Source organism: Bidens hawaiensis, unplaced genomic scaffold (genome assembly GCF_021521415.1).
Source record: "Bidens hawaiensis isolate Kalapana, Puna unplaced genomic scaffold, B.hawaiensis_p1.1 tig00007858_1, whole genome shotgun sequence".
In the NCBI taxonomy this organism is placed as follows: domain Eukaryota; kingdom Viridiplantae; phylum Streptophyta; class Magnoliopsida; order Asterales; family Asteraceae; genus Bidens; species Bidens hawaiensis.
In genome coordinates, this window is record NW_027491545.1 from 844,928 (window position 1) to 917,016 (window position 72,089).

The following is a 72,089-nucleotide window of genomic DNA, read 5'->3' on the forward strand; positions in this document are numbered from 1 at the left end:
CCTTCACACAATTCCGACCAAGCGTCCGATGAGTCTGGATTATCTGAGATGCGACAACAAAACCTAATAGCAAACCCTTCTATTGAAATCTGCAAGCTAACAGACCCCGAGATAGACGAACTCCGAACATTGTTTCCGTTGGGAACGGAGTTCCGTCCATACGATGCCGGAATCAGATGCGACTTTACTCTCAGACCTGGGTTTGTATGCCGGCTTGTCCTTTCTTGATCGGTTATCGCTATCCATTCTGTGCCTTTACCCAAAGCTTTTTCGATTCCATGGCATATCCTATTTTCAGGCTAAGCCTATGGTGTGGCGAGTTCTCAGCACTATAGAAAGAATCATCGAGGAACAAAAGATCGACTTCGGTTTTCGAGAGCTTTCACATCTATACACCCTTACTACCCACGGTCCTGCCCACTTCATCTTGAAATCAAAGCCTCGACAACCCCACCCGTTCTTGAAAGTGACTTTAAACGACCTCTTGTGGAGGAACCAGTTGTTCTTTGTAAAACGTGACTCCGTAACTAGGGGATTGACCTTCCTTCAAAGTGGGTTAGAAAGGGTAGGATCCTGGATCCTTAGAAAATAGTTGGATCCTTGATGCTTTAATTTTAACTCTAAATCTTCTTTTTGTATGCAGTGGACAACTTTGCTTCTTTGGGTAAGTTACCTGGTACAGAAGAGAAAACAAAACGGTTCCTTGCACTGGATACCGAGGTTAGAACCTTTAAAGACCGCTTTGTTGAAGCTTTCTGTGATATCTCCTCGGGTTCCAGTATGTCAAGTAAGTTTATTACAATAATTTTAAGGTAAATAAAATTAGTTAGAATACTTATCGGTTAACTTATCATTTGTAGGCGCCAAGAAATCACAGAAATCAGCTAGCAAGTTTGCCTTTGAAGACATTGATTGTATGGTCACCTCCCTGGACATCAAGAAAGAAGCTCTGAAGGCAGCAACCAGTTCCGAGCCTAAGACTGCAACGACCAGAGCTAAGTCTGAGATTTAAGGTGGACCAAGTCACATAGCTGTTACTTCTGTTGAACATTAACCTACACACATGAAACAATTGTTAATAATATTAACCTCTGAGGATCCTTGATCTTCGACATGGTTCTAGAGCTCTTCGGGAGGATAACTGATCCAGACATATCTTCAAGGATAATATATCCTCAGCAGAGAAAATATTAGTCCTAACAATTGCCCCAAAAATGGCGGGTGATAGTGGAACACATCTGTCATTTTGAATTTCAAACTTCTGCAAAATATGGATAATGGGACGGTTTTCCAGACATATTTACCATTTGGACCCTGATATAATCATAACCGCCTATATATGCCGCCCTATATCTCTCTTATAATCATATATCCAAGCGACGCATCAGGTATCCATCTCTTCCTTCTCTTATTTTCTTTGTCTTTGGAATAATGTCTACTGTTTCGTCTTCTTCTTCCCCTTCACACTATTCCGACCAAGCGTCCGATGAGTCTGGATTATCTGAGATGCGACAAAAAAACCTAATAGCAAACCCTTCTATTGAAATCTGCAAGCTAACAGACCCCGAGATAGACGAACTAAGAACATTGTTTCCGTTGGGAACGGAGTTCCGTCCATACGATGCCAGAATCCGATGCGACATTTACTCTCAGACCTGGGTTTGTATGCCGGCTTGTCCTTTCTTGTTCGGTTATCGCTATCCATTCCGTGCCTTTACCCAAAGCTTTTCCGATTCCACGGGCATATCCTATATTCAGGCTATGCCTATGGTGTGGCGAGGTCTCAGCACTATATAAAGAATCACCGAGGAACAAAAGATCGACTTTGGTTTCCGAGAGCTTTCAAATCTATACACCCTTACTACCCACGGTCCTGCCCGCTTCATCTTGAAATCAAAGCCTCGACAACCCCACCCGATCTTGAAAGTGACTTTAAACGACCTCTTGTGGAGGAACCAGTTGTTATTCGTAAAACATGACTCCGTACCTGGGGGATTGACCTTCCTTCAAATTGGGTTAGAAAGGGTAGGATCCTAGATCCTTTGAAAATAGTAGGATCCTTGAGGCTTTAATTTTAACTCTGAATCTTCTTTTTGTATGCAGTGGACAACTTTGCTTCTTAGGGTAAGTTACCTGGTACAGAAGAGAAAACAAAACGGTTCCTTGCACTGGATACCAAGGTTAGAACCTTTCAAGACCGCTTTGTTGAAGCTTTCTGTGATATCTCGGGTTCCAGAATGTCAAGTAAGTTTATTACAATAATTTTAAGGTAAATAAAATTAGTTAGAATACTTATCTGTTAACTTATCATTTGTAGGCGCCAAGAAATCCCATAAATCAGCTAGCAAGTTTTTCTTTGAAGACATTGAATGTATGGTCACCTCCCTGGACATCAAGAAAGAAGCTCTGAAGGCAGCAACCAGTTCCAAGCCTAAGACTGCAACGACCAGAGCTAAGTCTGAGATTTAAGGTGGACCAAGTCACATTGCCGTTACTTCTGTTGAACATTAACCTACACATATGAAACAATTGTTAATAATATTAACCTCTGAGGATCCTTGATCTTCGACATGGTTCTAGAGCTCTTCGGGAGGATAACTGATCCAGACATATCTACAAGGATAATATATCCTCAACAGAGAAAATTGTAGTCCTAACAATTGCCCAAAAATGGCGGGTGATAGTGGAACACATCTGTCAGTTTGAATTTCAAACTTCTGCGAAAACTGGATGATGGGACGGTTTGCCAGACATATTTACCATTTGGCCCCTGAGATAATCATAACCGCCTATATATGCCGCCCAATATCTCTATTATAATTATGTATCCAAACGACGCATCAGGTATCCATCTCTTCCTTCTCTTATTTTCTTTGTCTTTGGAATAATGTCTGCTGTTTCGTCTTCTTCTTCCCCTTCACACTATTCCGACCAAGCGTCCGATGAGTCTGGATTATCTGAGATGCGACTACAAAACCTAATAGCAAACCCTTCTATTGAAATCTGCAAGCTAACAGACCCCGAGATAGACGAACTCCGAACATTGTTTCCGTTGGGAACGGAGTTCCGTCCATACGATGCCGGAATCCGATGCGACATTTACTCTCAGACCTGGGTTTGTATGCCGGCTTGTCCTTTCTTGAACGGTTATCGCTATCCATTCCGTGCCTTTACCCAAAGCTTTTCCGATTCCACGGGCATATCCTATATTCAGGTTAAGCCTATGGTGTGGCGAGTTCTCAGCACTATAGAAGAATCATCGAGGAACAAAAGATCGACTTCGGTTTTCGAGAGCTTTCGCAACTATACACCCTTACTACCCACGGTCCTGCCCGCTTCATCTTGAAATCAAAGCCTCGACAACCCCACCCGATCTTGAAAGTGACTTTAAACGACCTCTTGTGGAGGAACCAGTTGTTCTTTGTAAAACGTGACTCCGTACCTGGGGGATTGACCTTCCTTCAAAGTGGGTTAGAAAGGGTAGGATCCTGGTTCCTTAGAAAATAGTAGGATCCTTGATGCTTTAATTTTAACTCTGAATCTTCTTTTTGTATGCAGCGGACAACTTTGCTTCTTTGGGTAAGTTACGTGGTACAGAAGAGAAAACAAAACGGTTCCTTGCACTGGATACCGAGGTTAGAACCTTTCAAGACCGCTTTGTTGAAGCTTTCTGTGATATCTCGGGTTCCAGTATGTCAAGTAAGTTTATTACAATAATTTTAAGGTAAATAAAATTAGTTAGAATACTTATCTGTTAACTTATCATTTGTAGGCGCCAAGAAATCCCATAAATCAGCTAGCAAGTTTTCCTTTGAAGACATTGAATGTATGGTCTCCTCCCTGGACATCAAGAAAGAAGCTCTGAAGGCAGCAACCAGTTCCGAGCCTAAGACTGCAACGACCAGAGCTAAGTCTGAGATTTAAGGTGGACCAAGTCACATAGCTGTTACTTCTGTTGAACATTAACCTACACACATGAAACAACTGTTAATAATATTAACCTCTGAGGATCCTTGATCTTCGACATGGTTCTAGTGCTCTTCGGGAGGATAACTGATCCAGACATATCTTCAAGGATAATATATCCTCAACAGAGAAAATACTAGTCCTAACAATTGCCCCAAAAATGGCGGGTGATAGTGGAACACATCTGTCATTTTGAATTTCAAACTTCTGCGAAAACTGGATGATGGGACGGTTTGCCAGACATATTTACCATTTGGCCCCTGAGATAATCATAACCGCCTATATATGCCGCCCTATATCTCTCTTATAATCATGTATCCAAGCGACGCATCAGGTATCCATCTCTTCCTTCTCTTATTTTCTTTGTCTTTGGAATAATGCCTACTGTTTCGTCTTCTTCTTCCCCTTCACACTATTCCGACCAAGCGTCCGATGAGTCTGGATTATCTGAGATGCGATAACAAAACCTAATAGCAAACCCTTCTATTGAAATCTGCAAGCTAACAGACCCCGAGATAGACGAACTACGAACATTGTTTCCGTTGGGAACGGAGTTCCGTCCATACGATGCTGGAATCCGATGCGACATTTACTCTCAGACCTGGGTTTGTATGCCGGCTTGCCCTTTCTTGAATGGTTATCGCTATCCATTCTGTGCCTTTACCCAAAGCTTTTTCGATTCCACGGGCAAATCCTATATTCAGGTTAAGCCTATGGTGTGGCGAGTTCTCAGCACTATAGAAAGAATCATCGAGGAACAAAAGATCGACTTCGGTTTTCGAGAGCTTTCACATCTATACACCCTTACTACCCACGGTCCTGCCCGCTTCATCTTGAAATCAAAGCCTCGACAACCCCACCCGATCTTGAAAGTGACTTTAAAAGACCTCTTGTGGAGGAACCAGTTGTTCTTTGTAAAACGTGACTCCGTACCTGGGGGATTGACCTTCCTTCAAAGTGGGTTAGAAAGGGTAGGATCCTGGTTCCTTAGAAAATAGTAGGATCCTTGATGCTTTAATTTTAACTCTGAATCTTCTTTTTGTATGCAGGGGACAACTTTGCTTCTTTGGGTAAGTTACCTGGTACAGAAGAGAAAACAAAACGGTTCCTTGCACTGGATACCGAGGTTAGAACCGTTCAAGACCGCTTTGTTGAAGCTTTCTGTGATATCTCCTTGGGTTCCAGTATGTCAAGTAAGTTTATTACAATAATTTTAAGGTAAATAAAATTAGTTAGAATACTTATCTGTTAACTTATCATTTATAGGCGCCAAGAAATCCCATAAATCAGCTAGCAAGTTTTCCTTTGAAGACATTGATTGTATGGTCACCTCCCTGGACATCAAGAAAGAATCTCTGAAGGCAGCAACCAGTTCCGAGCCTAAGACTGCAACGACCAGAGCTAAGTCTGAGATTTAAGGTGGACCAAGTCACATAGCCGTTACTTCTATTGAACATTAACCTACACACATGAAACAATTGTTAATAATATTAACCTCTGAGGATCCTTGATCTTCGACATGGTTCTGGAGTTCTTCGGGAAGACAACTCATCCAGACATATCTTCAAGGATAATATATCCTCAGCAGAGAAAATATTAGTCCTAACAATTGCCCCAAAAATGGCGGGTGATAGTGGAACACATATTTCATTTTGAATTTCAAACTTCTGCGAAAACTGGATGATGGGACGGTTTGCCAGACATATTTACCATTTGGCCCCTGAGATAATCATAACCGCCTATATATGCCGCCCTATATCTCCCTTATAATCATGTTGTAGGTTCCCTGGACGGATCACACGAGATATCCCGATATACACAGGTGCGGAATCGCTGTGTAGATCGTTACGGACGTAGAATATAAGCTCACGAACACACGAACACGATACGAACAACCACACGTTATATTAATAACTCGAACCGTGATACTTACAGACTCTCGACCTCACGTCACTTGACTCACTGAATTACACGTAAATAGAACTACTCGATCAACTAAAACTCTAACTCGTAAACAGTAAGCCGTACACTATATAAATACACGACAACTTCGCCTCAGGCGAAGTTGTCTATAACTTCGCTCGTTCAACAAGTTCACCTAGGCGAACTTGTCAACAACTTCGCTTGGTTAACAAGTTCGCCTAAGCGAACTTGTCAACAACTTCGCTTTTACAAACAAATACACAAACAATATTACAGACTCGATTACAGACATTAGACATATGAACTACTGACATCTATGCACCAACAGACTCCCCCTTGGCAGTAGCTTCATATCTTGATCTTTCAGCTCTTGTCTCGTAATCCTGTATCTTCAAGCGTGCACTCCTTCTCTAACACATACCGTGACTACTCGCTGATATTTCCTTGCTTCATCCTTCCAAGCAGGAATATAGAATATCTTCTTTTCATTCAACACTTGCAAATCAGCTTTCGATAAGTTAACAAGATGCATCGGGTCATACACCCTCAGCACTTCTTGTTCATCTTCGTCTTCCATCACGGCTTCAGCAGTCTGGCAATCAACGTACCACCATTTTAGATTCTTCAACACATCTTGAGGCATATTCTTCATTGGAACCTCCTTGATGCATCGGATCGGTTTGTACTTCATCACCATCCATGGCTTGCCATCTGCTCTCAATCCCCTTTCTGTATCCTCCACGAGCTTTCCCTTCTGTGGCTTTAATAGTTCAAACTTCTTTTCTTTTATGCTTTCTTTCCACACAATCTTCTCAATCACTCTTGCCATGTTGTTGTCACTTCTATTTATCAGGCCCAACCTGGCCAAATCCTTCACCTCACATTCCGGCAACGTATTGAGTGATCTCAACATTCTTTTGAAGTATTGAATACCATCATAACGCTTCACCACAAACAACTTCATCTGTTCATCATATATCCAACAGATAATTCCCTTCTTCGACTCAGCATAGCCTTTGATGTTATAACTCTTCTTGAACATGGCTGGAACAGCAGGCTTCTTGGTCTTAATAAACCAATGAGCACAGCCTTCCTTCCACCTAGGCTGCTCCTCCCACTCAGTCTCATCCATCTCAGCACCCATGTCGGCTTTCTCAACATCAGGGATCTCGTGTTCAACGTCTTCTTCTACTATCTCCCCCTCTTCTATCCCATCTTCAATCACAATCTGCTCACCGATCTTCTCAATCATATCACTCGGCAGCACATCTTCATCAAACAGCACATCGTCGCTGAACATATCATCGTCAAGCTCCTTCAGCGCATCAATCACGTCATCCTCAACTAACACCACATCATCACCACCAGCCGCGTCGGTAGACTCCCCCTCAGCTGTGGAAGTACCAAGAGCTTGAGAAGTTCTTGGCAGCTCACCACCTGCATCTTTCAATGCATTGGGATCATCGTCTCGGTCATTTCTTTTCTTCGTCCTGAGCTCGTCGCCCTTACAGCTCATTTCCCCCTGAGATGCCAAGAACACCTTCAAGGCATCTATAACTTTCCCATGCTCAACCAGGAGGGATGCCTGTAGTTGATTTGCTTCCACTAGGCTTTGAATAGTCTTCGATTGCTCTGCCACGATCCGCTCTAGTGAAGCTATTCTCTCTGAGTCTAACATAGGCGAAGGCGAGACACCAGAAGCAGGCGTAACCGCAGGTGGTACCATACCTGATAACCCTGCAGTAGTGACGACCGTTGACTCTACAAATCGTGCAGCTACCACCGACTGAGTAAGCGTTGGAGGCGGTAGAGACACGATCTCCGGAGTCGACGTCTGGATGGTAGTGGTGGATGGAATGCCAGCCGTTGATGTAGCTACCACGGGAACATCCGCAGCGCTTGTACTTGTCACCTGTACGGAGGAAGGAACAATAGACATACCAGACAGTGCGGCCGGAGCAAAACGTACAGTCCTTGAAGTCTCTCCAGCTCCCATGCCAGCACCTGTCCTTTCCCGTCTTGATCTTCTTATCAGCTTATGTATGTCTTCTTCCTCTTCCGACTCATCATCATCCTCCGTTCTCTTTCTCTTCCCTATCGTTCTCTCTCGAGACACCATCAACCGTATCCCCTCATTCATAATCTCATCCAAATCGGAGTCAGCCATCGACGTAGCTGCTCTAGTTATACTTACACCCGAACCCTGTGCAGCCGAGACCTGCACCTCTTCAACGTGATCCATATCAAAATAACCTTGACCTCCAAAAACAGCGTCAAGATCAATATCCTCTGCAGCAGACACAACAGGCACAGCAGGAGCAGGAACAGCTTGAGTTGCTCTTGCCTGTCGCGGTTGAGGATCTCTGAACTCGTCCCCACCAGCAGGAACATACTCTGGGTTGATTAAAAACCCAAACAGTGGAGTATGCCTGGGACGACGTTCAGGGTTGCTCCTTGCACTCGACGTGCGGCATTGAGCAAAGATACGTTTGCTCACAGATTCCACGTATCTTATCGGGCGTCTCTGAGGTAGAGTCGGAGCGACATGGTTCAATATCATCTGGATGAACCGTGGGTACATAATGAACCGCTCCCGAGACATCGCCCTCCTCTGCCTATCAATCTCGTAGAAGACCATTTGACTGAAGCTATAACGTTTGTTATAGGTCAGTGCAGTCATTGCAGACTGCATGGTCGCACCCATACCGTCAGTGCCCGCCTTCCTCCCAGACATGCAAACTATCATAACGTGCATGAGGGAGCGCCACTGATCTAGAAGGAAACCCTTCCTCCTCTAGGTATCTCTTAATGGACCAGAGTAGCCCATTCGGAGAAACGCTCCATCACGGAACGGAGCTACGAACTCTGTAGGGTCATCCCTAGTCTCTTCACCGAATCGTAAGGCCACCCGTATCTGTTCAGAATTGAACTGAACTTGTTGATTGTTCACCGCCGCTCGCATGACCGGGGGCTCAACACGACAGTCGTATTCGACCGTCTGCCAGAAGTCTTCGATATTCGGTAGAGATATCGGCAGAGTGTTTGTGATCGCATGAAAAATCCTCGAGCGCAGGAGGAAAGTTATGATCTCGCGGTAATCGTCCACACCGCTCGCCTCCGGGTCTAAAGTGATGTACATATTGTGACCCGGGAAAAATTGTCTCTGATTGTCACCATCATCTCCTCCTGCACCTCCAGCACCAGCTACCGCAGCCATATCTGCAACAAACTAACCAAGTTAGAACGACATAAAGACATAGCACAAGTTCGCTTTGTTACCATGAGTGAAGTTGTGATAAACTCTGTATAGGCGAAGTTAAAGTTGAGGCGAAGTTGGGAACAACTTCGCTTCAGCTTTAAGTTCGTCTAATTAATATTAAGTAAAAATGATCTAGGCGAAGTTAATGTTAACTTCGCCTCATCACAACATCGCCTCTGGCGAATTTAAGTTTCAGGCGAAGTTACGGATAACTTCGCCTCAGGCGAACTTAAGCTTCGGGCGAATTTACGGATAACTTCGCCTCAGGCGAACTTAAGCTCCAGGCGAAGTTACGGATAACTTCGCCTAAACCCTAACTTCGCCTGAATCTGAATCGGCGACAGTTAGGAATTATGGAACAACGTGCAGTTGATGATTCGGCTAGTTTAGACGATTAAGAACTCTTAAACACAAGTTTTAAGGACATGTTGACGAACAGTATGTTTATCAACACGTTAAAACACAAGTTATGAAACTCGGTTTCAAAACCGATGGTCTGAGGGTTAATAACCCGGTTGTCGAAACAACCTTAGATTAATCAAAGAACATATAACATGTGATAAACGAACCCTAACAACCTTTAGATCGGTTGAAATCGAAGAACAAGATAACACAAAGGATTAGTATAAGTTCGCTGTGAATAAGATAAGTTCGCTGAGATTGAGATAAATGAACAGGAATGACTGTTGATAATCCTTATATATGGGCGGAGTTATTCAGGCGAAGTTACGGATAACTTCGCCTAGGCGAAGTTAACCACAACTTCGCCTATTCAACAACATCGCCTATATATTTACAAAATCAAACCTTATAATTTGAACATTTTTCAATTAACTCTTTAAAACTTCCCATTAAGAAATAAATGACATGATCAAGTCTAAGTAACCAGTTAAAAAATCATAAAACTATCTAAGTACAAAAACTTAAAAAAAAATTTAAAGTATAAGGGATCAAATTTCAGTCTCGATAGGGACTGCCACGTTTTAGAAAAGATCCGAACAGGAATCATACTAATTACGTGACTGTCACATAGATCCGTGTTTAGCTGTATTATGACATGTAGAGACAGGTTGTAAGCAGGTAATATACTTAAGATGGTTTTCATCGTTTCTGTGATATGAGTTAGGTTCAATTATGCCTCAAAATTTAAGTGGGCAACAACTCAGAAATATTGATGTCTCCTATCTATCCTCAAAGCGTATTTGGCTTTCCCCAAGTCACCCCGAATTGACTTCGACCCATAGTGTCTGATTAAGTTGTAAATATTCTTGATCTGCTTCCCGTTCTTCTCTCTTACTCAATGATTGTGAAGTCTTGATATTGTCATCTCTAATATATTTCAATAAATCCAAATATATATATATATATATATATATATATATATATATATTTGAATAAAAATAGACTTCAAAGTAGAAATTAACTGCAAGTCCCGTATCTGGATCACTGCAGTATCTTGAGACGCTATCTTCACGGGAATCAGAACACACATGGGCTCGTGTATGACTGGGTAATCACTTTTCTGCCTATCATTCGGAAAGATATATCTGAAGACATGCAAAACTCTTAAGGAGTTTCCACGTAAAATCAAGTAAATTTAGTTTGTATCACGTCTACTTTTACGCACCATAAAAAGTTACCATGACATACAATGACTGTCCTAAAGCCTTTTAAGCCTAATAACTTCACTAGTTAAGCACACAGAATTAGTATCTCTATCATTTTCCAAGGTTGGATCAATTTTCCGTTTAAACATAGCTAACGAACTTCTTACGAAGTAACAGACTTGAAAAATAATTTCATTTCCCTTTTTCTTTCAAAATTTTAACATTAATCGCCCTGACCAAAACAAAGTCTTCAGGTAAACGGCTATCCTGAAGATCCAATGGATCAGCTGGACCGACCACATACTAGTATGTGTCCTTCTAACTAAGTATGATCGACTAATTTTAAGCTAAAGAAAGAAAAACTCATCATAAACCGCCCCGGTCACTATCAGTAATCTGGTTAATGGCTATCCTCAAAATCTACAAGTAGAAAATAAGGACCAAGACATATCCGAAGACAAGTCCTTCAAACTAATGTAACCGACATATTTTTAAGCGATTAGTGACGTTTTTTTTTTTTTTTTTTTTTTTTTAAATTAACATAAGAAAAGCATGGTTACTCGGGATTGATCATCCCATTCAGTTCAATAAGGTTTTGAAATCTGGATTTGTCAAACGCTTTAGTGTATAAATCAGCGAAATTATCAAGCGTATCCACCTTTTCAAGAATTATCAGTTTCTTCTCAGCACAATCCCGTATGAAATGATGACGTATGTCAATGTGTTTAGTTTTACTATGTTTCACGGGATTGTTAGTTACTGAGATAGCAGCTGTGTTATCAATGCAAATAGGAGTAAGTAAGAAATTCAGACCATAGTCGCGCAATTGTTATTGTATCCAAAGAACCTGAGAGCAGCAGTTGGATGCTGCCATGTATTCTGCCTCACAGGTTGAAATTGCGACTGAAGTCTGCTTCTTGCATTGCCACGACACCAATCTGCCACCAAGAAACTGACATCCTCCAGTTGTTGACTTCCGACTCTGATTGCACCCTCCATAATCAGAGTCTGTGTATGCGACCAGCTCCAAGTCTCCTCCTCTTGGGTACCACAACCCCAGCTTCGGCTTGCCCTTGAGATACCGCAGTATCCTCTTTGCACCTTTCAAATGAGATTCTTTTGGATTTGCCTGAAAACGTGCACAAAGACAAACAGCAAACATTATATCAGGTCTAGATGCAGTTAAGTACATTAAAGAACCTATTATTGCCCGATATTGAGTTGGGTCCACATCTGCATCACCGTCTACTTCAGCACCCAATTTGTGATTGACGCAGATTGGAGTATCATATGGAGAACTGTCCTCCATCTTGAAGCGCTTGAGCACATCATGAACATACTTCGTCTGATGAATGAACATCCCGTCCTTCTTCTGATCAACCTGCAATCCTAGAAAGAAAGTTAGTTCACCCATAGCACTCATTTCAAACCTTTTCTTCATGACGGCTTCAAACTCCTGACACATGGAGACTTTTGATGCAGCAAATATAATGTCATCCACGTAGACTTGTACCAGCAGGAAGTCGCTTCCATCTCTTTTGAAGAACAACGTGCTATCAATTTTCCCTCTTTCAAAACCATTCTCGAGCAAGTAATCCGACAAAGTTGCATACCAGGCACGAGGTGCCTGATGTAATCCATACAAGGCCTTGCTCAACCTGTACACGTGATCTGGATAGTCTGGGTCAGGAAAACCCGGAGGTTGCTCAACATACACAACCTCATCAACTTTCCCATTCAAAAACGCACTCTTCACATCTAGCTGAAACACCTTCATCTTTTCATAAGCAGCAAACGCTAAAAACAATCTTATGGCTTCCAACCTAGCGACAGGAGCAAACACTTCGTTATAATCAATCCCCTCTTGTTGATTAAAACCTTTAACGACCAGCCTCGCCTTGTTTCTGATAATAATCCCCTTATCATCTCTCTTGCACTTAAACACCCATTTTGTGCCTATCGCATGCACATTCTTTGGTTTTTCAACCAAAGTCCAAACTTCCATCTTCTCGAATTAAGCCAACTCTTCTTGCATGGCTTCGACCCACGAGCTGTCCTTTAAAGCCATTTGATAATTTTTCGGTTCAATCTGGCTTATAAAGCAGGTATACAGGCATTCATTGATTATTCCTGTCTCCTTAATGCTTGTATAAACACAGGTATGTTCATTCAAGCTACTTCTCGTTTGTACACCTGAGGACACATCACCAATCACATTATCCAAAGGGTGATCTTTATGAATTCTCGTGGTCGGAACAGAACCGACATGCAAATTATCTTCCAAATTAGAAGAGATCTCATCAATGGTTGTTTCTGGCTGAGAGTGAAAAGGATTGATAAATTCTTCTTCAGTTGAGGCAGCAGGGGTACCGATAGTGTTTGATGAGGAAGGTTGACATTTATCAATCAGCTGTCTTTGCAATAGATTTTCTTCCTCATCGAGTATCATCTTCGTCGCAGCTCTTTCTTTTTCTTCAGAAATTTCCAAATCCGGTACGTTAAACGACTTAAAAAGCTTAACATAGTCGAAAAGCTCAGCAGGTCCATTGCTTGGTTTTAGCGATTGGTAACTTGTAATGTCAGTGTTACATACCACCTCCACCTTGCAGGTCGAAGTATTGAAGACACGTCTGTTGGGTGTACCAACAACATAACCGACTAAGATTCCTTCATCGGCTACTTCGCCAAATTTAGAGTTTGTCTTCAAGATCGAACAGGGGGACCCGAATGGTTCAAGACCACTCAAGTTGGGCTTCCTTCCATGCATAAGCTCGTAACATGTTTTACCAAGTCTCTTAACGGTTAACACTCTATTCAGAACATAGCAGGCTGTAGCAACTGCTTCAGCCCAGAACATCACAGGAAGCTTCGAATCTGCCAGCATAGTTCTGGCTCCTTCAATTAAAGTTCGGTTCTTCCTTTCAGCCACTCCATTCTGTTGCGGAGTATACGGAGCACTGTATTGATGTTCAATTTCTTTCTGAAGACAGAAGATCTCCATTTCAAAATTCTTGAACTCCGTCCCATTGTCACTTCTGATGAACTTAACTGTTTTACTCATGACGTTCTCAACTTTGGTAATCAAATTCTTCACCATTTGAGCCGTCTCATCTTTCGATTTCAGAAAATATACCCACGAATATCGCGAGTAGTCATCAGTGATCACCAAGCAGTAAGAAGTACCTCCTAGACTTTTTACATTCACTGGACCGAAGAGATCCATGTGAAGCAGTTCTAGAGTACTGGCAATAGAGTTGACCTTCTTGGTGAGATGGGAATTCTTGTGTTGCTTTCCCTTCTTGCATGCAATACATTTGTCTTCAAAGTTAAAACTTTTCAAGGGAACGCCCATCACAAGCCCATTCCTGACAATGTGGTTCATCTTCCGAAGATGAATGTGCCCCATCCTCCTGTGCCATAGTTCGGATTCCGATTCGCTTGCTTTCGTCATTAAACATGATTCTCCCGTGGCCATTTCAGTAGACCTCATATCCATCACATAAGTATTTGTATCACGTGGAGCTGTCATCACTATCCACTCGTCTGGTATCTGAAAACCAGGCTTCAACACGATCGCCTCATTCTTCGTGAAATGAACAGTATACTCCTTATCACAAATCTGCGACACACTCAGCAGATTGTGCTTCAGCTCTTCTACAAAATTCACATTCTCAAGTGTCATTTTCCCATTGGACACCGTTCCTTTTCCCGTAATTCTTCCTCCACTTTCACCAGCAAAACTAACTCTCGCTCCTTGAACAGGTTTTAAGTCGTGTAACAAATATTTGTTACCCGTCATGTGCCGGGAACAGCCGCTATCTACAATCCAAAGACTGTGGGCAGCCCTGTTCAACTGTTCCTGCACAATAAAGCAAAGGATTAGAATCTCGGGACCCAAGACCAATTGGTCTTGGATCTATACATCCCGTACTTCTGCTTTCCAAAGTTAGCATTTGGATAATTCCTGTCAGTCCTATTAGGAAATCTCCTTGGAAATTGAGTGTGAGGCCTTCCAAACCTATGTGTATTGAAAGTATTATATCTAGCAGTTTGGTTATTAGCATTGTTAAACTGAGGTTTGTTTCTGTGAAAACCTGAATTAGTTACATTTCGAAACTTTGAAGGGTTTTCATTTTTAGCAGTATTAAAATTACCATTAGACTTATGCTCAGTTTTAATAGGCCTCACGCCTCTGAATTTAGGCGTCAGAGGACAATCTGCAACAAGATGTCCTAACTTATTACACCTAAAACAACACCTATACTCCATTTTCTTTTCAAATGTTGTTTTGGATGTAGAGGCTGTGTTACCGGCCGTTCGTCTCACATAAGGTGGGACGTACGGGTTGAGTGGAGTATTCTTTTTAGAAGTTTTATCTTTTTCTCCACCAGTGGGTAACACTACCTTCTCTTTTGTCTTACTTGAATCGGACAACTTATCCGAATCCGATGAGACTGGACTCGTAACAGAAATTTTCACACTTGAAACAGGCGAACTCGTTTCGCCACTACTAACACTTGGTTCTGAACTCGTAACCTTGATTGGAACTGTCTGAGGAACTTCAAAATCAACAGATTTCTGAACACTAGGGTTAAAAGTGTAACTGTGGTTATAAGGTGGTGGAACCTCGTGATAACCAATTCCTCCTCTCTTTGTAGAGGTACCTTGATCACTAACAAGGTGATCAAGAATAGCTGAGGAATTTCTGAACTGTTCAAGTTTTCGGTTCAGTTCCACCACTTTCACCTGGTGGTCAGCAATCTGCTTTTCTCGTTCAGCAATCAGTTTAGTCTTTTCTTCTAAAACCTCATAACTTAGATCAATTACTTCAATTTTTTCAGCAAGTTTTGTTTTTAAGCTCTTAACATCTTTTTCACACGCTTTTATTTTAACTTTGTAACTGTTTTCTCTTGCTTTCATAAAGTGATGATCTTCTTTAAGAGTTTTAAATTCAGCATCTGAACGAACATATTGATCAGTTATGGTAGCAAGTTGCTCAGACAAATTCTCACATTTAGTACAAAAAGATTTAGAACTTACCTCGGAGATTTGATCATTGTTATCTGCCATGAAAGCTTTTTCCTTACCAGTAGCTTTCTCTTCTCCGGTAGTCTTCTCACGTTCTTCATTCTCAACCTTAGCCATATTTGCCTGCTCACTAGTTTCATTTGAATGCAGGTTCCAGTTGTATTCACCTGCTTCTCTGGACAGCATGGCATTGACTTCTTTAGTACTCCCAGTGTGCTGTGCAGACCGGCCCTGACCACGTTCAACTCGCTCGTTTCTGCAATCTTTGGCAAAGTGCCCGTTTTGTTGACAGTTATAGCACCTCACCTTAGACTTGTCGAACCCTGGCCTGCCACCAACGAACTTTCTCCCCGTCTTTCTCATAAACTTCTTCACTCTCCTCACTATCATGGCCATCTGCTATTGTAAATCCATTTCCTCCAGATCATCAGCATCGATCTGGTCATGGTCTTCATCCAGCATCGCTGGATCAACAACCTTTCCTTGAATATAGTTTTCGTATGAAGCAATAAACGAAGCATAGAGGCCAAACTGCTCTTCAGCAGATTTGACACTCGTTGGCATCTTAGAGTAATTATTGCTTGAGGAACTTGAAGATCCACTACTCTTGCTTGCTGTCTGTTGAGTACCACTTGATCCACCCGCAACAAAGCAAACATCCCCATTTGAGTTTACTGACACATGCCCCTCCTGTGAAGAATTGGCACCCGACTCACCCTTCGAGTAGTAGGCGGCAGAATCAGTCTTAGAACTTGTATTGGAGTTTACTTTAGCACCGTACATGCCTGGATCTTGAACCTGATCCATAGATGTTTCTTTTCTTATCATATTAAGCTCAAAAGTTCTGAGCTTGTTGACAGCGGTTTCAAGATCATAAGTAGGGAAGTCCTTGTCTTCCCTCATTAGTACAGTATACATCTCCCATTTTGGTGGGAGAGCATCGAGAAGTTTTTCCACAATCTCTTCTTCTCGGTAGGAAATGGAGTAGTTACTCAATTCAGTCATTAGATGATAATATCGAGTGATAATATCATCAAGAGATTCGTTCTTTAAGTACTTAAAGACTGAAAATTGAGTCTTGAGCAACTTTATCTTTGAAGCCCGAATACCTACATTTCCTTCAAATCTGCTCTCAAGAGCTTCCCGAAGCTCTCTAGCTGATGTATACTTTCTGAACGTATGGAGGATCTCCTGTGGAAGAGCCATTGTGATTGCAGCATGAGCCTTGCTCTCGGCTTCATACATCTTTTTCTCCTCCTCTTCCATTTTACTGTATTTCTTGATTTGGTCTCGACCCTCATACTCCATGATTGGTGGAATATATCCATCTTGGATGCATACCCACATTTTCGCATCCTGGTACTTAACGTATTGTATGAACCGATCCTTCCACGCGACAAAATCGGTTCCCTTCAGCAACCTTGGTGCCTTTGTAGCTGACCCCGCTTCAACTTCCATCTTTACAAGCTCCGAAATGTTGATCGACGACATCCTTCTTGAAGACTAAGAAACCCGAAAAATTCTGAAACAGTACTGTAGGCGAAGTTAAGGATAACTTCGCTTAAGTAATAACTTCGCTGGTTTCTTCTTAAATTCGCGTGACTGGGCGAAGTTGAGAATAACTTCGCTTAGGGTAAGCGAACTTAGAAAGTAAGCGAACTTGATTAGAACTTCGCTGAACTAGGCGAACTTGATGAGAACTTCGCTGAGTTAGGCGAAGTTGAGGAGGTAGGCGAAGTTGTGAATAACTTCGCTTCTCCTTATATCTTCGCTGAAACCCTACGTATCCTGACGACAACTTCGCTTGATGAACAGCAACTTCGCCTGACGAACTTAAACTTTCTGCAGATCTGAAAAACGGATTTTAACGACGTTTCTGACGGTTTAAAGGCTTGAACACACTGGTAGGAGGCTAGAATGAGCAAAAACACCAAAAACTCGTCCCGTGAATACCCGAAATGGAACGAATTCTACACCCGCGTGAATATCCCGAACCACACAATCGAGCAAATGCTCTGATACCAATTGTAGGTTCCCTGGACGGATTACACGAGATATCCCGATATACACAGGTGCGGAATCCCTGTGTAGATCGTTACGGACGTAGAATATAAGCTCACGAACACGATACGAACAACCACACGTTATATTAATAACTCGAACCGTGATACTTACAGACTCTCGACCTCACGTCACTTGACTCACTGAATTACACGTAAATAGAACTACTCGATCAACTAAAACTCTAACTCGTAAACAGTAAGCCGTACACTATATAAATACACGACAACTTCGCCTCAGGCGAAGTTGTCTATAACTTCGCTCGTTCAACAAGTTCACCTAGGCGAACTTGTCAACAACTTCGCTTGGTTAACAAGTTCGCCTAAGCGAACTTGTCAACAACTTCGCTTTTACAAACAAATACACAAACAATATTACAGACTCGATTACAGACATTAGACATATGAACTACTGACATCTATGCACCAACAGACTCCCCCTTGGCAGTAGCTTCATATCTTGATCTTTCAGCTCTTGTCTCGTAATCCTGTATCTTCAAGCGTGCACTCCTTCTCTAACACATACCGTGACTACTCGCTGATATTTCCTTGCTTCATCCTTCCAAGCAGGAATATAGAATATCTTCTTTTCATTCAACACTTGCAAATCAGCTTTCGATAAGTTAACAAGATGCATCGGGTCATACACCCTCAGCACTTCTTGTTCATCTTCGTCTTCCATCACGGCTTCAGCAGTCTGGCAATCAACGTACCACCATTTTAGATTCTTCAACACATCTTGAGGCATATTCTTCATTGGAACCTCCTTGATGCATCGGATCGGTTTGTACTTCATCACCATCCATGGCTTGCCATCTGCTCTCAATCCCCTTTCTGTATCCTCCACGAGCTTTCCCTTCTGTAGCTTTAATAGTTCAAACTTCTTTTCTTTTATGCTTTCTTTCCACACAATCTTCTCAATCACTCTTGCCATGTTGTTGTCACTTCTATTTATCAGGCCCAACCTGGCCAAATCCTTCACCTCACATTCCGGCAACGTATTGAGTGATCTCAACATTCTTTTGAAGTATTGAATACCATCATAACGCTTCACCACAAACAACTTCATCTGTTCATCATATATCCAACAGATAATTCCCTTCTTCGACTCAGCATAGCCTTTGATGTTATAACTCTTCTTGAACATGGCTGGAACAGCAGGCTTCTTGGTCTTAATAAACCAATGAGCACAGCCTTCCTTCCACCTAGGCTGCTCCTCCCACTCAGTCTCATCCATCTCAGCACCCATGTCGGCTTTCTCAACATCAGGGATCTCGTGTTCAACGTCTTCTTCTACTATCTCCCCCTCTTCTATCCCATCTTCAATCACAATCTGCTCACCGATCTTCTCAATCATATCACTCGGCAGCACATCTTCATCAAACAACACATCATCGCTGAACATGTCATCGTCCAGCTCCTTCAGCGCATCAATCACGTCATCCTCAACTAACACCACATCATCACCAACAGCCGCGTCGGTAGACTCCCCCTCAGCTGTGGAAGTACCAAGAGCTTGAGAAGTTCTTGGCAGCTCACCACCTGCATCTTTCGATGCATTGGGATCATCGTCTCGGTCGTTTCTTTTCTTCGTTCTGAGCTCGTCGCCTAAGCGAACTTGTCAACAACTTCGCTTTTACAAACAAATACACAAACAATATTACAGACTCGATTACAGACATTAGACATATGAACTACTGACATCTATGCACCAACACATGTATCCAAGCGACGCATCAGGTATCCATCTCTTCCTTCTCTTATTTTCTTTGTCTTTGGAATAATGTCTACTGTTTCGTCTTCTTCTTCCCCTTCACACTATTCCGACCAAGCGTCCGATGAGTCTGGATTATCTGAGATGCGACAACAAAACCTAATAGCAAACCCTTCTATTGAAATCTGCAAGCTAACAGACCCTGAGATAGACGAACTCTGAACATTGTTTCCGTTGGGAACGAAGTTCCGTCCATACGATGCTGGAATCCGATGCCACATTTACTCTCAGACCTGGGTTTGTATGTAGGCTTGTCCTTTCTTGATCGGTTATCGCTATCCATTACATGCCTTTACCCAAAGCTTTTTCGATTCCACGGGCATATCCTATTTTCAGGCTATGCCTATGGTGTGGCGAGTTCTCAGCTCTACAGAAAGAATCATCGAGGAACAAAAGATCGACTTTGGTCTCCTAGAGCTTTCACATCTATACACCCTTAATACCCACGGTCCTGCCCGCTTCATCTTGAAATCGAAGCCTCGACAACCCCACCCGATCTTGAAAGTGACTTTAAACGACCTCTTGTGGAGGAACCAGTTTTTCTTCTTAAAACATGACTCCATACCTGGGGGATTGACCTTCCTTCAAAGTGGGTTAAAAAGGGTAGGATCAAGGATCCTTATAAAATAGTAGGATCCTTGATGCTTTAATTTTAACTCTGAATCTTCTTTTTGTATGCAGTGGACAACTTTGCTTCTTTGGGTAAGTTACCTGGTACAGAAGAGAAAACAAAACGGTTCCTTGCACTGGATACCGAGGTTAGAACCTTTCAAGACCGCTTTGTTGAAGCTTTCTGTGATATCTCCTCGGGTTCCAGTATGTCAAGTAAGTTTATTACAATAATTTTAAGGTAAATAAAATTAGTTAGAATACTTATCTGTTAACTTATCATTTGTAGGCGCCAAGAAATCCCAGAAATCAGCTAGCAAGTTTTCCTTTGAAGACATTGATTGTATGGTCACCTCCCTGGACATCAAGAAAAAAGCTCTGAAGGCAGCAACCAGTTTCGAGCCTAAGACTGCAACGACCAGAGCTAAGTCTGCGGCTTCTAAAAGAAAGAGGTCCTCTGATCCCGAAACCCATTATGACATAGTCCTCTCTGTAAGTATCTTGTATCCTGTTATATCAATTTTAAGGATCCAATATCCTTTTAATTTTTTTCTTCTCGTTGGTTGAAGGCAATGAATGCTTTCAAAGAGCATTATGAAAAGGTCATCAGGCAATTGAGTGAGAAGCTGTCAGGGCTAGGGAAAGACGTGGTTTCCATGGACAAAGCCATGATCCAACTTTCCAAGGACAAAAAACAGTTGGAGGATCATTTATCATTAGCGTAAACCCAGCACCAAGAGGCAGTGAAGCAAGCTACAGACGAGGCTAAGAAGTGGGCCGCTAGGTCGGTGTTCCAAGCACGGATTAAGATGGCGAAGGAGGCCGGTGACCCTGCTTTCGATAAGACGACCTGGGACGTTAAAAAGTGGAAGACTTCCCTGGAGGCTCTTGGTGGCGAAGATGATGAGGAGATGGCTGAGGAAAACGAGGCTGGGACTATTGGTGTCAAGGAGGTTGCTGAAGCCGGTGAAGGAGAAGGTGCTGCAGAGGGTGAAGACGCGGCATAAGTGGGTGATGAAGGATATAAAAGACAAGGTGAGAGCCCACTTTTTTGTTTGTGTTGATGTTTTTTATGGATAATTTGGCTTGTAATAAACAATAGTAAGTAGGGTTTAAGGATCACAAATCCTCAAGACAATTCTCAGGGGTACTGAAGGTGGATGGATCCTCTGTTTGTGGGGATGAAGCCTTTAGTGCCTCTGACTTTTATTTTCTCGCACTTAAAAACAATTAGTAACACCTGTTTAACCCGGGTGGATGGTCCATCTTTTATATGGTGAAATCCGGGTTAAAGATTTTGGTAAGTCCAGGTGACTTATGCTTAATAATATTAAACTTTTAACTATCTGCTTGTTATATGTTATTTCAAAAGTTTGTTTGATATCTCTTTAGCTTTATTGAATGTTTTAAATAATAATCTTGAATGAAAGATTTTAGGATAAACTATCCTTACAAAAAATATTTAGGATATGATATTTTTAAAGAATAAATTGTAGGATAAATATCCTTAAAAAGATATCCCTTAAAACGTTTAAAGATTATTGCAACTAAAACAATGTAAATTTGTTAACAAAAATCATACCAGAAGGTCTAGGTAGACCTAAGTTACCATAAGTATTGAATTTTCGATGATCCTTAAAGAAATAACCTCAGGATACTGAATCCATAGATCTTTATCTTCGTGATGAACTAAGAAAATCTGTTGCAAACAACTTATAACGTTAACTGGGGTCAAACCTATTAAGCTGGCGACAAGCCCAAATAAAATACTAGGGACAAGCCCGTGCAACTGGGGACAAGCCCGTGTATTGGGGACAAGCCCGTGAAACTGGGGACAAGCCCAAAACTGGGGACATGCCCAAATACGGATGTTAACTAGGGACTCGCCCAAACCGGGATTTAGCCCAAACGTAAGATAACGTGAAAACGTAATAAACTGGTGGTATGGCACGTCTACCATAAATCGTAGGATCCTCCATATAGCCGAAAGCAACAAAATTGTCAGCCACTAAGCGTGTACTGGTCCTTCTGCCCTGGATTATGCGTTGGATAGCGTGCGCTCCAGGCGAGAGTGTAGAAACTCTAATTTATAAGAAAGGTGAAAACCTTTAAACCTTAGGGGATATGACCATCGGGGGTCATACCCAATCGTGGGCTAGGACAAGGGAAATAGCTTAGTACCTTAAATGTAAAGAAGAGGTGGCCAACCTCTTGACTATTACACATCTTATTAATATCCTGCATTGATACTTAAAACTTGGAAGAAACAAAAATGTTAAGAATACGTTATCCTTAAATAAGTAATAAGAAATTTAAAAGGATAAATGATCAGATAGATATTACCAATTCTGTGGATCCTTGATCCTTTAAGGATACTCAATCCTCAGAGGCTACTTGATCCTGATCAGAAAAAGTATTTTTTAAGGTGGATAACATTCCATGCTGTTGGTAACCTGTTGCCTTCGATAGTGAGCAAATGATATGCCCCATTTCCTACCTCCGACTTGATCAGATAAGGAGCTTCCCATTTGGGTGCTAACTTCCCACCAACCGGATTGGTTGTGTTTTGAAAGGCTTTCCTCAAAACTAAATCTCCCTCTTGAAATCTTCTAATCCTGATGTTCTTGTTGTATGCCCCAGCTATCCTTTGTTGATAAGCTGCCATTCTGATCTTTGCCAGGTCTCTGATTTCTTCAACAGTATCCAAGTCTTCAAGCAGGATTTCTACATTGGCCTCAGGATCACGGATTGTTGTTCTAGCTGTGGGAACCACCATTTCTGCAGGAATAACTGCTTCTGATCCAAACACCAGTGAGAAGGGTGTCTGGCCCGTTGCATTCTTGGGTGTTGTCCTGTCAGCCCAAAGAACATATGGCAGTTCTTCAGCCCATTTACCCTTTTTGGTTCCTAACTTCTTCTTTAAATTGTTGATGATGATTTTGTTGCTAGACTCCGCTTGACCGATATCTTGAGGATGCACTGGAGTTGAGATAATCATCTTTATGCCCCAGCTATCACAAAAGTTAGTTGTTCTTTTCCCAATAAATTGGGAACCATTATCACATATAATTTCAGAAGGAATACCAAATCTAGTTATAATATTCCTTTTAATAAAAGATATAACTTCCCTTTCTCGGACTTGTACGAATGCTTCTGCCTCAATCCATTTAGAGAAGTAGTCCGTCATGGAAAGCATAAAGACCTTTCCACCTGGTGCCTTTGGTAGCTTACCAACAATATCCATTCCCCACTTCATGAAAGGCCATGAAGAGGATATAGGATACACTGGTTCTGCTGGTTGGTGAAGGATATTTGCATGCCTTTGGCAAGCATCACAATTTTTCGAATATTCCATTGCATCCTTCTTCATCGTCGGCCAGAAGTACCCAGTCCTAAGTATCCTGGAGAATAATTCTCTTCCCCCTGTGTGGTTTCCAAAATCTCCTTCGTGAAAGTCTTTAAGTACTACTTGGATTTCAGGATCCTCTATGCACCTTAAGTATGGACCTGCAAGAGATTTTATGTATAACATATCATCTAATAAAATATATTGTGATACCTTATGTTTGAAGGATTTCGGATTCTCCGTAGCTGGGATCTCTCCAATTTGAATGTACTTCTTGATTGGGAGGATCCAGGATCCTTGGCTATCTGAGGATAATGGATCCCAAAGTACAATTTGTTTGTCACTTGTTATCTCCCCAACTTCTTGCTCTCCTATTGCTGGCGAGAGTATGTGGACAATTGGGATCTTCGTATCTTCTGGAATTTTCAATGATGAGGCTAAATTCGCTAAGGCGTCTTCCCCAGCATTTTCCTCTCTTGGTACCTGTACTATACTAAACATTTCGAAGGATTTTGCCAATTCCTTCACAATTTCTAAATACTTGATCATATTCTCACCTTTTACGGTATAAGAGCCGTTAAAGTGGTTAGTTATAAGTAAAGAATCCACATAAACTTGAAGATACCTGATCCTCATGCTTTTGGCTAAAAGTAAACCTGCGATGAGTGCTTCGTACTCTGCCTCGTTGTTGGTAGCTTGAAACGCACATGTAATGGAAAGGGGTATTATGTCCCCCTGTGGCGATTTCAGTAGTATGCCCAATCCCGTTCCTCTTACGTTGGATGCTCCATCTGTGAAGAGGATCCAAGGATCCTTGGTTGCATCTAGCTGCTAAACCTCCAAGTCGGCTTCTTTCTGCATGTCACTGCTGAAATCAGCCACAAAGTCTGCGACTGCCTGCGATTTGATAGTTGTTCTATGCTCATACTGAATGTCGTATGCACTCAGCTTTACAGCCCACTTAGCCATCCTACCTGACAATTCTGGCTTTCTAAGAACATTCTTAACAGGGTAGTTAGTTCTCAAAATAATAATATGAGTCTTTAAATAATGTCTAAATTTAGTAGAAGCCATAATTAAAGCAAGGATTAACTTTTCTAAATGAGAATACCTGGCTTCTACATCTAAAAAACTCTTACTTACATAATACACGGGGTGCTGTTCACCTTCATGATCCTTGACGAGGACGGCACTTACTGCATTACCTGAAACTGCTAGATATAGATATAAGGATTCTCCATCCACAGGCTTCATCAGAGCTGGAGCTGAGGATAAGTAATCCTTCAAGGCTTTTAGCGCAGCCTCATGCTTTTCCGTCCACTCAAACTTCTTATGTTTTCTAAGAATTTCGTAGAATTCCTTGCATTTCTCGGAGGATCTTGAGATGAATCTGTTGAGAGCGGCTATTCTTCCCGTGAGTCTTTGGACATCCTTGGAATTTTCAGGCGACTTTAGGTTGATGATGGCTTCAATCTATTCTGGGCTTGCTTCAATTTCTCTTTTAGTCACCATATATCCCAGAAACTTTCCAGCCTTAACACCAAAGTGGCATTTTGACGGATTCAGTTTCATGTTATACTGATCAAGGATATTGAAAGCTTCTTTAAGATCCCTGAAGTGATCCTCAGCCTTCTTTGACTTCACCACCATGTCGTCTATGTAGACTTCCATGGTTTTGCCTAACTGATCCTTAAACATCATGTTGACCAGTCTTTGATATGTTGCCCATGCATTTCTTAGTCCAAATGGCATATCAATATAACAATATATGCCGGTAGGGGTCATGAATGCGGTATCCTCTTGATCAGATGGTTCCATCTGAATTTGTTAAAATCCAGAGGAAGCATCCATGAAGGTAAGCATCTCATGTCCCGCCGTTGCATCCACCATGGAGTCTATATGTGGTAACGGGAAAGGATCCTTGGGACATGCCTTGTTTAAATCTGTAAAATAAACGCATACCCTCCACTTTCCATTCTTTTTTGAAACTACAACCACATTAGCCAACCATCGAGGATATTGAACCTCTCTGATCATACCGGCCTTAAGAAGTTTTTCAACTTCTTCATGTATGATCTTGTTCCTCTCAGGAGCAAATTTTCTTTGCTTCTGATGGACGGGTTTAATAGATAAATCGAGGCCTAATTTATGAGAGATTACCTCCTTAGAAATACCTGTCATGTCTGAATGTTTGAAGGCAAACATAGACTTTCTTCGTTTTAGGAAGGATATCATATCCTCCTCAATCTCACTGGGGATACTAGATCCTAGGAACACTATCCCATCTGGATCCTCAGGATCCAAGGATACTTCCTTCAAATCCTTTTCCCGAGCTTCCAGCACGTCCCAAGGATGTTGCTGTGGTTGCTATGCTATAGTTTGTTTGGTTGTCATCTTCATTGATGAAGAGTAATAATTCTTGGCCTCCACCTGGTCATTGTCTATCCCCACAACTCCCCATGGAGTAGGTAGTTTGATGCATTGGTGATAAGTTGATTCCACCGCCTTCATTCCATGCAGCCAGGGCCTGCCTAGAATAACATTGCAACAAGAAAGGTTATCAATAACACAAAATTCTTTATATGACTTTAACCCTTCAATATAAATTGAAAGGTTGATGTCCCCAGTGTCTTCTTGGTTTCTCCACTGAAACCAACTAGCACTGATGTTCTAGGGACGATCTTGAAATCTGGAATGTTCATCTTCTTAAGGACATCATGCTGGATGATGTTGACCGAGCTCCCACCGTCAACTAGGATCCTACGTATATAATGGTTAGCGATAAATAAACTAATAATCAAACCGTCATGGTGAGGATCCTGGATGTTTAGCTAGTCTTCCTCATCGAATAAGATCCTTTTGTCTGTCGTCAAAGTGGTAGATACTATTGGTCGGTCTCCTTTATCCAACTTGGTCTCTTTGGCGAGCCTTTTTGCTGTAGAGAAGGAAGTTCCACATATTTCTGGTCCTCCAGAGATGAAAGTGACCATTCGCACACCCAGTTCATCCTGGTGAGGATCCTGGATACTCGAATCGAAGAAGATTCTTTTATCAGTTATTCGAGTAGTAGGGATGATTGGTCTTCTTTCATCGTCCAACTTGAATTCTTATGTGGGCTCTACTTCTGCAGGGCAAGAAGTTTGAAATACGTCGCAGTCTCTGGAAACGAAGTTGATCATGTGAGAATCTGGTGGTGGTGGTGTTGCTTTTTGTGGAAGATCTTCAGGATCCTGGATCTTGGATTTCTTCCTTCCCAAGAGCTCTTTGAAGTGACCCTTGCTCAGGAGCTATCCAATTTCCCTCCTTAAGCTAATACATTCATCTGTCATGTGGCCAAAATCTTCGCGGAAAGCACACCACTTAGATTTGTCTTTTAAGGTGGTTATCTTCTCGTTCTTTCGAAGCCACCTTGCTTTCTCACCTAGATCCTTCATGGAACAAATTAAGCCATGGGTATCTACGGAGAAACAATATTCTGAAATGCTGGGGTAATCCTCATCATCATCCTCTTCTTCAACAGCTCGAACGTTTTGATTGTTGAATTTGGAGCAGGGCTTTGAGTTGTTGTTCTTGAACGAGAATCCTTGCTTCTTGTCAGAGGATTCTTGCTTTGTTTGATTCCCCATACGATCTTGGATCCTCTTGTCATCTTCTAGTCGTATGAACCTGAGTGCCCTGTTTCTGACTTCATCTAAGGACCTGCAAGGAGTCATCACAAGATCATCATTAAAAAGGGAGCCCCTCTGAAGTCCCTATTTGAATGCTTCAACAGCAGTAGCCATGTCAAGATTAGGGATTTCCAGAGCTTCCCTGCCGAACCTTGTAACAAAATCCCTAAGGGATTCGTCACTAGGTTGGATAACTCAGTATAAATCACTAGTTAACTTCTCAAATTTCCTGCTACAGGAAAATTGACTGTTGAACAAGTTAACTAAATGTAAAAAAGAAGTAACTGAAAAGGGAGGAAGACTTAGCAGCCATTTTAATGTTGATCCTGTTAGTGTAGATCCGAAGCCTTTGCACAAGCAAGCTTCCTTGAGTCTCTCAGGGATAGGATTGATCTTCGTCCTTTCTCTATATTGTGCCACATGTTCTTCAGGATCAGTGGTCCCATCGTAAGTCTTCATATTGGGGGTTTGGAATCTCTTCGGGATTTCAGCATCACAGATAGGTGGAGCAAATCTGGATAACTTGTGGCTTCCCTCCCGTATCTCAGGAATTGGACGTATCACCCCGGGAACACTGGATATCATATCCTTGAGCTTCTATAGCTCATTGACCATAGCCTGGTTGATACCTGTATCCTGCATAGAACCACGGTTAGTATCTAAGGATATAGGATCATACAAGTTACCTCTTTGCTGAATGAAGGTTGGCATCCTGGATGAGTTGTTGGGATAAGAGGAATCTGCGGTAGGAGTTGGTCCTCCAGAAGCTATGGTCTGCATGGGGATTATATCTCCTTCATGGACTTCGGAGGATCATTGATGTTGGATTCCTAAGGATCCTTGATTCGGAAAGAAGGATCCTTGAGGTTGGGAATTGTAGGATCCTTGGTGATATAACCCATAGGATCCTGGTTGAAGGATGGATGATCCTTGTTGAACTAACGAGAATCCTTGAGTTTGTTGACCCACGGACCCCTGTTGAAGGATAGATGATCCTGGCTGAAACAACGAGGATCCTTGAGCCTGTTGACCCATGGACCCCTGTTGAAGGATAGATGATCCTGGCTGAAACAACGAGGATCCTTGAGCCTGTTGACCCGTGGACCCCTGTTGAAGGATAGATGATCTTGGCCGAAACAACGAGGGTCCTTGAGCTTGTTGAGCCATGGACCCCTGTTTAAGGATAGATGATCCTTGTGTGAACTGAGCCATGGATCCTGGACTGGTGAAATCCAGCATTCTGGGCATCAGTGGAGTATGATCCTCCGCTGGCCTCTTAGTCTTCTTGAGATCTTCTATCTCACGAAGGATCCTCTTGTTGGTCTTGTTTTGCTGCTCCATGAATGCTTTAACTTGCGAAAACATAGATGAAACATCACTGTTAGTATTAACCACCGGCGCAGCAGCAGCGGTTTTTGAGCTCTGGAAAACTAGTAGTTGCTCTTGCTTCCATTAGCAGCAGGCCGTTGTGCTCCCGTGATTGGCGGAGGCATCGGTGGCAGAGTCCTTGATGAGAGAGGAACCGATGACGGCATGGTTGATGAAACAGAGGTTGATTGAGAGGCCATTGATAATGATATAGGTATGAAAAAATCAAAAATTGAGTAATATGAATTATAGCACCAATTGCCCCATAGTGGGCGCCAAATTGTTTTGGATAAAAATCAGTTAAGGATAATGTATCCAAATCTGTTAATATGGGGTCTAGTTTTACGATAACAATGACAATTATATGAACGAAAATGGAGTGAACACAATAATTTGTTGCGAGGAAAAACCTTTTGACCTTGTTCAGATCAAAAGAAAAAAAACCCCGGGTGATGACAACTCTTCGATCACCGGTTTATTAATATCAAAAAAGGGTTACAAAGGTTGTGGAGGTTAGATCGATGTTACAGTAGTAGCTAACGTGTATAGAGAGAATAGTGAGTTCTGCTCTGAGTGTGTGTGAATACCAGTGTCATATCTAATCGATCTTATCTCAATATATAGAAAATAAATACAACAATAAGTCCTATCTATTTGCGACTATCCCACTAGTCTTCCAACGTCCATTGACCATGTGCTGGTAGCTTCCAAGTTGCGAGATTTTAGGTGGACCAAGTCACATAGCCGTTACTTCTGTTGAACATTAACCTACACACATGAAACAATTGTTTATAATATTAACCTCTGAGGATCCTTGATCTTCGACATGGTTCGGGAGCTCTTCGGGAGGATAACTGATCCAGACATATCTTCAAGGATAATATATCCTCAGCAGAGAAAATATCAGTCCTAACACGAACCAGACCATGTTGAGATAATGAACCAGAATAACGAATCAGCTAACGAACTAGATCATGAAAGATAACGAATTAGTTAACGAATCAAGTGAGTTAGTGAATTAGAAAATAATTTAAAATTCTAATGGAAAATGTGTTAAGACAATTAATGGAAATAAAATTTTACCAAGTTAACCTGGCAGCTCGACCCCAGCCAGGTGCTCTACCCCTTGGACCCTGCTAGAGGTTGCCGCCCCTAGACCCCGCTGCTAGGGGCGCTGCCCTCGGACCCCCATTCGTTGAGGGTAATAATTAAAGATGATATGTGTAGTGATAGTTTATTGATACGTATAATTGTTATACAGTTAGTCGTGCACAGCTCAAGAAGGGAATAACGATTAACGGTGAACGTAACCGAGTTCAGGTGAGTTTCTAGCCCCATTCCTTGTTAAGTTTTCGGGGTTGTGTGCATACTCGATGTGATTAGTTAATACACTTATCCTAAGTGATAAGTGTATACCATATATATTTTATATGAAAGGTATGATTGACCGCTTGTCGGTACATGAACGATCTTCAGATATTGCATGTACTGTCAGGTAAAGGTTTGATGACAAAATTGTATATGAAGAATGAATTATGTATGTATGTATGTATAAAACTTACCATTATATATATTTAAAGGTATGGTAGGAAGGAATGGAGGAAAAGGGTGACCGGACCCTAATAATATCTGAGGACGGAGGGTACCGGAGCCTAAAAATATCCGAGGATGAAGGGAGACCGGACCCTAATAATATCCGAGGATGAAGGGAGACCGGACCCTAATAATATCCGAGGATGGAGGGTACCGGACCCTAATAATATCCGACGTATGTAGGGCGAAATGCCCTTTATAACGTAAGGTTAATTATTAATGTGATTGGATGAATGAAGTACAGGTTATATATGTAATGCCTACCTTCGGTAACGTATATGTGTATGTAAAGTAAGTTATGCGATTAACTAGAACTCGCTCAGCATAGCTGACTTTTAGTATGCACGCAGGTGAGTAGATTGAGGCAGCTTGCATAAGGGGAGACACATGGCATGGACTTGAAGAAGTTGGCATCTCAAGGAAGTGTTATGCTATTTTAAAGACAATTTTTATGTTATATGATTTGAAATGATCGTTAAGACAAGAAATATGGTTATGTAATGAAATGGTTTGAATGTTTTTAATATTCCGCGAATGTTTTTATTAACTCTGATATTTAGAACTGTGTTTATGAGAAAATCCAACGTACAAAGTAGGGCACCGGTAACTGGGCCTTACAAGTTGGTATCAGAGAAAAGTTCGAGAGATTTAAGCATCCTACATGCTTAGACTCGAACAGAGAATGGGATTAAAGTAAGAAAAGAAAGAAGATGCCAGTACGAGAATGCCATGTGTCACTCAAGCAAGCTAAGTAAAGGTAAAGTGTGTGGTTAAATTCACATGTAAATTAGAAAAATGAATGAATGTTTGCGTAATTTCTAAATAAAGAACGTATGAATGCTAGCTTAATTTCTAGGGATAGGAGTATATGATGATATGAACTTTTTGATTGTCTAACTGTTAGAAGTAGAACTAGCACAAGTGGACTCACAAAGGGAAGTGTATAGGACACGGAGAGTAACGTGATCAGCTAATCACAACTGGCCACTGTTATTACATGTTAGCCTTACTATCCTTGTACTAAATGGTTCCTTAAGTGATGATGTTTGTGTTTCCTTATAGAATACGAATGGCTGAAAATAAGAAAGTTGCTGAAAGAGGAGGACGTACGGGACGTCGTGGTAGGCCACGCGTTGTCCTAGAACTGTCAGTAGAAGCATCTACTCACGCTGAGGGAGAAGGAAGTGTAGCCGGAGGAAATCCGAGTAACAATGAAGGGTATCAACTTGACCCTGCTGTTCAAGCTGCCATTGCTCAGGCGGTAGCAGCTGCTACGAAGAATTGGAATCCTGAAAGGTCTGCTGGAAGTCATGCAAAGAATGCTGAGAAGTCGGGGGAAAAGAGTAAAAAGGATGATGAGAAGGAGAAGGAGGAATCAAGTGTGGTTAAGTCGGTGAAGGTTGATGACAGAAAAAGAGGCCGAGGTGGGTGCAACTACAAGTCATTTAAAGGTTGTGACCCGCCGAAGCTGACTGGCTTGGGAGACGCAATCACTACTCTTCAATGGATAACTACTATGGACAAGGTTATTCGCATTAGCGAGTGCCGTTCTGACCAAGCTGTGTGTTTTGCCACCCAATCATTTCTTGATGAAGCCATGTACTGGTGGGAAACTGTTGAACAGAGGAAGACCCTGGAGGAGATCAAAGCTATGTGGTGGGATGATCTGAAGGAGTTGGTAATGAAGAGGTTTTGTGTTGATGCGGAGGTTGAGAGGGTTGAAATGAAGTTCTTGAGCCTAAAGGCGGGTGAGATGACACACCGTGAATACACTACTGAATTCAACCGCCTGTCTAGGTTGGTGCCAGACATGGTGAACACTGAATCCAAGCGGATCAAGTGTTACCTTAGGGGACTACCGCAGAAGGTTCGCGTCTTGGTTAAGGCTGGTAGACCGAGTACTTTTGATTCTGCTGTAGGACTAGCAGAAATGGTTTATGACGACTTGTCGGCAGATGATGTGATGGTGGAAGAGAAGAAGGATAAGAAATGGGTCGCTCCATTCAAGCGCCCACGTACTCAGTTATGGAACCCTAGGGTCAAGAAGCAGAAGGTGTGAGGGAGAAAGACATGCAAGACATGTGGAAAGGTACACGGTGGCGAATGCAAGTGGGGTATTGGTTCAGACGTGTGCCACAAATGTGGAAAGGCTCATGGTGGAGAGTGTAGGCTTGGGACAAATGCCTGTTATAAGTGTGGGAAGGTGGGGCACTATGCTAATGAATGTGATGCAAAACCCACATGCTTCAAATGTGGTAAGACGGGTCATATGGCAAGGGAGTGTACTGATGGTGGAGCTGGAGGTAGTGGAAAGAAATATGTTGATCAAGCTAGGCCAAGGACTAGAGCCTACATGCTGACTCAAGAACAGGCGAAACAGATTCCGGATGTTGTGACTGGTACGTTCTTAGTAAACGGCATTTTTGCTTCAGTATTATTTGATTCGGGTGCAAATAAAAGTTTCGTAGCTACACCGTTTAGTAAATTAGCTAAAATGAAATGTTGCCGAGTGTCTGAAACTTTTATAGTAGAAATCGCTAGTGACGCTTCGGTTAAAATAATGAAAATGGTTAAGGACTGTAAGATAGAATTAGAGAGACATGAGTTCCCTGTTACTTTGTATGTTATGACCTTAGAAAGGTATGGTAGGAAGGAATGGAGGAAAAGGGTGACCGGACCCTAATAATATCCGAGGATGGAGGGTACCGGACCCTAACAATATCCAAGGATGAAGGGAGACCGGACCCTAATAATATCCGAGGATGAAGGGAGACCGGACCCTAATAATATCCGAGGATGGAGGGTACCGGACCCTAATAATATCCGAGGTATGTAGGGTGAAATGCCCTTTATAACGTAAGATTAGCTATTAATGTGTATGGATGAATGAAGTACAGGTTATGTATGTAATGCGTACCTTCGGGAACGTATACATGTATGTAAAGTAAGTTATGCGATTAACTAAAAATCACTCAGCGTAGCTGACTTTTAGTATGCATGCAGATGAGTAGATTGAGGCAGCTTGCATAAGGGGAGACACATGGCATGGACTTGAAGAAGCTGGCATCTCAAGGAAGTATTTTTAAGACAATTTTTATGTTATATGATTTGAAATGTTTGTTAAGACAAGAAATATGGTTATGTAATGAAATGGTTTGAATGTTTTTAATATTCCGCGAATGTTTTTATTAACTCTGATATTTAAAACTGTGTTTATGAGTAAATCCAACGTCCAAAGTAGGGCACCGGTAACCGGGCCTTACAACACGCCAGAAAAAAATATAGATCAAACTTATCTCGGATCTCCGATATACAATCATATTTTATTTTTTATAAACACAAGAAGAAGAATATACATGAATATTAACAATTAACAAAATAAAATATACATCAACATTAAAATTATAATCTATACATATTATAAACTAATAATAATTCCGTTAAATTAAATTATATGAGTCGACAAATACCTGAAATAATAAAAAAGAATATTAATAACCTGAAATAATGATTGTATAAGCCGAAAAAAAGATTGTATAAGCCGTGACACTCACCAGAAAATGTTACCTGAAATAACAAAAAATAATATTAATATTGATATACGGAAAATGTTACAGAAAAAACTTACAGGAAATTCTTACCGGAAAAACGTAATAATGAAATATAAGAATTTGATGAACAAACTAAAATGAAATCTTCAGCAAATTAAACGGGTAAATAACCTGAAATAATGGAAAGCAACAATTGTTATAGGTATAAAACATAGCCTAAAAAATTAACGCAAAATCTTCCCGGAAAAACGTAACAATAGAATATAAGATATTGATTAACTCAAATGAAATCTTCAGAAAATTAAACGGGTAAATAACCTGAAATAATGTAACCAACCATTGTTATAGGTATAAAACATAGCAGGAAAAAACTTAACGAAAATCTTACCGGAACTACTTACTGGGAAAACGAAAAGCGTCCACATATCAGCAGAATGCCCGTTTATGATTTACAACCTAAACTGATTTTATTTTAATAAAATTAGTTAATAATGAGAATAAACATAAAAAGGTTAGAAGAAAGAATAACCGAAAAAATAATTAGGTTGCCGGAAATTAATTTTTATAAGTTTACCTTGCATCGGAAAGAATAACCGGAAATAATAGGATTAGAGCGGCGATTAGGGTTTCTGAATAGTGGCAGCAGACGAAATTAAACTAAAATATAGTATTTGAAGTTCCGGGTTAATGGGTTAAATGGATATCCAAGACCTGCGAGAAAAAAAGCTTAAATGGGTCGGTTGGTATTTTAAGCAATAGTCTATGTGGCATCTAGGTGGCAATGATGTGGAGGCCCTAGAATCTTGACAAGTGGAAATTATTGTTTGCTTTAATAGTATGTATAGATAGGTAGATTAAAGAGAAATTTTTAATAGAAATCATTTTTATTCAATAAGATTATGAGTGGAAAAATACAAATTAATATATAATCACTTATTTTGATAAATAAGTTTCAAACTTCCAATTTTAGTAAATAGTTACTCGTCCCATCTCATCTTAGTAAAAAACTCAATGCTTTAGGATTATAAAGTTAACTAGTATTTAAACCCCCCGCGTTGCGGGGGTGGCGAATGTGGATGAAACTGTAAATAATGGTTCAATTTGAATGCAAAGAAAAAACATCATATATCATAACATACCTATAATTTACAAAAGTTTGTTTTCTTTTTTTTTTTGTCTTTTTTTACAAAGTAGAAAATATAGCTGCCTTGTTTTGATGTTGGTCTTTGTTGCTACACCACCTCAGGCTTTTGTAAAAGTTTCCTTTGTTTATGGTGTACGATATTTGTTACATAACTGCAATTGTTGGATGACAACAGTAAACAGAGATCAGCTGTTTTTCACCATATTTATTAAACTAAAATTAAACCGAACTAAAACAACTAAATGATAACAAAAGTGAAATAAACTTTTTTTTTGTTTCAAAATTAAGGTGAAAGTAAACCAAAAGTAAAAACACTAAAACAATAAGTACATCAAAATAGATAAAAGAATCATGCATACTTACAGGCAACCTGTTGTAGGGTGCTGCCAGTTGATGATTTAGTGAAGCTGCACATTCTTGTCACAATATATATTAGATGTCTTTAATATATGTTATGTTAGTGTTGGTGTATTGGTGTATAGAACTTTATCTTCATTATGTTGTACCAAAAAAGGATGCCTCCGTAGACAACTTGAATTGCTTTAAACCATATTTTCATCGGGTTCTGCAAATGTTAAAGTTCGTCATATGTTATTTTATTTTCATTTACTATATTTTTGTATTATGGGTCACCTGGAAAGTTTTGCTTGGCCTCTTTGATGTTCTGGCTTTTGGGTCGGGTGTTGGTGGAGGTAAGTTGGTTGCAGCTGTTGCTGGAGTGATTGGTAGTTAATGGCGAAGGGGATGACTACTATATTTTCCTTTGTTATGTTGTTTAGCAGCTATTAAATTGAAATTGGGAGTTATGTCTGTTGTGTTGTTGTTTCTGCTGGTAAATCCTTCAACCTGTGTTTGCCAATAACAGAAGGTCAGAAAGCATTTATGTATTGGTGCTCTTAGATTGAATATTTCTATTTCTACTTTTTCATCGGAAAATAATGTTTGGTTAGTAGTATTGGAATGGAATACTTGTTTATGTAATCATCCATTACTGGGGAATAGGGATTGACAGTGTTGATTGTTTGTTACGTTGATTCAAGCTGTTTTATGAACGTTTATATGTATAGATTTAACTGTATTCGGTAATAGTTGTTCCTGATTAAGTTGAAGTGTGGGAAGGTTTCGCGGAGTTTGTATAATTAATCGAGTGACTAACGTAGTTTTTTGTAGTTTTTGAGTTTTGCTAGGTAAAAGAAAGATTGAGTGAACTAGAGAGATGATCCCCAAGGAAGAGTATATTGAAAAAGACAAGTGTGGGGATGGAGTAGCAGTGGAGCCGTATACTTTATATTTATTATTTGCTCCTGATTTTCATGATTATTTTATATATTTGTCGGTTGGTGAAAATATTTTGAATGCATAATATCTATCATTATTATAAGATACATTTATAAATATGTTTGTTTTGTTTTGTTTTGCCGCTTACGTTCGTGTGTGAGAGTAGGAGTTACTGTTTTGCTGAGCATGTTCGTAGTTGGAGGGCATTCATGGAAAGAAGACTTTGGCATCATATTTCATGCGCATATTACCAGCTAAGTCTTTTCCATTATCTAGCATATTAACTTTTTATTTTGCTTTTGTTTTTAATTTTTTAGTTTTTAGTTTTTTTTTGTAGTCCGACTTTATTTTTAATTTTATTTTTATTTTGAGTCGTCTTTATCCTTGCATTGAGGTCAACGCAAAATTTAAGTGTGGGGATAGGATATTTGAGTCGTAGTTTAAATCGAGTTTAAATTTGAATGAAAAAAAAATTAAAAATTTAAAAAAATTGAAAAAAAATTTGAAAAATGTTTTAAAAATGTCCCTTGAATATAGTTTTTGCATTAAAGTGGGAGATGATGATATTTATTGGAAATTGGTTTTTCAAACTACTAATAATATGAGATAAATAAAAGAAAACGCACTTAACTTGGGATGTGTCGGTAGGCACAGCCTTGAAAATGAAAGGGCAAATTTGATAAAATGGTTAAAACGGAAATTTTTTGTGGGTAAAGCGTTTTGTCCGTGGAAGATAAGTAATGAAAGGTCGGGCCATACTCAAGCCTCAAATTTTGGTATGAAAAAGGGGAAATATTATGAGTTTTAAAATCTGAATACGTTATCATATGATGCTTGGGTAGGTTTAACGTTAGAGTATGCCGTGTAGCCTGTGATATAAATCTTAAACTGCTAGTTTAGTGTTTTACACCTCATCGGCGTATGGTTTTATAACCTTAAATCTTGTATTGATGGGATGCTTCGGGTCCGGAGACCATGGGTCTGTATGCAATCTATTCATCTGGGTATTCACAATTCCTAAGTGGGGTTGTGGATATTTAAAATAAAGCCAAAAGAGCAAACCCTTATAAGTCTATAAACATGATCACAAAAGTACAAAAGTACAAAATTCACTACAGACTTGATCATCCACGTTGTTAGCCACGTGGGGTCCCCTTGCTCGCGTCTCATTACCATTAAGAAACGGACCACAAGGGACACGCTACATGTAAGCCCTACAGATGAAATTTTGCATACTCACCTATGGTGAAGGGTTCGGGGTGTTGCTTGATAACGGGGGTATGTCATGTTGTGGGAAACACTAGCTATAAATTAATTGAACCTTAAACGTATCTAATGGCTGCTTGGTAGACTTTAATGCTTAAGCTTAGGTGGATAAACAATACCCTTGATCGTCTTAACTATTCATGAAAAAATAGAACAACAAAAAGTTTTAAATCTGATAATTTTGAGGTTTAAGTCAGGTTGGGGTGGTTTGGTCCGGTAAAAGCTGAAAATAAGCGGGTCTTAATTGTGTAAACCACTGAGTAAAAAATTGTCGGATCATATTTTTCCCGGTAAAGATTAAGGCATGGGTTTAAGTGGACAACAATATCGGTGATCGCGGTTTTTGCGTTTTTCTGAGCTTTAAAAATTAACCTATATGTTTGTTAGACTATATTTTCCGATTCTGATCCAACTGCATAAAATTTTTTCAGGGACGATAAAAAGAATAAGTGTGGGGATATTTGATATAATGCTAAATATATATGTTTCCCTTGTTTATTTCATTTAATATTTTAATTGTTTTTGTTCGGTTTTAGTCAAAATTTGTATACTACTAACGTTTTTTGTGTATCGTAGGTTTCGGGATTTGATCATGATTAAAAAGGGCGAAAAACGAGCTTAAACGAGCCAAAACCGAGATCCGGAACGCGTCAGGAAGAACCAGAACAGAGAACCGGTCAGACCGGCCCGGTCTGACCGGCCCCCTTGGTGGAGCACGGGGCGCCGCGCGGAGGGGAAAGGCAAAAAGCCCTTAGCACGGCGTCTAGGCAAGGCTGATGGGTTTTTACTTCGTTTTTGGTTATTGTCGGGCCTTGTTTTCGCTATTTAAACACCTTTAACTTAAACCTGACACAACCTGAAAGCCACCAGCCGATTTTGGAGAGTTCTTGGAGCAATTTTACGTGTTTGTTGGTGATTTTGAAGGCAAGAGAACATCCGGTGAAGAGCTACACGTTCACGTTTGATTTTACGGGTTTTATCATCTTCGATTCCCCGTTTCTTATACTTTCACCATGTTTTCGTTATTATTTGTTTTGTTTGATTTAGATTTTAATATTCTAGGCTAAATTCCATAGACTGCCTAGGTCGTGATGAACCTTAGTTCGGTTTGATTTTTATTTGGATTTTCGTTTCGTTATGGATTTTATGTTCTAAGTAAACGATTGAGTTTTATTTAGTTGATGCATATGATTGCTTGGTTTTGTGTACTTGAATTTATTGTTTCACATTACCCTTGTTGATTGTTTTATAGGATAGGGTTTTGTAAAGTGATAGGCTTTTAATAGATCTTTGCTTGTCAGGATTGCTAGATTTAGTTCTTCGTAAGGAGTCCGTCTAGGTTTGATTGTCAGCTTAGCCTATTAAATTAATTGGGTTTGCTTTGTTATCTTTTGAATTCCGCGCTGTAAGGTAGGTTTTCGTCATAAAAGATACTTAGACATAAGAAATTAAATAACCGTAAGAAAGTTTAATATAAAACTGGTGAGTCTTAAAACTTGTTAGAAATCCATAGGCGTTTTCTTGAAGTTCAAGGGTCCTGTTCAGGTTTTCTGTCAATGGTCTATCTTTTGATCCCAGTTCCATAACTTGCGTCTTTCCATTTAAATTAATAACCGTAACTTTGGGGATTCTGGCCTGGGTAGTTATTTTAATCATCTGAATTAATCCAAGTTTTCTAAATTGTTTATTAGTTAAAATTAATTAGGTTTAAGTTTTATTAATTAATTAATAAGTAATGATTATGTTTTATTATTATTTAAATAATTAGGGTTTGTTTTATTATTTTGTTAATTAGTTTATTAATAGTTTAATTAAAGTAATCATTAGTTAATTATTACTAGAGTTTTAATTAATTAGTTTTAAAATCCGTCTCAAATATTATTAATAAATAGTCGTGTCTTGTAGTTGAGTCTAATTTGCTAATTTCGTAATTTAAAGAGTCTCGTGGGTTCGATATCCGGACTTACTTAGCTGTACTAGAGTCGACCGGTTCACTTGCCGGTTAGTAGTTTAAGTTAAGTTTAAGGGTCTAGAGTATTACTTAGTGTCTAGATTAGTTTATTTTTAGTTAATAGTTATTTGACTACTTCAAGCACATCAGCCACCCGAGGAAGAGGTCGCATTGACCAAGGCTTATTTACACGCCTCCGAAACAAAAAAAAAACACGCAAACCAACAATTGCGAGACTTGTTTTGGAAACGTATTATTGCACATTTCGGCAAACTTCCCGGTTCAACCGTAGAAACAAGGATCAAAGGATTTCCAAGTGGGGAGACTTGAATCGAAAAATGTCGAAAATTAATTCTTACTACATCCAATTAGTAATTATTTTTTTAAATTTATTAGTTTATTTTTTTTATAATTTATTACTTTATTTTTACAATTTTTATATATATATATTTTTCTAAATGTTTTGTAGATCCGAACTCCACAAAGCGGAGCGGCGAGGCTTCTATCATAAAGAATGCCCTTAGCAATTATATCAAGATTTTCTGACATAAATCTTTTCCCCACTTGGACGCGTGGGAGATTGCGAGACATCACCCGAAGTGGGAACTGATTCCCGTGGTCGACATGAACGCACCGGCGGATCCAAGGAAGAAAGGATCTTTAAAAATATTAAAAACTTCCGAGTCCGGGAACTACACAACGTCTACCGACGGCTTGTCAAGCAACATGCCGAACATGAATGGGCAACCCAAAGACGATCCCGACTAAGGTGCTGTTTGTTTTTGAAGACAAAAATTGTCTGGAATCTGATTTCATCTGATTTAATGTCTGCAACTGAAGATGTGGTCTAAAGGTCTACAATCTGCAAATATAACACTGTTTGTTTTATAAACTGGATATCGTCTGCATAAGCTGAAAATTAGTTACCTATCATATATAGTACAGTATATAAAAGTCATTTAACGTTTGTAGTCTGCTAAAATAATTGGTAATGGTGTACAAACTATTGAAATGGGTGGTGGTAGACGATTGTGGTAGGCGGTGAACGGTGGGTGGTGGTGATGGACGGTTGTGGTGGTGGGTGGTGGACGGTAATGGTGGCCGACAATGGGTGGTGGTGGTGGGTGGTGGACTTTGGTGGTGGTGGATGGTTATGGCGGGTGGTGGTGGTGGTGAACGGTGGGTAGTGGTGGTAGTGGTGGCGGAGGACGGTGGGTAGTGGTGGATGGTGGTGGCGGGTGGTGGTGGTGGTGGTGGTAGTGGAGGGTGGTTGTGGCCGACGGGGGTGGTGGTGGTGATGAACAGTGGTGGTGGGTGGTTGACGGTGGTGGTGGTGAGTGGTTGACGGTGGTGGTGGCGGACGGTGGGTGGGTGGTAGTGGTGGACGGTGGTGGTGGGTGGAGGCGGACGGTGGATGGTGGTGGTGGTGTTGGACATTGGGTGTTGGTATGATGTTAAGAAGTGTGAAGATGGTGATATTAGCTTATTTTTTAAGACCATAAAAGCTATTTTCATATCTTTGTTTTTTTTTAAAACAAACAGTTTTCAAGAAATTATATCTGTGCGCCCACAGAGATAGGCTCCTTGCAGACCTTATAAGCAAAAACAAACACAACCTAAGACATACCCACACCCACATGGCCGAATCACAAGAAAAATGGGGAATCTTTAAGATTAGGAAAGGAAGTGGTGGCCGATGACTTCAACGAATACAAGTCGGCTAAGTTTGCGGATATGGCCGAGGCGAAGGAGCGAAAGAAAGAAGCTCATGCTTTAAAAATGAAACGTGAGGAGATGTATATCAACCATTTGAACGAAAACAAAAAAAAAGACTGATTTTACCTTCTTCATTCAACCACACGAAAATCTTGAAGAACCTTTTAGATCAATCCACCTTCAACGCAAACGTGAGATATGCGAAAAATGGGGTTGGGCGGCGCCGTAGTTTTTTTTGTCGTTTTTTTTAATTTATTTATATTTGTAATACATATTTTATTTAAATGCAATATTTATTTAATATTGTTTTATTTTTTATATAATTAAAAAAAATCACCACACTAAACCATCACACCACCACCCCCACTAAATTCCATCACTAGTGATGGATTTGGGTAGGGTGAGGTGACATCATGCCATTGGGTGATTAAAGTGATGAAAATACCATCACAATGAACCACCACCACCCCCCCCCCCCTTAGCGTAGTTGAAAGAAAACTAATTTTTGTTTTTAACTTCTTGAAGATGCATCTACAAATACTTATACAACATATCTCTTTTATGACCCACTTAGGGTCTGTTTGGTAGCTTTTTAATTACTATATTAACAAGATACCTCTAAATCGGTTAGAGATAGAGTGCGTTTGGTTCACTTGAAAGACGCTTCTTGATGGTTAAATTTTATAGGCATGTTAAATAATGATGCTACATCTTAATTAATCAGGTCTTTAATAATTCAATCCAAGATTGCCAAACAATTGACATTCCTGTTTAGCAGTTTCTTGGCAAAATGGGTGAACTTTCACGTTTTCTTTCCCAAAAGAATTCCAAGATCCTAGCATGCAACTGTATTCTTGTTTCCCAACTTTAACATGTTTAGCAAAAAGAAATTTTAACAGTCAACAAACATAATTGTCTAGGTAAACTGTATGTGGTGACCCAATGGCAAAAGATCACCACCAGCTGGCCCAACCCAGCTGCACCGAGCCCTTAAGCACTTCCAAGTTATCTCCAGTTCCGGGGAAAATCCAACTACCCGAAGGTCCACTGGTGGTAAAACCCGAACGCCCTTAGGATCGAACTGGATATCACAAAGATCTCAGTCTTCCTTCATTGAGCCGCCCATGTCCCCACCAAAGTGTTGTAGGCTAAGGGTAGTGGGGGCGCGGACCACGTGGCAGCCGCGGATACCACTGCCACCTTCTCGTGAACGGGGGTGCGGTTAGCCGGGACGAGCCAGACCACGGGGCTCAAAAGAGCCATTGGGGACGTGGAGGTGCTCAAAAGAGCTGTTGGGGGCTTGAGTTTTTTTTTTTTAAAAAGTTTTTTTTAACCTATAAATACCAATTCACACACTCAACTTTAATTAAAACTCACCTCATTCTCTCTTATTCTCTTAAAAAACCACACTTTCCCTCTACTAAAACTATATTTCTCTCCATTTTTATAAATTGCATCATCTTCATCGTCTCCGTCTTCCAATTCTTCTGAAGAAGACGAACTCATTTGTCAAGCGGTTCAAACAACGATAAATTTTTTATCGATCGAAACGCCCCCGAGCCCCATTATTCCGGCAACCACGTCCTCGTGATCGAAATACTACTAATGAAACTTTGATACGTCCCTATTTTATCCCCTATCTCGCATGGTGAGGAAAGTTTTAAAACCCGTTTTCAAATGACTAGACGATTATTCATGCGTCTAGAAAATGACTTGCCGGAGCACTTTGAGTATTTTCAATAAAGGGATGACGCTAGAGGTAATCTATCACACCCCTGCTTAGGGCCTAGACGTATGACCAATAGTTGGTACCTGTTTTGTAAATACATCAGAGTTGCGGTTTATTTTAGCGGAAGACTTTGGTTATGATAAAATATTAATTTATTTGAAAACTTCTCGGATAATAAATATCCGAGTGTTTGATTTATAAATCATGTTTTAAATCTTATTACAATATTTTAATAATTTAAAACGGAGCCATCTTTACCTTGCGAGCGTAAATCTTCATGAAAAATACGTCAACTACATGCTGGTGAACACGTATGACTCAATAAACATTTTGAATGACGATTATAATACAAACATAGTTTTCTTGACAAACTCAGCGGAATCATTTCTACTTTCGGTATATGTACCACTGCCCTACACACATAACGGTATTCTCCGAGCCACAAGGCCCTGAACAGAGAATAGGTCATGACCGTTTAAGCTCGCGGCTACCTCGCCTTTGATTGATTGATTGAGATTTAACAGTTATGTTTGGATCCAGACACATGAATATTCGGTCTGAGTTGATTTTATTCTCTACTTTGTATTATAACGTTTTAGAGATCATGTAATCTCATGAAATCATTGACTGACTCGTTAAGACAAACACTCGTTCATCTTTTCGAGGATAAATATGTTTTGATTGATTGATTGAAAAGGTTAACGTATTCACGTTATAAAAGGTTTGGACGTATTCACCTGTGACTGTCTGTTCTGATTGATATGGTGATCTCGTTTGAAACCTTGACTGTGATTGATTGATTGATTGACCTATTATGAAATAGGTTTATATAAATATCCGGATCGTCATCTGATCCGGCTACAGACCCTTAGTCTGGTTTTGATAGCTTAAAACCTTGATTGATCATTTGTTTGAATGAAATATTTAGACTTGTAGTCTTTTTGTTTAATTACAAAATCATATGTTGAGTTTCTTCTTCATGAAGAAACATCTATAATATGTTTCTTCTTCAAGAAGAAACATTCATTGACTGATAGTATTGAATGTAAAATCTTATGTTTCTTAATCATAAAGAAACAATGTTTTTACTATATTCCTTGTGTATGAAATGCTATGTTTCTTAATCGTTAAGAAACTTTATCTTAGACTATATCCTTATGAATGAAAAACATTTGTTTCTTAATTGTAAAGAAACATTACTATAATCCTTTGTATGTTTAAAAGCTTATGTAAACATAATTATTATCAAGGTTTGGGCTATATCCCTGACTGTGGTCTAAGCCATAATAATAATAAAATAATGACTTAGCCAGAACCCCTACCTTACACGGGTATTCGAAGTTCTATTACTAAAATTGATCAAGCAGCACTTCCACTCTCTATCGCGTTCTAGAGCTTAGACTGTTGGAACCTCAGAGCTTGGCACTCACTATAATGGTTGGCACGCAAAACTAGGCGACATATGGTGGTCGTCGTGTTGTGCACGTACTTCGAGATAGATTGTCATGTTATTTTTGGGTGGCACGCATTTCGAGGTATCGTCGGTGTATGGCACGAATTACGAGGTGACAGTTGTCGGGTCGGGGCACGAAAACCGAGGTAGTGAGAGAGTAACTCTAGAGAGAGACAATTTTGGTGTGAAGGAGAATGGTGCCGTGAACCTCCTATTTATAGGCTGAACTTACCACCTATCGCGATACGTGATGGGTCTTGGTGATCCCGTCGCGTATCGCGGCGCCGTATATTCTACGCCGCCATACCTTGTGTTGACACGTGTCCGTTGACTCATCAATGTCCATCGCGATATGCGATGACCTTTGTTCTGGGCTCATCGCTTAGCGCGAATATAATATATATATATATATGTATATATATATATATATATATATTTGTTTGTTGGGTAAAATTGTTCTCAAAATTGTGCGCCTGTTTCATGAGCAACTTCTAAAATCTGGATTCCTTTCATCCAAAGATACATACCTATCTATCTATAATAGTTGGTGAATTACTAATTGGATGACACGTGCTAAACTTGAAGATATTGTTCGCAACATTAAATTGTTGTGGCATTCCAATTCTTTCTTCGTGGCCACTAATTGAATGATGTTTATTTTATTAGTTTTATATCTTTATTTATGTATAAATAATACATAATATGGGTAAATATAATTAAGTTTGAAGTGAACGTTGGTTACCCCATTTAATATTGAACATAATTGAGATATAAAAACACACCATATTATAATTGTTATGTATATATGTATGCGTAGATGAGTGTTCTCGTATACATTATGTAGGCATATATATTAATTATATGTATTGTTGTTAATAAAGGTTATTTATTTTCTTATATAATTTTTTTTCTCACTACATATTTTAGAGAATAATTTTGATCCTTCAACTTTACTAAATTGTCAAAATTGGACCAAAATTTTCGGGATGTTACATAATCCCGGGTTCACAGCTACTCAAAAAATTACCGCCGCTCTTCGGCAACTAGCGTATGGTGTTGGCTCGGACGTGTTGGACGAGTATCTACAAATGGTTAAAAAGACCAGACGCGATCCACTTAACCACTTTTGTAGAGGCATATAGTTTTAATATAATTTTATTATTTACATTTATTTATATAATTTTAAATATTTAGATAACTTATATAATTTTAATAATTATATTTAGGGGTCATATCGCTATACAAGCGGAAATGCATACGTAAACCAACAATGTATGATATCCAACACATATACTAGGTGCACGGTGAAATGCATGGTTACCCCGGGATGCTCGGTAGCCTAGATTGTATGCATGCTAGTTGGGCTATGTGTCCTATTGCTTGGCGAGATCAATTTCATTGAGGTGATCACCCCGGCCCTACTATTGTACTTGAGGCGGTGGCGTCACAGGATCTTTGGTTTTGGCATGTGTTCTTTCGGGTTGCAGGGTCAAATAATGACGTCAATGTTATCGATCAATTACCGATAATCGATGACCTTATCGACGGGGTTGAACCCCCTCAGGCTTTTTTTTGTGCAAATTGAGAACACTTCAAGTACGAGTACTACCTCATTGATGGTATTTACAACGAATGGGGGACGCTTGTTCAAGCTTATGCGTCTCCACTTTCTGACAAACGAAAGTACTTCACGAAAAACAAGAATCGGCAAGAAACGATATTGAAAGGGCGTTTGGAGTTTTAAAGAAAAGATGGGCAATGTTGGAGAATCCAATAAGATTTTAGACAAGGGAGAAGATAACGGAGGTCGTTATCACGTGTGTAATCCTACATAACATGATACTAGAAGACAAGGGTCACGCTATTTGTCAAAACTACCAAGGTGATATTCCAAGACAAGAATCGACGATCATCGATGAACAACGACTCGACAACTTAAATATCATCAAGAGTCGTGAGATACACGGAAACCTTCGGCGTGAGTTGGCCGAGCATTTGTGGGATAGAAGACCCGATAATTTTGTATTAGATTAGTAATTTTTTAAATTATTATTAATGTAATGTTTTATATCTTTAATAATGTAATGTTTTAAATTACTATTAATGTAAAATAATGAATTTTTATTAGAAAACTAGTATTTAAAAAAAATTTTCAATCAAGTCCCGGACTGGACCACTACACCATCTAGGGCTTGATCCTGTACCACGTCAGCGCCTACGTATCGTAAATATATTGGATCACTTGGGGATGGATCAAGCCCCACTACCCTTAGCCTTTTCAATCAAACCCTGGATCACCTGCACCACTACACCCTACGGGGCTTGATCCTGGGGCTTGAATCTATGTCACGTCAGCGCCTACGTGTCGTAAATATATTAGATCACTTGGGGGTGGATCAAGCCCCACTACCCTTAGCCTTAGTAGGGTTTGAATTTGGATCTCAATTAAAAAATCCAAATTACTTACCACTACACCACATTAAAAGTAACACTTAGCAACTTTTAAACATGCATAAGACCAATGTCCAGAAAATTAAATTAAAACAAAAGGTACATTTTTTTGTGTTTTCATGGTCTAATTTTAGACTCCTTCCACGGAAATTTAGGGCAATGTTAGATTGGTTAGTTTTTATTTTTATTGTAATATATTAAAACATTAGAAGATTTTATTTGATCATAATTTCCTTATAGTTATCATCTTATATAATTGATCAGCGATACACATTAGCGTTCTCGTCTTCTTATTCCCTATCCTTTCTATTCTTGTTTGTCTTTTGTCATCACTTACCGGTAGGCTTTGGGCCCTTTTCCATCACTCTCTTATAACTTATAAGCAAGGTCGGCCATAAGGTGTGGCAGGGTGGTCGACGGTCACATGTCCGACACTTCGTTAGGCTCGAACTTTTTTTATAATGAAATGTATTTTCATTAAAATAATATGTATATTTAGTGTTTAAACTCAATTACATAACCATTAGGGCGGACGGGGCAACGCTTGATAAGCCACCCATCACGCGTGATGGCTCTTAGCACGCCGTCGTCGGTCCTTTGTCAAGCGTGAGGGGGGAGTGTTGCGTGATGGCCATCACGCAAGTGATGGGGTGGAAATCGAGGAAATGGAACGTTGGAGGGGAGGAGCCGTTGGAAGGGAGAGTGTTTGGCTGGAAAAAATGGTTGGTTGGTTGGTGTTTGGCCGGAAAAAGGTCCGTTCCGGTGATTTTTTCTTGCCGGAGCTACGGTGATGAACGGATCTGGTGGTTGGTAGTGTCTTCGGGTACGGATATAGTGGTTTGTTGGTTGGTGTTTGGCCGGAAAAAGGATGAAGGTGGCCGGAAAAAGGTTGGTGTTTGGTGGTTGGTTGGTGTTTGGGATGAAGGTGGCCGGAAAATTCGCTGGAAAAAGGTCCGGTGAAGGTGGGATGAAGGTGGCCGGAAAAAGGTCCATCACACCACACCACACCACACCACCACCCCTACCAAATCCCATCAAAATGTGATGGATTTGGGGTTGGTGACGTGGCACATTTTGATTGGGTGGAGTGTGTGATGAGTTTTGCACCACCCCTCCCGCCCCCCCCCCCCCCCCCCCTTAACTTAGTCTAATGGTAAAGAGATACTACTCTTAACCAACATGTTATGGGTTCTAGTCATATTCGTGACATGTTTAATCCCATTTTTATACAAAAGTTTTTTACACAACCCAAATTATAACCAACTAAGTTCATATAAAAATTAAATTGTTTAAACCTAATAAAATACTCTTTCTACTTAAGGTTCAAAAAATTTTTCGGTTTCGGACCAAAATTTTTTTGGGTTCTCAGAGCCTGCCCTGCTTATAAGACACCTTTCTTTTCTTCCCATCTTCTCCTCCTCAGGCAATTATTGTACAAAGATCAAGTTTTATTTACTTATATGATGTTGCCGTTTTGTTGCAACAACATAGCTCCTGTCGTTGTCGTTGTCGTTCTAGCTCAATCACTATGTACTATCCAGCCCCTCATACTATCAATATTGTTCGCTTGGCTCATGAAAAGCTCACAACTTTGTTTTCGGTTGCCCAGGCAGAGACTTCTCAAGATGTCACCCATCCTAACACTACTTCCACCTGAACATATTTAACTGTGGAGCTCTCCTCTCGTGGACTAACGTTAAGCCCAAAACGCGTTGGTGATTTAAGAGGCGAGACATTTACTTATGAACCAATGATCTCTTCTGTCCACAGGGGCGGAATTAGGGGAGGGTCAAGAGGGTCCGTTGACCCTCCGGCCGACCAAATTTCCGGTTGACCTGGTTATTTAGGTAGAAACTTTTTAAATAGTTTGACCCTCTACGGTGAGTCGTGTTGTAGGGTAGTCAAACTGAAGTAAGAAGGATGAAGGAGTAATATAAGAGTTTTCTTGGACGGCCTCCGGCAACTATCTCAGACTCTCAGCTTTATTTCATTGCTTTGTATGGAGAGAAGAAGTGAAGAAGACGACTAAGGTTTTGCTTAGGTTTGGGCTTTTTATTTAAAAAGAAAACAAGCCCACTATTAAAACCCAACATTTTTAAGAAAAAAATTTACCCGGAGTAAAAATTTGAACCTAATTACCCAAGGATTATTTGGTACGTATAGTTTTATAGTCAGAACACTAGTAAATTCTTAGATGAAATCTATAAATAAATTTAATATTGTGCATTATTGTTTGATTACACTATTAAATTTATTTGGTTAGATTTTATTATTTTGTATAATATATCTTTTTATCATTTTCTCATTATTAATTAATTGTTGAGTAGCTTATTTAATTTCGTCATATATAGTTTTATAGATTTATCACTTTATTGAATTTTTATTATTTTAAAGAAATCATGTAATTAAATCATGCATATTAGCAGTTATGAAAATGTTACAAACAAATAACACGATTTTATAGCTATTTTAGATATGAGCCCTAGTCGGAATTACATGTCGAGGCTCCTTTTCTAGTTAGTTAAAATCATTCAGTAACTGATTAATATAAATGCTAACTAATGTTAGAAAAAAAATATATTCTATAACGATCCTCCTGTTATATGGTTCTGGTTCTGCCACTGTCTGTCTACAGCTGATGTGGGATTTGCCCAGGGTGTTACACATTATGCCACCAATGTGCCGTTCTTAGTGTTTATGTTTTATGGGTTTTTTTGTATATTTTTTATTCTCATGCATTTATCATTTTCACCCTATTTTGAGCGCTCCATTTCATCCTGCTTAGGGTTTCAAGACTGAGAGAGAATATGCTACTTATGCTTTATTATTATATCTTTATTGTAATTAAGAGAGATGATAGAATTTTCTTCTTTGTGGCATGTTCTTATTTTTATGGTCGTTGTTGGAACTCTAGATGAGACATGTGTAATTGTGTGGATTCAATTTGATACTTTAAAGAGATTGGTGATAAATGAATGAACAAGTATTGATAAACTTATGTGTTCATACAATCTTTGATTATTACAAGAATTTTAGCTATGAGTGAATGAGTGTTTTGTTTCTCTTGATGCATGCAATCTGCCTTCAACTTAATCCTCTTCTTACATATAAAGAGGAAGAGGATATCCTCTTTACCCAAAGTACTTCTCTCTTCCTTATCTATTGAGTATTGTCCCTCGGTTTCTTTCTTCCACCATTGAGTCTTCACCTCAATTTCCTTTATCCAGTGGGCGTTGGTTCATACCCAGAGACATGTTTGTCTCGAGCCTCATCTTTGGTCAGGGGAACAATACCTCCCGAAAACCTCCAAACTTGAACTCTATTTCTTGACTTGTTCAACCATTTTTTCATTCTTATCTTTTTCTCTTGGGCTTTTGCTGGGCCTTCTTAGTCTTCACCATTTGCTTGGTTATGGGCTGCCTCGGAATCCCGGTTATGAGGTAGGCTTTTCAAGTCCCCTGGTCTATTATCCTTGTTATTTATGACAAAGATAACAGACTTATTTACACAAAATCCACTCTTCTCTAGCCTAATTTAACCATCTTAATTTAAAGCTCAAATCCTGGTCTAAGCCACGACCCATTTTAAGATGGCAACATTGTTTTGAAAAGAGATGTTAAAACCTCACAATCTCTAATAAAGCCATTACTCCTGCCTATAACCTACACCATGACTTCATCATCAATGTACCACCTTCCTTTCTTCCTCCTTTCTGTCTCTCTTTTTCTGGCAAAGCTTCTCCACCCGGTTTAGGGTTTGATAAGATAATAGTCATCTCGTTTTATCAGGTTAGTGTCGATCTTCCTCCTTTTCTACTAACTTCCTCGATTACACAAAACAAAATGCTTTCTCTGTACTTGAAATATCAGATCCATTTATCGATGTCTCCCACGCTTTCCGACCCAAATTATACGGCGGTTAACCGTCCGGGGTTGATAGCTTAGTACACGAAAAACCTAGAATTTCCAATATTCAGAACCTCTTGACCACGTTTCAGTTATCCTTGTTGAAACATCATAGGCTTTGATACTCTCAGATTCACCTATTAGGTTTCTTACGAGTGAGACACCTTGAGGTCACCTGTCGGGCTTTGAATGGATCTGCAACAGGTCCTTTGTTCCGGTAGTTTTATCGTTTGAAAGCCGATGATGATTGGTTTACCTTCAAGTGTCGCTCAAGTGAGAAGCATCCTTCGTCTTGCTCCAATATACCCACTGGTTTTTACCCCCGTGAGTGGAAATATAACTTCTTTTTTGTGTCCTCGTACTTCGCACCCGACCTCTCTCGCCGTTTAGAGGTGTTCAAAAAAACCGGTTACGGAACCGGTTTGGGCGGTTAACCGGAAAACCGGTTTTTTAAAAACCGGTTTTTTTAAAAACCGGTTTGACCGGTTTACGTAACCGGTTTACGTATCGGTTATACTTTTTGGAGCCAAAACCGGTTTTATAACCGGTTATAAAAAAAACCGGTTTTTTTTAATAACCGGTTATTAAAAAACCGGTTAACCGGTTTTTAAAATAACCGGTTTATAGCCGTTATAAAAAAACCGGTTAACCGGTTTTTTAATAACCGGTTAACCGGTTAAACCGGTTTTCGAACGTTACCAAACGGCTTTATAGCCGTTTTTTTTTTTTTTGCCCGTTTTTTTAGCCGTTTTTTTGGTTTTTTTACCCCCACAAACATCTATATATAGTTTAGGTTGGGTATTGGTTAGATCACACTTGATTATACAACTCCAAAAGCTCTAAACGTTTATTTCATACGCGATTATAACTCCAAACGCTCTTCTTTCGTAGTCGTTTATTTCATACTCGAGTATACCACTCTTAATTCGTAGTCGATTATCATGGCCTCCCAAAGTGCTGCTTCATCGGTCAACATGGGTGCCTCGAACACGGGAGAAACCGTCGTTCGGGTCATCCCCACGAAACGAAACCAAGATATTTGGCAACATTTCGACCTATGCGAAATGTCTAACGGAACCCAAAAAGCTAGATGCAAACATTGTTTGAAGTTTTATAACAAAGAAGCAAACTCCAGTTTAAGAGCTCATGTAGAAAGGCCCTCTTGCAAGGTCTTGAAGGACGAATCCGGAAGTAGTTCGCAGCCGGAGATGACGAATCAAGGAACGGTGTTTACGTACGACCTTGAAGCGGTACGTCAACAGTTTGGCAACTTTGTGATTCAACAATCACTTCCTTTCAACCACTTCGACAACCCTCAATTCACGGAGATGATGCAAAAGTATGTTCAACCACGCTACCAACACGTAAGTCGTTCGACCCTTAGAAGAGATATGCTTAAAGCATGGAAAAACGCTAAATCCGAACTAATTTCATACTTTTCAAACTTACAAACTGGTGTGAACTTAACAACGGATGTGTGGTCGGTACCTAATGGTTCGCCCGACTCATACATTTGTGTGACGGCTCATTGGGTTGACCCCCGGTCGTGGCAAATGATGAAACGAACCGTTGCGTTTCAATTGTTTGATTACCCGCACACGGGTAGAAATATTTTTAAACTCTTGGATAAAGTCATTCGACAATACAAGATTGAAGATAAAATCTTTTCAATATCGTTTGATAACGCGTCCAACAATACGGCCGCGGTTGGCCATTTAAAATTAAAGTATAAACCTATTTGTGATGGAGCGTTTTTTCATAGCCGATGCATTGCACATATTATCAACTTGGCCGTGCAAGATGGGTTAAACGTGATCGAAACGCAAAGAAACAATTTTAAAAGAATGTTACGAGATGTTTTTAGCAACAATAAAACATTTTCAAGATACAAAAAATTTTGTGATGAAGCTAATTGTCAATGGTTGGGGCCCAATTGGGATTGTCCAACAAGATGGAACTCGACTTGTGATATGTTTGAGAAAGCCATCCAACAAAAAGAATCACTAGTTGCGTTTCATCAAATAATGTCAAGTAGGGGTAAATGTGCACCGTACGATCCTAGAAACTGGTTATTGATTGAGATCGTTACGGAGGTTCTTCAAATTTTTAAATCTTGCACAACTAGTTTATCCGGGGTTTACTATCCAACAAGCCCCATTGCTTTACCAAAAATTGCTGTCATGTGCACAAAGTTGACTGAAATTCATTGTAGGGGTGCACCTTATTTTGATATGGGTGCAAAAATGAAAGAAAAATTTATAAAATATTTTCAACAACTACCCGCTGTTTTGACCTGTGCGGCTGCGTTAAACCCTTGCATCAATGTTGGTGGTGTTGAAGCTTTAATAGAAAAAATTTGTGATGAGCTAGGGTTAAACGACGATCAAAACCCCTATTATAGCCAAACTTTAAAGAATGATTTCAACACCACATTGGCAAACATGTATGATGTTTACCTTACAAAACACGGGTCGTCTTCCCAAATTCATGACTCGTTAAGAGCTGTTGCCCAATCCCAATCCCAAACCGACCTTGAAATGGGGATGTACTACATGATTTGGGAAGACGCCGGTAAACGTCAAAGGGTAAACACCCCAAGCAGTGAACTTGGAAGGTATGGTGGTACCAACTTTGTGAAACACATGACTCCGGATGAATTTAGAAGTCTTGATTTGCTGGCTTGGTGGAGAGGTAAGGAGGATGAGTTTCCGATCCTCGCCGCCATGGCCAAAGATTTACTAACGGTCCAAGCTTCCACGGTAGCTTCGGAGTCTGCTTTTTCTGTTTCTGGCAGGGTTATATCGATTAGGAGGACTCGACTCACTCCAGCAGCTGTAGAGATGTCGATTTGCTACAAGGATTACTTGGACTCTTTAGACAGGGCACAACATCAACGCTCACTCGAGGGGGAAATGGACTATGAGGCGGCCTTGTATGAAGACGAGGTCAATCAAGGACACATTCAACCAATGACCGATGAAGAAGCCGCGTACGACGATTACCTAAGGAATAGCTCGGGATCGGGTAGCGAAGAAAATGAGTAACAAACATCAACTTGTTAATGTAATCGTGTCTAAGCATTCTTTAATGTTTGTATTTTTGAGTTACGAATATGCGATAACGATTTAATGTTTGTATTTTTAATGTAAAAGCTATAAATGAAAGTTATGTGTTTTTAATCTTCCAAGCAAAGAATGCTAACAACGAAACCCTAAACCCTAAACCCTAAAGAAAAAAAAAAAAAAAAAAAAAAAAAAAAAAAAAAAAAAAAAAAAAAAAAAAAACCGGTTAACCGGTTAGACCGGTTATTAAAAACCGGTTATAAAAAACCGGTTTAATAACCGGTTCTAACCGGTTTTTAAACCGGTCCAAACCGGTTTGGCCGGTTTGAGTTTTCAGCAATAAAAACCGGTTAATAACCGGTCCGGTTATTAACCGAACCGGTTTTTTTCTGGATAAAAAAAACCGGTCCGGTTAATAACCGAACCGGTTTTTTCAAAAAAACCGATTTGTGCACCTCTAGTTGAGACCCTTTGTCTAAAATGGATGACCCAACCTATGGTCCTCCCATGAGCCAAGATTGGCTATACAAGCTATTGGTTGAAAACAAAATGGAAGCCATGAATTACCTCGAGCCTTTGTTATATTTAGCCGGGTTAAGCAAGATATGGCCTAACCCGTTAACTTACCCGGCCATGCTTGAGGGCGGTAGTGGTGGGTTGATATTTTTCTTACTGTATCGGATGTTGTTTGGATATGCCACTAAATGATCATCTGTGTTATTTATTTATTTTTTTTTTTGTAGAAATGAAGATGATAGAGATCCTCAAGAAGTGTCCACTGAAGTCTGCTGAATTTGTCGCTTTCCCAATTTTTTCTGAAGAGGGCCAAGAAATTGTTAGCTCCACTATGTTGGCTTTTCCAGCCTCTACTCCTTTTGGCTCTACTCCAGAAGATAACTTAAGCGCCTTGTTGAAACGCAGAAAGCCGGCCTTGGACATTTATGATGTTTCGTTAAAGAATCGGTTGAGGAATTCCAAGCGTCCTTACTCGGATAAAGTGAATATTCCATATAAATCACCCTTGAGCCCGGCCGAGATTTTTGATGTGGAGACCCCCGATTTTTCATTCCTTGTTCCTCCCGAAGAAGAGAGTTCTGTTCTTAGCTCCATTCAGACGACTAAAGCTGCAGTCAAAGGGAAAGGACTCGCGGGGTCTAGTGAGGGTCCACGAGATAATCTTTCCCATTCCTCGAAAGCTCCTCCTCAAGGGAACCTTTTTGTTCCCAAGTGGATTATTACAATGGACACTTCTATAAACACACCTCAACTGGCCCACGACTTCTTAACAGAGGTTGTCCCACCGGTGGACCATTCCCGAGTTCAATCTTTGAATGTTAATGACCTTGTTGGTGAGTTTGGGACATATTTGCATTGTTTGTTGGTGTTGGGAGTGGTCACGTGTCAGGCATTTATAAATGGTAACCGGTTCTTTCATGAGGATCATGCTGAGATTGAAGATATGAAGAAGTCACTAGATGCATGTGGGGAGAAGATCCTGGACTTGAGAAAAGTGGTTCTTTCGGAAGAAAAGAGGCTCATGGTCCCTATCCCAGAGGCTGACTTAAAGGAATCAAGGGTCTGGGCTGCCACTCTGACGAAGGAGCTTGCTGTGGCTCTAGAGAAAGTATTCGAGTTCGAAGCTACACATTCAAAACTGGAATTGACTCAGAACAGGTTGGATGAGGTGAGTATCTTTTCTTGCTTTTCTCCTTGCCTTTCTGTCACATTGTTTTTCCTTATTCACTTTTCTCTTATATTATTATTGTGTTTTTTAGCTTGAGGCTTCACATTTAATTGAAAGGATCCATCACCTTGAAAGTTTCCTTCACGAGAAGAAGATCAAATACGAGGGCCTAAATGAGGAGATGGTTTCTACTTTGAAACAACAAAGCTGGTGGCTGATGAGTTGGGCCAGGAGAATGATCACCTTCGGAACGAATACGAGGGGCTGAAGAACGAGGCGTTTCATTTGAAATATGATAGGGAGTGGATTGTGACTGGGGGTTTTAGAAGGGTGTTTGAGAGAGCTCGAACAGGCATGGAATATCTTCAAGCAAGGGACATTCTGATCCGGGCTGTGTTTACTCTAGGATTTCAACATGGGTTTAGGGCAAGATACAAGCATTGTGCTGGGAGGAACCCCTCTCCTAGAGGTTCCTACCTTTTCTACTACTGAAGAAGACAAAGCCGAGGAAGCATTCAATTCTTACAATTCCCTCGTGCCTCCTTTCTTGCTTCAACTCTCTAAGGCGCCTGATATCCATGTGCAAGATATAAAGTCCCTTTCTTCAGTGGTTGATCCTCCCTCTCTGATGCCTTGATTTGCTGGTGCACCTATCTGTTACTTTGGTTGTTCTTTTGTAGATTGTGAACGTTCGTAATGGTATTTGTATTTTAAAACTCTTTATTATGTTGCTTAGGAAGGTTGAACCTTTGTGATGAATTTATGATGTCATCTTAAGGACTTTATGTGAATTGTCATGTGTGTTTGTTATGATTAAAGCATTTTACTATTGTCGCCTAGGAACCACTAGGGTCCTTTGTGAGTTTGATTGTAATTTAGTTAACCATGTAGCCAATCGGCGAGGCCTTCCTTATGCCTTTTGTGAAAAAGGAGTATGTTTTTAGTTCCACCTTGAGGCAGGCTCACTGGTGAACTTATATCATGTTTAAAGAATACTTTTAGTTTTCTGAAGAATGCATTCTGCATTTCCTTGGGAAGGAAACCTAAAGCATAACATTTTCTTACTTACAAAATTAGTCCTAAGGTCTTATCAAATAAATTGCATTAGATCTGGGACCTTCATAGACGGGCGTTTTTTATTCTAAGTGTCATATTTCACATAACTTTTCTCTCGAAGAGGAATTGAACCGAGCTTCAATTAACTTTATTGGCAAAGTCACATTACACTTGTAAATTACAAAAAGAACTTTCAAATACCAGTTGTAATGCGTTGATTTCCTCTTGGAGAGGCCGTGGGCAATTTATCTAGCTTAAACAATGAGATTGTGTTGTACTTGGGGTGTTGCAAAAAGGGGTTTTTTTCAACAACACATCTCTTTTCCTCCTGAAGAGACACCTAGTAATTTCTCAATTGCATGGAGTTCTAGGTCCAAGGGACCTCTTCCCCCGAAGGATCGGCTAGTTTATAGGAGCCTTTCTCCCCATCCCAGGTGACTTGGTATGGTCCCTCCCATTTGGGGCCCAATTTTCTTTGATTTTCTTGTTTGCTTGCTTCGTTTTCTCTAAGGACTAAATCTCACACTTTGAACTTGGCTTCCCTGACCCGTGCATTGTAGTGTTTTTCTAGTATTTTTTTGTACTCTATCTCCCTTTTCGCAGCCATCTCCCTTCTTTCTTTAGCCAAATTCAAGTTCAAATGGAGGTCCTTTTCAATTTATTGCCCCACCATTCGTAGTCGAATAGTTAGGGAACCAATATCAGCCGGTATCATCACCTCGGTTCCATAAGTCAAACTGAATGGTGTTTCCCCATTACTAGTTTTGAGCATGGTGCGATGAGCCCATAAACATGAGGCAACTCGTCTACCCAAGAATGTTTATGTCTTCCCAATCTATTATTTATTTCCTCCATTATGCTACGGTTGACTCTTTCCACTTGACCGTTGGCCTATGGGTGCACCACATACGTGAATATTTGCTTAATTTCCAGTTGGGTGCACCACTCTTTTAAAGGATTGTTTGCAATTTGTTTCCCACTATCACTTACAATGGTGTGGGGAAGCTAGAGCGATATACTACATTTTCCAAAACGAACCTTTTAACTTGTTACCTCGGGATGATTGATAGAGGCTTTACTTCGATCCACATGGTGAAATAGTCCATATGCCCAACAAAGAACTTAACCTTTCCGGAACCTTCTAAGGAGGATCCCACGAAATTAATCGTCAACTTTTGAAATGGTCACGAGGAGTTGACTGGGATCAAATTGAGTTTAGGCTGACGAATGATCGGGGCGTGTGTAGTTGGATGTTGTCATACTTTTGAATTTCTTTCAAAGCACTCAAAAACATGGTAGGCCAATAATATCCTGCCCTCATGGCTCTAGCTGCTACAATCTTTGCCCCCATGTGCATTCCATACATACCCTCCTGTATCTCCTGTATGATGTAACTTTCCTTGTATAGGTCTACACATTTAAGGGAAGGTCCCAAATATAATCATATGTATAGTGCACCTTCGATTACCTCATATTGAAGAGCTCGGATGCGGAGCCTTCGTGCATCTTGCTTATCACTAGGCTTGATTCCCTCTTGAAGGTACCATAGAAACGATGTCATCCAGCTTTATCATGGGGTTTCGATGGTATGTACCAAGGTTTCAATGACTGATGGGAGTTTGAGGGTTTCTACTTTGAAGTCCTTAGACAAATTATCAAAAGCCATCTCCACCAACTTGCCTCCGCGCATTAGCGTTTTTGTTTTGATTCTGGGGATGTGAACAATTTCGGATATTTTAAACCCTTTAAGCTATTCTTAGACCTTTTTATATTCTATCATCTTGGTATCCTTTGGGTCGTAGTCACCAATTACTTGATTGGCTACTGTTAACGAGTCTACATGAGCTTTGATTCCTTGAGATTTTACTTTTTGTGCCATTCTCAACCCATCCAATAGGGCCTCGTACTTGACCTCGTTGTTGGTACTTGGAAAGTCTAGACAAACCACATATGTCAATTCAATGCCCTCAGGACTTATTAGTATGAGCCCTGCTCAACTTCCTTCTTCATTCGACGCCTCGTCAGTGTATAAACTCCAAAGTGGTTCTTTGAGGTTCTGGTCCGGAAGGGTTGGATCCTTCTAGACTATTGGATCATCTTCTATTTCTGGGGCGGTTTCGGTTATGAAATCTGCCACACTTGCACCTTGAAAGCAGTTAGAGGTTTATATTCAATGGCATGGTCCTTCAGTTCAATGGACCATTTAGCCAACCTCTCCGAAACCTCAGGTTTTTGGAGGACATGCTAAAGGGGCTTGTTGGTCAAAACTCACCACATGGGCTTGGAAGTAATGTCTTAGCTTTCTTACCATATAGATGAGGAATAAAGCCACTTTTTTTTTTTTTTTTTTTTTTTGGGAGTATCTTTCTTCTAGCCCTTGAGTGTCCACTGGCGAAGTATGTAGGTATCTGGGCGTCTTCCCTTTCGACCATAAGTACCAAACTGATAGTTCAATCAGTATTAGACCAATAAAAAAACAGCACTTCTTCGGGGCGGGGAGTCACAATTGTTGGCAGCTCACACAAATGCATTTTCAAGGCTTGGAAAGCCTTATCAGCTTCAATATCCCAACAAAATTTGTTCTTTTTTTTTGCTTCTTCTTAAAATTGCCATGAACGGAGAGTCCATCCTACTATATTGGACATTAATTGATTAAGGGCTACCAGACTTCCGTTTAGCTGTTGCACATTCTTGATACTTCTTGGTGGTTTCATATGGATCAAGGCTTCTATCTTCTCCGGGTTGGCTTTGATTCCTTCCTTAGTCAACACTTTCTGGGGTTGAGTTTCATGTTAGCTCCCTTAATGTCTGAAGTGTTTCCCTTATATCCTTTAACATTGTTTCTTTTCCCCCACTTTTTATTACCAAATAATCACATAAACTTTACGTTTCATCCTCTTTTATGATTAATTAATTGATCCATGAACCACATGTAAGTTGCTCCAACGTTAATTAAACCAAAAGGCATTTTAGTGTAGCAGTAGGTACCTTCATTAGTGCGAAATGCCTTTTTTTCTTCTTCTTTAGGATCCATTTGGATCTGATGATATCCCTTGTACGCATCCAAGAAGCATCTTAGGGGAAACTAGGATAAGGACTGGATTTTCTTATTTACTTACCACAGAGGGTATGAGTCCTTAGAGCAAGCCTTGTTTAAATCATTAAAATCGATCCACATACGCCAATTGTGGTTGGATTTAGCTATCATCACCGAGTTAGAGATCTATTGGGGGTATCTCACCTCCCGTACAATCCCTTCTTACAGTAGTTTCTAGGTTTCTTCTAGTACGACCTTGTTCTTTTCGGGCCCCAAACTTCTTTTCTTTTGTATGGCAGGCTCCATCTAGTGCAACTCTCTGAGGCCATGTTGCACTTGGTTACGAGTAACTCCCGTCATATCCTCATGCCTCCATGCGAAAATGTTAGTGTTTTGCAAAAAATATTCTTCAGACTAGCTTTCCACTTGCCGGGCAGTTAGCTTCCTATCTTCACAGTCTGCTCGGTATTCCCCATTAAGAACCCATTTTTCCACCCTTACTTGCCCTTTCTTTGGTTTAGTAGTGTTCCCCACACTAACCACTATCTCAGCTGAAGATCAAATGGTGGCTATCCCTCTTGGCACTGTGAACTTCATGTAACCATGAGCGGTTGACGCTACGACCCTGAAGGCTCTCATTCTAGGTCGGCCCATGATGATATTGTACTTGGAAGGAGCTTGGTGTATGTGCGATGGTGTAGAAAAAACTTGTTACTTTTTCAAAAGTTTGTCACACAATGTCGAGTTTTAAATTTATAAAAATATTTTTTATGTTAATTAAACCACACATAAATAGGAAAGTGTATCTATCGTATATATAGTCTAGTATAGGTAAGAACCAAGTATCGATCCATGAATACATTTTGTTTGATTTTTACTACTAAATCTTTGTATTTATTTTAATCGGAAATAACCATCATTGTAGTTTTGGTTTGACAAGTAAGTTTTAAAAGAAAATAAAAAGCATAAATTAAAAACAATATTTTAGGATTTTTATATTTTTATAGAGATGATCAAGGATAAAAGTGTATCATCTTGGTTAAAACTCTTCTTAACTTGGTTTAACAATTAATTAGTAAACATGTGACATATGCTTGCTTTGGTGATTAAATATGGGAATAACACTTTATTTCTAAGTCATGTTATTCCATGATAATTAAAGAAAGAGATATGCATAACTTCATAATCTCCACAAAAAAATCATTATTTAAGCAATTTGTTTGTATTAAATATTTATAAGATAACTTACCTTTAAAGATGAGGCAGTCCTTTAAATTACTAAGTGAACTGTGCTTGATATTTTAGTAAAAATAACCTTTGTATTATACTTAAAATACCAATTAAGATTAGTTAATTTGTAAAGGGTCAACCTTGAATTACCAAGTATTATTCCACACAACTCTTGGAAAATTATAGAACTCATGTAATAATCATCCAAGAGTTTCTTAAAATAGGTTATGATGCGCACTCACTTGACAAGTAATTAACCGATTTCAGTGGAAGAACATTAACAATCCATTTTCACAACATTGTCAACATTCTGATTTTAAGATGATCTATTACTACTAATACTTCATTTGGTCCATGTTCCTATTAGGATTTATGTTTTTTTTTCTCAACGAAGACCTTACGAGAGTGGCAGTTCCCCGACTTACCATTAAACTCAGTATTTGGTGTCTCTTTTAAAGTTTATTAACCAAGGTCTCACAAGAGTGACAGTTCCCTAGCTTATTGTCAAGCTCGACACTTGGTGTATCTTTTAAGAGTATTTTAACATTTCTCATCAAGTGATTAAAAACAACACAACCTTTACTTGTTATAAACCGATCACATGGTTAACCTATATTTTAAACTTAAACTAAGATTCATTATAAACCATGATGATACTATGAAAGTTTAGCCAATAGTAAGCATAATGTTATACATCAAAGTAATAGATATAAATGTGTAACATCTCGCCTCTCGTATCACAGATATTGTCTGATTTGCCTCTGTTGGAACCCTAAATGATGCTATAGAATGGATTCAAGTTATGCTCTTAGAATGACCCAAGATATATATTTGTTGTTCATTTGTTTATTGATGTGAGAATGATAGGATGAATGATAGAGTATACTTAATTATAATCAGTTGGTAACACATGTAATCTGCCTCTTACAAATGATCCTCCTCCTTCCATATATAGAGGATGAGACCTTTCCTTTTACACAATATGTATCTCTAAGTTCTAGTATACTGGGCCTTGCCTTCCAGTTTCTGCCCTCTACTCCTGAGCCTTTCTCCTTAGGATTTTAGCCAACATGTCCAAGTTGGAGCCTATAAGCTTGTTTCCCTTGAGCATCTCCCCTTTGGTCCAGATAATAGTGTCCTCTGGAGACTTCAAGATTTGACTATTCCTAGCTTTCTTGCTCCATACTCTTTATCACCTCTATCTTCTATGTTGGGCCTCATTTGCTGGACTTTTATTAGGCCCCATTCAATCTTATTCACCTTTGCTTTCTTCATGGGCTACCTTGGAAACCCGATTCCGAGATAGGATCTACAAGTCTCCCTAGTCCACTGTGCTCGTTATTATGACGAGTATAATGGACTCTCAACAAGTCTCTATTCTATCTCTGTCGTAGCATCTTGCGTGGTCCACCATAACTTCCGATTGACTAAGTGGTTGTGAGTATTTATTCTTTAATGTGTGAATTGAGTGAGTATAAATGAAATATCCTCACTTTTTATATAGCCAGGGGCATCTTTGATACAAAAAGAATATCCATAGAATTATTACATGCTGATTTTTGACCTAGGAGTTTTCTCCTGGGCCATTGTTATCTTTGACTTAGGTCCCATCCATTCCAGCAACATGGTTTAACACATGTGTTGTTCCAATACTTTCTTTCAAGTTGATATTACCATTTATTTTGATCGATTGGATAAGCCCTTTATCTTATTAGAACCTTTGATTTCTTTTAGTTAGTTTGGGAGGTCATTTGGTCACTCTCGTTTATTGTTCCAAAACGTGTTGTTCCGGACACGTAAACCGGCCCACATCAGACCATCCCAGGCCCATCACGTGAGATGTATGATCACTCTTGTTTGGGCTTCCTTTCTTTAGCAACCTTTACTTTGAGCATGTGTTTACTATTAGACGCATTTTTATTATCACTCGAAGAGCCCATTTCAAGGGTAATGTCTTCAAGTCTTCCCAGTCCATTTTTCTTGTTATTTATAACGAGTATCATGGACTTATGTCAGTTCTCTGCTACACTTTTAATTCGGCCTCCAGAGTGATTTCTTTATCCTCCGGACGTGTCCGTTTATGTCGTATAAAGACATTTGCCATTCTTTGAACCTTCTTCACAAGGTTAGTGCTGATATCCTTTATCGATCTCACCATTACCTTAACGATTGCTAGAGCGAGAATGTTATTGTTGGGATCATTTCTAGGGTAGCCTCATCGGGTCTTCCTTGTCTATTATCCTTATTATTTATGATAAAAGTAATGGACTATACCCGAACCGGCTCATCCTTATCTTTCTTGGAATTAAAATATCCAATCCCCCTTTTATCTCCCAAGGACTAGGCCCATACATAAAGTGACGACAGTTTTGAAAATGCCCCTCATGCCTCCCTCAAGAGGTCATGATACTTTTCGCATCGCTTGCCTTTCTCTTAACTACTTTCTATTTTTCTCACTTTCAAATTTGCATTTCCTATCTCCGTCTTATCTGGTTGGTTGGATGTTTGGTTAGAGTAGTTAGTACTCCTCAAGTTTCTTGGTTTTTTCTGGGCTTATCTGAATTGGACCCCTCATAGGACATAGACCCATTTTCTTAGCAAGCTCTACAAGTCCCCCTAGTCCCTTATGCTAATTATTTATGATTGGGATAAGGGACTTTAAGCCCAAATTTCTTTAGCTTAGACAAACAACTTCCGATGTGATAATGTATGATGAAATGTATCAAACAACCAACATTAATCATAAAAGATGGCGTTATCCCATCTAGGGGAAATTATAAGCATTGTGCCTCTTAAAGAGCGCATTATCCCATGTGGTTGGAATTATAAGTAATGATTGACCAATTATATTTGTCAATCATAAATATAAAAGCATAAATAATTTTAATACGTGTTAGATGTATTACACATGAAGGATGATGGAAAGGGCAAATGGAAGGGGCCTATTCCCTTCTTATAAAAGATATCATGGATATGAAAGTTTCTTCCCATTGGGAAATTCTTGGAATGTAAAGTGTTGCTACATGAGGATTTTTTTCCGTCCATAGAGACTTTGTCACTCTTCAGAATGGACTCTTCTTCTTCAAAAGGAAAAATTCTTGAAACGTGAGATGTGGTTGTAGAAGGCTTTCCTTTATCTTGGAAGAGACTTTTCCAATACCTCCTTAATTTGAAAGGACTATTCTTCTTGGAAGACTCTTTAAGATGATTTATTTATGAGACACATCTTCATTCATAGAAACTGATGAACGGGGTCCCTCTTGTCGTATTATAGAGACTTCAATGACGAAAACCAACGACACAATGATGCAATGTCAAATTAATCCCCTAACTCCATGTTGTTGTAGGGTGGGGGTTCCTTTTGAATGGAATTGACCTTTCATATATTCCATCCTCTAGACTAGGATTTCTGTTCCTCATAGAAAACTCTTATAGTATGGATGTTATTGATGTAGCAAGGAGAATTGACAGAAATAAGTACTTTCAAACATTCCAATCCATTGGAGGGGGGATTCCTCTCATTCAATTTAAAATTATTGTAATGCAAAATTTGTTGTAGAAGGCTCTCATTTCTCATAGAAGGGGCTTCTCAAATACCTCGTCCAATGGAAGAGGATTATTCTTCGTTGGAGGAAAATCTTGCAATATGAGATGTTGCTGTAGAATTCTCTCTTTTACCATGGGGGAAGAACTTTTCAAATACTTTCTTAATTGGAAATGGATTATTTTTCTTGAGAAAGAAAATCTGGAAGAGGTTGTTTTCCTTTGCAGGGAACTCTTGCCCAAATGATATTTTTCTTCCTGGAGGGAATTTTTAAACACCTCCTCCTTAGGAAGTGGAATCTTCTTCTTTGGAAAAGATTCTTGTAATATGACAAGGGGCTTCAATATGGATTGTCTGGGATGAGTGTTTGTAATGAATGGATATTTTTGGAAGGAGCATCATTATGTATGGATTGTCTTAAAAGGAGGCTTCCTTCTTGGAAGGGGGCTCCGTTATGACTTGCTTGTCTTGGAAGGGGCTTTGTTATGAAGGATTATTTAGTAAGGAACCTCGTTCTGAGGAGATGGTTCAGTAAGGGACCTTGTTCTGAAGTAATTATTTTATAAGAGGCTTTTTTCTGGAGAGGTTTTTTAGTGAAGGACCTCGTTCTGAAAGAACTATATCGTAAGGGAATTCAATCTAGAGAGATTATTTCGTAAGAGGATTTGTTGAAAGTCAATTGTTCAGTAGGGGGCTTCATTCTGAAAGGTTTATTCAGTAAGGGGCTTTTTTCTGAAGCAATTTCTCAGTTTGGGGCTTCATTCTAAAGGGATTATTCAGTAAGGGGCTTCATCTGAGGCAATTGTAAAACAAGGGACTTCATTATAAAGAGATGGTTCAGTAAGGTACCTTGTTTTGTGTCACACCACGACTAGATAGTTGCGGAAGCGTAATATGGGAATGTAACATATAATACTGGTATCAACAACATTGTTTATAAAGAAATTCAACATACTAATTTAAATCATATATCATTGGTAGGTACTAAGATTACAAACTAGATGAAAATCACAAAACCGGTTCACGTGATTGCTTATTCTTTAATATATATATGCTAGCGTCTATGTACAGCGATTCACTTCCGTTCTAGCACCGAGCACATAAGCAAATTATTCCAACTTGGGCTCACCTGAAAAGCATGTTAAAACGGGTCAACTACGTCTAGTTGGTGAGTTTCAAGTTTCACGAGTAAGGACGAAATCAGTATACGAGTTCGTAAAGTTCACATTATGTATGTGTATGATGTTTTTATACTAAGCCACAAGTGAAACCGAAACGAGCTATAACACATGGCCTCTCCTGCTCATGCACTCCCGTTGGCATTTAACAGCCACTTTGCCCCAAAGTATGTACTATGTCTAACACCACATAGTAGAATGTAACAAGTTTAATGACAATGTGCAACTGGGTTAACATGTTCCGGCATACCCCATCGGCTCTGTCAGTTGGGTTTGTCAAACCGATAGTACTATCCACACGTCACCGGCACGAAGTTAATCATTTGTGTTTGTGGGGACTTTCAAGTGTTAGTACTTAGATAATCCACATCATCACAAGTTTTCAAGTATAAACGTATATGTAAACACGCTTTCCACCCCAAAAGTTTGTAAAACAGTTTAGAAAGTAGGGTCATGAAACTCACCTTATCGCAGTTTGAGCAGGTAATATGTATCAGTAAGTAAGGTGCATCGATTATTGCTTGACTCCTATAACCGATATCGTACTGTTAATACTAGTATAATGTTTAAACTAAATCGGGATGTATAACTAGTCTGGGTCTAGCTGATAAGCCCAGAACATGACCGTAGTCTTAGATTGTGACGTTGTACACTATGAAATATTTAAATCTGAATTTGGCTCAGTTTCACCGTTTTCCGAGCCTAGCCAAGTTGATCATTTATGCGTTTCGGGATTAGGTAAGTTCACACAAACTTAAGTAAACATATTGATTGATAAAATGATTTGATTTATGAAAGAATTTTAAGGTTTCGGTACCTGGATTGATCGCAGGGTTCGTTTCCGTTTTCTTACGATTTTGGTTATACAAAACGCGTACAATCCATCCGAATTGTCTGGAATTCTCGTAAAAAGTTCGTTTTTATCAAACTCAACTAAAACTATGATATTCGACCACTTTTGACATTTTGACATACCAGTCAGTCCGTTAAACAGAAACTGCCGGTTTCGTTAAAACAAATATAGTTTAAATCTTTGATTAATCATAACTAATTATGCACTTACATATAACTTACGGAAATTTTTGTAAATATCAATTAAAATATATGAAATTTTATAAAAATATTTTCATAATTTTTATGATTAATTATCTATTTATAAAAATTCATTTAATGTGTTATAATTAAGTAATAAATAGCCCGTTTATACCATACGACATCCAAAAAATCCCATAATTTTTCCATGTGGTCTCAATACCATGACATAGCTCCTGCAAAATCTCCAAAATCTAACTCTTTGGTCAAAATGTATTTTTGCGTGTTTTTCGGCTGTTAAAACTCGATTAAAACATAATTGCACAAAAATTACTTAGACATCTCCAAATGTTCTCAACTTTTTCCAGTGATCTTAACATAAAATTTTGGGTTCCAAGCCAAATTTCATATTTTTTCATGAAGTTTACCTATTTTTCCCAAATAAACGCAAGTAAACGGTAATAAATTTGTCAAATATTCTCCATTTATCGAAAAACTACCAAATTTGAACAGGGGCTTACTTATGTTATATTTAATGTCCCTGCAAAGTTTCATAACCTAAAACCAAGCACGTCACAATCGAAGCACAAACAGCCCCTAAACGAGTAATACGGTATTACCTTATCGGTTTTCGGTGATTTTCGATAGTTTAAACGACTCTACGGGTCTTGGGTCGCAAAGTAAGTGTATCTACATATCATATAACATCAAACCAAGCATAAATAATCCATAGAATAGCCTTGTTAACTAGGGTTTCGGTTTTGGTTTCAAACCGAACTTTTAAACCGTAAAAATGTCGTATCCATGTTCTAATCCGTGATTTTGGTCAAAAATCTATATAATTCTGCTTTGTAAACATGTTTAACATTAAAACATGATTTTACTTGATTTTTTTGGTTTTTGGATGGTTAAACATGTTTAAAACTAATCAAGACCTTAGTTTCTAAGTTTAAACCATCTTAATCAAGCTTGAAATCTAATAAAATTAGATGGTTACCTTGATGCTTTTGGCTGAAAGATGAAGATATTCAGCTGAGAATTGAGTTGGTAAAGGTTTGTGTGGAAAAATAATGACCAAAGATACTTCAAGAAATAACATAACTCATAGTGTGTGGTCTTCCACATTAGCGGCCGCAAGTAAGGGGGGCCCTTTGGCCTCCCTTTGGCCCATTAGTGCATCATTTTGCTTGCCAAAGTTCGGAATCGGTCCAAAATATAATTCGGGTTCGGTTTTTCGTGAGAAAATTAAATCGGGTGCGAGAAACAGCGAGAAAACGAATGTTTTTCAGCCCATTTTTGTAAAATAAGAAAAACGTACTGACTCGTAGTAAAAATCCAAAATATTTTCATGGATTTCTTAGAACATGTCATATAAGTGTTTTATAAATCTTTTTCGGCTTAACGGATGCTACAATGCTCGTTTTGATGTTAACGATTGCATTTAAGCTCATAGCGTATCAATAAACGAAACTTTTTTCATTTAAATGGTTTTAAAAGTACTGAGGCCTAAATATCAATATATTAGCCTCTATAACATATATATAATTCATATATGACCCCTCAGTATATATAAATAGGTCTTAGCCAGTATAAGTCGGTTACTCGTTTGATCGCTACGAATTAACCGATTTATCGTTTACTCGCTACGTAGTGAATAAGGTATACCTCGTTTTGTTACGAATGTCACATTCTACCCCCGTTAAGAAATTTCATCCCTGAAATTTGATGTGTCATCAGTTTTCTTTTTAGGGAACATGTGTGGGTATTTCTTCCGAAATTCGTCCTTTCTTTCCCAAGTATATCCGGGTCCTTGTTTTGAATTCCACAGAACTTTTACCAATGAGATTTTGTTGTGTCGTAACTGTTTGGTTTTCCCGTCCACAATTTCTACCGGTTCCTCTACGAAGTTGAGCTTTTCATCACTCTGAACATCTTCCAGTGGTACTATTGTCGTTTCATCAATCAAACACTTTTTCAGATTCGATACATGAAACACATCGTGAATAGTGCTCAGTTTTAAGGGTATTTTTAATCGATAGGCTACGGGACCAATTTTTGCAACAATCTCAAAAGGTCCAATGTATATCGGGGCTAATTTACCGGTCTTTCCAAACCTTATAACACCTTTCCACGGCGATACTTTCAAAAACACCTTGTCGCCTATTTCAAAAGATAACGGGTTTCTATGAATATCGACATAACTCTTCTGTCGGTCCCGGGTGGCTTTCAAATTTCATTTAATCTTGTGAATCTTATCGGTTGTTTCTTGAATCAAATCGGATTTTGAAATTTGAGTATCACCCACTTCTGTCCAACAAAGTGGCGATCTACATTTTCGCCCGTATAAGGCCTCATAAGGTGCTGCTTGTATAATACTGTGATAACTGTTATTGTAAGAGAATTCAATGAGCGGGAGGTGTTGATCCCAATTCCCTTTAAAGTCCAGTACACAAGCACGAAGTAAATCTTCTAAGGTTTGGATAGTTCATTTGGATTGACCATCTGTTTCGGGATGGTAAGCGGTACTCAGGTCTATTCGGGTTCCCAGAGCTTCTTGAACCGCTTGCCAGAAATGTGAAGTAAAGTGACTGTCCCGATCTGAGATAATTGAAAGTGGTACTCCGTGTCGAGATACAATTTCATCAATGTATATTTGGGCGAGTTTCTCGGTAGTGTAGTTGTTACGGATCGGAATGAAGTCTGCGGATTGGGTTAATCGATCTACTATTACCCAAATTGCATTGTCTCCTCGGGAGGTTGTGGGATGGTGTGTTACGAAGTCCATGGTAATTTGTTCCCATTTCCATTGGGGAATTTCGGGTTGTTGTAACATTCCCGAAGGTTTTTGGTATTCAGCCTTAACCCTTGCACAAGTTGCACATTTGCTTACATACAAGGCTATACCCTTTTTCATGCCAGGCCACCAATAGAATTCTTTAACATCCATATACATTTTATCAGTACCTGGATGAATAGAATATTTTGGACTTGTGTTCTTCATCAAGAATCAATTCACGAAGTTTATGAAGTGTTGGAATCCAGACCCGGTTTTTGTAATAGAATACTTCATCAATTTTCTTCTCAAAATTCTTTTCGTTCCCGTGTAGTTCTTCGTTTTCTAAATGGTCTGCTTTTAAGGTTTCGTCTTGTGCAACACGAACTTGTTTGATTAGGCTACTTTGGACAATCATTCCGAGTGCTCGTACCCTCAACGGTTTAACCCTGTCCTTTCGGCTTAAAGCATCTGCTACTATATTGGCCTTACCCGGGTGGTATTTAATTTCACAATCATAGTCATTTAACAGTTCTACCCATATTCTCTGTCTCATATTCAGCTCCTTCTGATCAAATATGTGTCGTAGGATTTTGTGATCACTATAGATGGTACATTTAGTGCCGTATAAGTAGTGTCTCCATATTTTCAATGCAAAGATAAATACTCCCAACTCCAAGTCGTGGGTTGTATAATTCTTCTCATGTTCTTTTAGTTGTCAGGAGGCATACAATATTACCTTCTTTCGTTGCATCAGTACGCATCCTAAACCTTTACGAGACGCTTTACAATAGACCACCAATTCCTCAGTTCCATCTGGAAGACTTAATATTGGAGCTTCACATAACTTCTGTTTTAACGTTTGAAAGGCCATTTCTTGTTATTCTCCCCAGTCATACATTCGATCCTTCTGAGTTAGGAGGGTTAAAGGTTGGGAAATACGTGAAAAGTTTTCAATAAATCGTCGGTAATACCCGGCTAGTCCCAAAAATTGGCGAATTTCTTTTGGTGATTTAGGTACTTGCCAATTCCTAATGGACTCAATTTTACCGGGGTCTACTTGGATTCCTTGTTGATTCACAATGTGTCCTAAAAATTGTACTTCTTGTAACCAGAATTCACATTTGGACAACTTTGCATATAACTTTTCTTGCCTTAATAATTCCAAGATTACCCACAGATATTGTTCGTGTTCTTCCTTACTTTTCGAATAAATCAAGATGTCATCGATAAACACTATTACGAATTTTTCAAGGTAGGGTTTGCAAACTCGGTTCAGAAGATCCAAAAATACTGCATGCGCATTGGTCAATCCAAACGGCATAACCAAAAATTCATAGTGACCATACCGAGTTTGGAAGGCTGTTTTTGGGATATCTTTTTCCGGAATTCTTACTTTATGATAACCCAATCTGAGATCAATTTTCGAAAAATACTTCGCACCCTGGAGCTGATCAAACAAGTCATCAATTCGAGGTAAGGGGTATCTATTCTTTATAGTCACTTTATTTAATTCCCGGTAGTCATACACATCCGAAAACTTCCGTCTTTCTATTTCACAAATAACACCGGTGCTCCCCATGATGAATAACTGGGTCAGATAAAACCCCTGTCCAGTAACTCTTGTAATTGGTTGGACAGTTCTTGCATTTCAGAAGGGGCATGTCGGTAAGGTGCCTTAGCAATGGGTGCTGCTCCCGGTATCAAGTCAATACGGAATTCAACTTGTCGGGTCGGTGGTAAACCAGGAAACTCATCGGGAAATACATCTGAATACTCGTGTACCACTGGAATGTCATCTATTTGTTTTTCATCGGGTTCCTTAACTGTTACGCTTGCCAGGTATAATGTACAACCTTGGCGTATATATTTTAATGCCTTAAGTTGGGATACGAGAGGCAACGTAGTACTAGATTTCTCGCCTTGAACAACCATTGCCTCATCATTCGAAAGAGGTATCCTAACAGTCTTATCTTTACAGACAATTTCATCTTTATACTTAGATATCCAGTCCATACCGACTATAACATCAAAACTTCTTGTTACTACATGTGGGTCTTTTCGCGCTTCGCCAGGTCCATTTACGGAAGCGTATCCCCTAGCCGGATATGAAGTTGATGTTTGCTCTTCATTTTGTCATTTTACTACATCGGGATTCAATTTGGGGCAGTGTCTCCTAAAGTGTTTCGTACTACCGCACTTATAACATGTCTGGAGGCTCATTGATGATGGGGGTTTGTTGATTAGGTTGTTGTCGAATTGGTTGGGGACTAGGTGTTTGTGGACAACGAGCTTGGGTTGTCTGAGACTGTCGGTTTGAAGTATTCATTATAGTTCTACAACTTGGGGCATAATGCCCGATCTTTCCACAACTTTGTCATATGGTCGTTCGACATTCACCAGTATGATGCAGCTTACACTTTCCACACTTTGGCAATGACCCTTTGTATTTCATGACGGAACTGTCATAGCATAGTTTTGAGTTGTAGGGCAGATTCGGTTTATTATGAGATTTCACTTGTATTGTAGAGGTATAACTAGTTCGTTTCAAACTAGATGATTCTCCTGGTACTCTTAATACACCATTTCTTGTAAGGTCAAAAGTAACGACGCTGGCTAGTGACACGGCACTTTCTAAAGTTGGGTGGGCTGTGGAATTGACTATACTTCTCACGGCTGGGGTCAGTCCCCAAACGAGTCAATTCATTGAAACGATTTGTGTAACTTAATTGATCAGCGCCTCTCATTTTCAAATTCCAAAATTTGTGTTCTAATTCCTGGATCTCATTTCTTGGGAAAAAATGTTCTAATACGAGGGTTTTAAGTTCAGGCCATGTCATACTGTTAA